The 68,944-nt window shown below is 48.0% G+C and overlaps 1 protein-coding gene and 1 pseudogene across 2 annotated transcripts; both read right to left on the bottom strand.

The window, feature by feature from the left end:
- Positions 1 to 8,242: 8,242 nt before the first annotated feature.
- On the bottom strand, positions 8,243 to 41,505 carry JAG1 (jagged canonical Notch ligand 1; the record flags this gene model as incomplete). Its single annotated transcript, XM_081097951.1, has 26 exons — positions 8,243 to 8,700; positions 9,489 to 9,639; positions 9,923 to 10,054; positions 10,264 to 10,497; positions 10,586 to 10,695; positions 11,304 to 11,417; positions 12,520 to 12,605; positions 13,029 to 13,056; positions 13,545 to 13,661; positions 13,769 to 13,882; positions 13,967 to 14,080; positions 14,601 to 14,714; positions 15,158 to 15,322; positions 16,348 to 16,498; positions 16,938 to 17,111; positions 17,415 to 17,461; positions 17,863 to 17,976; positions 18,577 to 18,690; positions 19,842 to 19,955; positions 20,365 to 20,484; positions 20,928 to 21,058; positions 24,898 to 24,958; positions 26,778 to 27,032; positions 32,051 to 32,102; positions 40,676 to 40,981; positions 41,425 to 41,505. 26 exons carry the CDS (start codon positions 41,503 to 41,505, stop codon positions 8,243 to 8,245), a joined length of 3,657 nt encoding a protein of 1,218 aa, XP_080954077.1.
- A 9,601-nt stretch (positions 41,506 to 51,106) lies between these two features.
- Positions 51,107 to 51,557, bottom strand: LOC308523690 (large ribosomal subunit protein uL15-like; annotated as a pseudogene). The gene has a single exon. The product of its transcript is annotated as a large ribosomal subunit protein uL15-like (transcript).
- Between the last annotated feature and the right edge of the window lie 17,387 nt (positions 51,558 to 68,944).

Below are 68,944 nucleotides of genomic sequence, written 5' to 3'. Positions count from 1 at the left end.
CTCAGTGCGGTGACCAGCCAGAGCAGAGCGGGGACTGCCTGGGCAGCACCTGGGGGTCTGGGAAAGCACCCTCGGTGGCTCTCCAGGAAAGAGTGCCCAGAGGGTATGATGGCACCTCTGGGAGGAGGAGCTCTCTGGGTCAGACATTCAGGGGGTCTGCTGCTGGGGCTCTTATTTTGATGCTAATAAGAATATCCAGCTGGAAGAACCTTCTGGATCTCAGTTAAAATTTCTATGACAAACTACACATCCATCTGAGAACTCTCTGTATCAGACTGGCCTTGCTTTCTCTTGAAGATAGAATTTCTCAGTGCCGCTTTATCAAAACGCATGTTCTGGGTCCTGGTGGTGGAAATGATTTTGGCTATTGTTCCACATTCCCAAGGTCTAACTCCAGCTCACTGACCTTGAGAGAAGCCTTCTGTTTTGACACTGGCTATGCATGTCCATCAAGGCCAGCTGCCCATCGTACGAGGGCAAGCTTAGGAGAGAGGAGATGATGGAGGAGAGTGGGTTTGGCATTTAGCTCCTTCGTGGCCCCGAGGAAGCAGCCACTGTGCAGAGGGGACCACCAAGGAGGGAACTTCAATGTAGGAAAGGCTGCTGGGGGTGGGGAGGGGAGATTACAAAGTCTCCAATCCACTGAAAACCTCATTAAAAAATCAGGAGTCCTCAGTATGTTTCTTAAGGAGGAAAACCTGGCCCGAGACTGTGTCCTGGAGGCCTTCAAGGCCAGTCACCAGAACTTTCCTTGTTTTGCCTAATTTTATAAAGCTATTGGGGGGCATGGCTATAGAAGAAAGGACTATGTTCTATGATCATTTAGAGAGCCAGCTACACTCACAGAGCCATCTGCACTGTGGCAGAATTTAATTGGGCACCAGGCCTCCTTGCAGTCCTGTTGTTCAGGGTTGTCTTGAATGAGCTCCTGCTGGCTGGGAGGAGGCACTGAATTGATCTGGGAAAAAGCCAACCATCTGTAGAGTCAAAACCAAATGTAGCACCTACGGTACACATAGGTGACATAGCCTGGTACGCCTCTCTTTGGAAGAGGCCTGTGCTTGTCTGCGGTTACTGTTACCGTCAATACAAGTTGATTATCAAACAGTTTCTGACGCCCTTTAGCTGGGTCCTCTGCCTGGGTCTCACAAGGCTGGAACCGAGGTATCAGCCACCTGTGTCCTCATCTGGAGGTTTAACAGCTGAATATCCAGGCTCCCACAGGTTGTTGGCGGAATTCAGTTCCTTGCGGGGCCCCATTGCCTGCTGGCTGGTGACGGGGAGTTCGCTCAGCCCCCAGAGGCTGTTCTCAGGCCGCCACTGGCTCCTGCATCTCCATAATGGAGGAACTCAGCCTCCCCCCCTCCCCCGTGCCCCCCCCGCCCCCCCCCCACCACCACCATTCTGAATTTCTCTGACTTCTGTGACCAGCCAGAGAAATAGCTCTGCTTTTTTGTAGTTAATCCTCACCCGAGGATATTTTTCCATTGATTTTTAGAGAGAGTGAAAGGGAGGGGGAGAGACAGAGGGAGAAACATCAATGTGAGAGAGACACATGGGTTGGTTGCCTCCCCAGCTCACTCTGACCCAGCAGATGGAGCCTGCGGCGGCGGTCCAGAAATGGAACCTGGACCCCTCAGTCCACGGACTGACACTCTATCCACTGAGCCAAACCCGCCAAGGCTAAAATGCTCTGCTTTTAAAGTGCTCCTGTGATTAGGTCCACTCCACTTGGATACTCCCCATGTTTTAAGACCACCTGGATTCACACTTGGTCAAAGAGCCGGAGGCCAGGCAGGAATCCAGGTGGCTTTAAAATATGGGGAGTGGCCTTAAAATATCCAACGGCCCTTAGCCCTTTTCTGACGGGGCCCCGCGCTTGGGATCTAGCTGGGTTCGGTCATCCTTCAGTGGCCTCTGTGTCCTATCACAGGCTGCTTGGAGAAATGCTGAGGGCGGGCGGCCCTGTCTTCCTCCTCCAGGCCTTTTCACGGTCACTAACGGGGGCACACTCACCATCGCGATTTCACGGATGAGCAAACTGAGACGCGAAGAATTTGGGAAACCTTCCCAAGTGAGTAAGTGGCAGAACCTAGAATCCAGGTCTGTCCGACTCCGAGGCCCAGAAACTCCTGCCGGGCCACGCGTGGGTGAGCCCAGCGCAGCGCAGGCAGAAACTGCCAACAGCGGGAACCGGGAAGGAAGAGCTGCGAGTGGACTCCAGGAAGTCTGGCTCCAGGGTGCGTGCCCTTGGCCGCTGGGCACACGCTGGCCGGGCCCACGTGGAGGCGGGCGCCCTGAGGAAACGCGCGGGGCCGCTTCTGAAGAGTGCTGGACGGAGGGCTCACAGGAAACGCAGAAATAACAGGATTCTGGCGGAGGGGAAACCCGGAGGTTGTGGTGAGGCCTGGCCCCCGCTCCCGCCCCATCACTCCCTTCCTTTACTTCGTAGGCACGTTTGCTTTAGTTTTGTGCAGACCTGTAGCTGTTTCCATTGCTGCTCTTCCTTTCTGTGCGGAGCTGTGGATTCTTTCAAAAGCACTTCCAAAACCAGCCCTGCAAAGCCAGAGAGGGCCCCCTGAGAGTATCTGATTGTTAATGTCCTGAACTTGCAGGGTTTGTTTCTGTTTCCAGGATGGTTTTTTTTCTTCTTCTTTTTTCTTTTTTCCAAGCTGTGCAGCGTGGGTGCCTCAGCGCATTGGAAACTTTTGCATAACATGTAACTCAGGCCCACCCTGACGTGACAACAGGTTAAAGATGACTCGTGGGACACGCTCCCTATCCTTGCGCGGGAGAGCTGGCTTTGGGGGTGTTGGGTGGAGGAAGCAGAGCTGCCCACAAGCAGTTTCCGGAACTCCCAGATCTGTCTGGCCCCCCTGCACAAGGGACCTGATGTGCTTCACATTCAAGCCGCTTGGATTCTAGTATTTGGAATGGTTGGGCGATTTTTCTGTGATAACCTGGAGTAGCCTGCCAGGGGAAGCAGGAGTGGGCGGGGGTGTGGGAATGAGGCCTGACTGTAATTGCGATCCCCAGGAGCCAGTGTGCTGTCCTGAAAACTCCTGTAGAGCATGCCCGGGTGGTGTGTGCATGCACCTGCGCAGGGCGGTGCAGGACGTAGTTGGGGCTGTCGAGTTCCTCTCTGAACCCCTTTTCCTGCGCTTCGTTTTTTATCATTCTGTGAAGCAGAAACTAAAAAAGAAAATGTGAAGCTGACCAAGAACAAAGGAACCACCTACAAAGGAACAGGCTTAATCTGCCTCTGGTTCAGAAAACACCTATTGCTTTCCGATTTGTAAAGATGTCACTTTCTACTCAGAACCTGGAGGAGGCAGGGCTTGGATCAAGGACACTTTGTGGCAGCCTGCGCACTCATTAGGAAGCCAGCTGCAAACCCGAGCGCCCCTCGATCGGAGGAGCCCCCGCCGCCCTGCCCCCCAGCCTGCCAGGCTGCTCTGTACAACAAAGCTGTTGCTTTCATGCTGCTGGCATCTGCTTTTGCGCTCTGGATGCTTCAAACCTTGGGTGCCCTGGTGTGGACATTTGCAGGGGGAGGGGCTGGGTTGGGGTGGGGATGGCCGTGGGCAGGCCTCAATTCGAGGTTCTTATTGGATTTAAGAGCCTTTACTCCCCAAATTAATTTTCCTGACTTGCATATCACAGGTTAATACCGGACCAGTGATAATGACACATAATTTAAGGCTTGTAAAAGCTGCCTGGGACTTGAAAGAAACATTCCAAGCCAGGACGTGGTGCCAGGCATGCAAGAGCAAGTCATTCAGGTAGAAGCTGTCCCAAGGGCGGCACCGCGCCTCTCCACAGGATCTCAGAGGGTGCACGCAGGTCAGCGGGCCCTCCGCTGCCGGCCGCCCCAGGAGCATCACCCCGCTCACTGCTACTTTTAACAACCACGGGAGGCAGTTGTTCACAAAGGTACATTCGTTATTCCTAACGAATATCTCCCAGAAATACCTCGCAGTTTTGAAGTGACGCAACAAGATTGCCCTAATGGTTTCTAAACTTTGAAGACTTGTAGAGCCAGAACCCCACAGAACTGCCTCGGGGCACCCTTCTGCCTCCTCAAATACCAGGCTGTCCGTTGGCATTGTTGGAGACTGACATAGCCTGCGCTGGGATGTTTAGCTGCTTGTGGGGTGGAAAAAAAATGTTAAGAAAAATAATTGTTGTTTTTGCAAACTATCTATTTAAAAACAGAACCTCAGGAAGCAGATTCTGTTCCAGTGCTCGGATGAATCAGAGCTCACAAAGTATAAATACACATTAGCAGGAGGAGGCTTCCCATAACCCATGGGCTGTGTCTTCCCAGCCCAGGAACCTCTGAACTCCTTTCTCATTCCCAGTAGAGGCAAGTGAGAGACCCGCAGTCCAAACGGAAATGCTGGAACACTGCTCAGCCCAAGTTGCAAACCTTTTTTCTTTAAAGGCAACCAGTCTTTAGCTGCACGCTGGCGCATTTTTGGATAGACAGGTGTCCACCATTTAGAAAAGGGGGAGCCCACATTCTGGTTCCTTCGGCTCTTTGCTGCCTAAGAAATATTCCCAAATAAGTTAACTCTGACTCTCTGACCCCTCAGATCAGTCAATAAACACGAAGCACTTAGAGCACAGCTTGCTCAGGGGGCGGTGTAATTATTTTACTTAAAAATGATGTCAGGTGGCAATTTAGCAACAAACTGGCTTCCAGGCTACTTAATTCAGTTTAACAAGGAGGAAAAACATTATAATTAATGAAGAGCTTGTACTTTAGTACTTTAGTAGAGTTGTACTCAAATTTTACTGTACCTCATGCGGGAGGACAGACGAGGGGGAGCTCTTCAAAGTGGATTGCCTGGCCCCACTCCTGGTGCATCACGGGCCAGGTCTGGGAATCTGCATTCTAGGAGAAATGCATTGCTGCTTTCACGTTATGCTGGTGATCATCACCCCGTCTCACTGGGCTTTGTCAATTAAGATATGCCCCCCTTTTCTATTCTGATTCTACATGTGGGAGTCTAGACCCTCAGGACAGTTTCCTATCTAAAAACCGTTGTCTTCCAGGTCTTTCTTTCCTGGAGTTTCGTGTTGTATCATTCTCATGTGGAGTTCTAGTGAGCTGTTTTCCTGCAGGGCCTGCTCAGAGGGCCCAGAACATCCGTGGGGAATAGGAAAGGTGTTGAGTCCTGTCCTTTCCCTTCCCTGTATCCAGGATAACCAAGGCCCCCTTGCCCGATTCCTTCTACCTGGAGAAAGGGGAGAAACATCCTCACCATTAAGACCCTGGATTTGAGGAGCCTGATCTCTGCCTTCCCACATAGAGTGTCCTGGACAGAAGGCTCCTAAAGGCACATGTGCAGCTCAAGATCACCTCCCTCCTGGGATAAAGAATTGCAGAGGCTCATTAAATGGTTTTCTTTCTTTTTTTTTTTTTTTCTTGGCACAAAAGCATTTGGTAACTATCCAAGGAATGCTGGGGTCCTGCATACTCCAAGTTTACAAACCACCAGAGCACGGTATTGCTTCAGGATGGTTTGAGTTCAGCGCAGCGAGGCCAGACTCGGTCCCTACCAAGTGAGCACGTCCCTCCTTGCCCCCACCTCGCAGAAACCGGCTGTTCACCAGCAGAGATTAGTGGCAGCAGTATTGCTATACTGGGTCAGGGAGATGTCACAGGAATCCACACTCCTTCGGGGCTGCCTCCCCAACAGGCCAAAATGCACTGCCACAGATGGACTCTGACCTTGAGGGCTCTGCTCAGGCACCAGGAGTGCGGGGTATGTAAAGCCCAGCACCCGTTCCTAATGCCCATCAGAGAAGACAATTCCTGGCCTCAAGGAAACAACAGCTCCCCAAGAATGAAAGAAGACATGCCCGTCAGCTTCTCCATTCAAAGTGGGTTGCTCCCGTCGGAACTATGCTATGGAACCTGGAGGAAGGGTGGCCTGAACCAGGCAGCACTGGGGACAGCTCCCCCCAGGAGGGAAGCTGTGGCTTATTCGCCGGAAGCAGGGAACTCCTGGCAACTCCGAGCACCTGCTGGAAGTTGTCCATGTACATCACCTCAGCTCATCCCTTCCCTTGCTGCAAGTGCCAGAGGCAAAGCTTCCCCACCCCACCCATGAGGTGGGGGCAGGGCCATGGTGTCCTCTGGCCCAGTAGCCACGAGCGAACCACAGCTCTCCTGTCCTCACCAGTTTGGGAACAGCCCACCTTTGGAAGGCCCAGCACCTGGCACCCAAAGCAGTGTGGCGAGGCCAACTTCCTGGGTTCAGTGATGAGTGAATAGATGGGCCATGACTCCAGGAGCAAACTATCCTGGAGGCATACGTGTGCACAAAACCCACAAGGTCTACCATGATGGAAGGATGTTACTATATTAGCCCAAGGAGCCCAAACACCCAGAGGAAGAGCATTAAATCTCCCTCTTCAGCCCCCACACCAATTCCAAGTTTTTTAAAACCCTTTCAGTGCACGGGAGCGCTCACACTTCCCTCCACGCTGCAGGCCACGGACCCAGTGGCTTATTCAGAAAGTATTCACTCTTGTTGAACGACAAGGCCCCCAGGTGGGGCTCCCTGCAGGGGAATCTGGAGGCTGAAAAGGCTTGGAGTGCCTGGTCTGAGCCCCTAGTTATCACCACCACAGGCACAGCAGAGCCAAACCACGTAAGCTCAGAAGAGGCCACACTTTCCATGTTTTTATACAAAAAATTTAATAAATATTACTTTTCAAAATTTATTGCCAGGAACAACACATCGAAGATGCATTTTTATGTTCATAACACTAATAGGACAATACAAAGTATCTTCACGGTCTCCATGGTGAACCAACAAAATGACTGTTTTATAAGCCTTCTGGATCTTAAACTTCGGAAGAGCGCTTTGATTTCCTCGCGTAAGGCAGGCAGTGTACTCTACGGCAACCTAAACAGTGATCTTACTGGGCATCTGACGGTTCAAGTATTCAACTAGCTTATTAGAATACTCCCTAAATGCAGTAGATAACAAAAATCAAACCTACGGTGGTTCAGTATTACATACGAATGGTGAAAAGAAATCAGAATTTACAAAATAAGATTGGTGTGCTTCCAACTTCACACAATTAATTTGATCATTTTAATGATATTCAACCACTCACATTTTGGCTACGTTTACATCATAACTCAACTTGTTCCCTTAAACGGCTGTGCAGCAGATCACCTGCCTGTCTCTTTTCAAGTCTAAAGCAGAAAAAAAAAAATATCAAAACAAAAAAAACTGTTCTAGACTAATTCTGGAACTGCCTCGGTCAGTCCTGAAAACGTGTTTTAAAGTGATGCTCTAGATTCTCTAGAGGAAGGTGTTTTAAACATCTTGACGTCCAAAAAAATAATAAAAAAATTCCACCAGTATTCCAGGCACAGAAGCCCATCTACTGTCTTAAAAATAAACCATTTTCAAACACCTTACTTTTGGCTTATAGGCAACACGTAGTAAGAAAATAAGTTCAAAAAAAATAAAGCCATACACTTACAATGCTATCAAAAACCTTCAGTTCTAAACACATACATATAAATAAAAAGGAATGATGTTTTAAGGCTCTTGATTATTAAGTTAATAAATCAAATATACACAGTGATTAATAAAAAAAGAATTATTTACATAACTATACAAAAAAAATTCTACTTTTGACACATTTTTCCTCTTTAAATTCTTCATTTTACCCAGCAACTGCTGACATCAAAGTCCCTCCCCCCCGCCCCCAACAACAACAAAATACAATAAAAAAAATAAATAATAAACTCATTTGTGATAGTTGCTGTGGTTCTGAGCTGCAAAGGCACTTTTCAAATACAGAACTACTTGTACGTCATAATAAAACCAATATACAAAAACAACTCAAGAGTCAATAAATATAAATAAAACTATGCTCCTAAGACTGCATCACCATCGGGACATCTGGCAGAAGTGGCAGCTCGAGGCCTAGGGGCCAGGCCTTCTCCTGGGCGCTGGTCCCAGACCTGTCGGCTGCAGGGACCATGCCCCAGGGCACTTGGGCCTGGATTTTGCATAGCTGTGAGAAGCAGCCCTCGATCTCCCAGGCAACCACAGAAACTACCATTGCCAGTGTAAGCCAGCTTGTCAAAACTTAAATTAACACAGGGATTCTAAGTCATCAACAGCCTCAGCCTGGCTAGACAGTTAAAGAACTACAGCCCCGCGTGCCCTCGGACTCTACCTAGCGGTGGAGTGGCGCCCGCCGTCTGCTATACGATGTACTCCATGCGGTTTAGGCTCTGGGCGCTCTCCAGGTCTCTGTTGTCCTGTTTGTTTGTCCAGTTCGGGTGTTTGGCGGGCGTGCCGTTGGGGGGCTTCTCCTCTCTGTCTACCAGCGTGTACGCCGGCTGCTTGGCAAACCGGGCCTTCTGCTGGTGCTTGTCCATGTCGTCCTCCTCCACCTCCGAGTTGTGTGTCCTTATTTTGGACATTTTGGAGTTCTTGTTCTCGTAGTCCTTGATGGGGACCGTGTTGGCCCCGAGCTTCTCGATGGGGTTTTTGATCTGGTTCAGCTGCTCCCGGACATTGTTGGTGGTGTTGTCCTCGGAGGCCGAGCGGGCGTGACTGCTGGGCTTCCGCCGCTTCCGCACACACCAGTAGAAGGCCGTCACCAGGCAACAGATCCAAGCCACAGTCAGGACTGAGCTCAGCAGAGGGACCAGGAAATCTGCAAGGCAGGCCCCCAGCCAGTTACCTCTCGGAACAAAAGAACACTAGCCCTGGTTCCCCTGACCTTAGTCCCTACAAGGGGCACCGTGGGGTCAGGTCCCTTTTCCCAACTGCATACTGTCAACGCACAGCTTGAGCAGCAGTGCTGGGCCCTGGAGGCCCTGACACTTGTCTCCAGCAGGACTAAGCTAAGTAGCACCCCCCACAGATTCCCCAACTTTGTGTGGGGAGAGCAGCGCAGGGTTCAGGCAAGGGGACTCTGGCTACGTAGGTAGCTCATTTTCAGAATTATCAGAAACCCATCTGAGCGCAGACAGCTCCAATGCCCCAAGTGGTCATGAGCCCGGTTCCTCGCCTTGCTAGAACAATGATGCTCAGGATCGGGGGAAGGGGCGTCTGGACGCACTGCAGGCCATCGAGCTGTCGATCAAGCCAGTATCTCAGGGGCTTAGGATGGGCTGCCCCATGACACCAGGACGCCAAGAGCCCGAGGCACAGCGATGCTCTGTGCACAGGGCTCTGCGGGATCTGGGAACAGTGCATGTGCGACGGGGGTGCCCGCCTGTGAGAGCACAGCCTGTTGGCACAGGGAAAAGTGAGGTTGGCCTCTGCCCATCGCCCTGTGACTTCAGTCATGTCCCGGGGTCTGTTTCCTCACCAGTTAAGTGGGGTGGAGGGAGCTTCTCGGGGAGGTCAGGTAACTGCGCGCCTGGTGGTTTTATTGGACAGCACGCTAGATCCATTTGGCACCCATCCCAGAAAGGGACTGTTCCCACCGGCACTCACCCGTTCTGTTCTTCAGGGGCCGCCTCTGAACTCGCACTTCCGCAACAGCCGCAATGAGGGAGCTGTTCCCGTCACGTTTACTAACGAGGTCTATAATCTTGTCAGTGATTTCCTTGATAGGGTTCCCATCATCCCGTATGTCTTCAGCAGACTGGAAAAAAAACAAAAAAAGGTCAGTCTGCAGGGCTAGGGAACACTCCAACCGTAGCTTTTCTTTCCATTTGATGTAACTATTTTATTTTTAAAAAATTAAAAACCTTTTTTTTTCCCAATTACAGCTTCCATTCAATATGATTTTGTACTTTTATTCAAAATTACTTGAAAACACACGTATGCCAAGCTCTCTTCCAAAGTATTTATTTGCTCCTGGCTAAATGAAGTTTGCTAACTACCTTGCAATCAAAGCATGAAGTGTGAATGGATCTTATACTTACAATGGCCACATGTATTTCATTATTTGCCGAAGGGGAAGGCTCACAAGCTATGTAGATTGAATATTCAGCGGACACATTCTTCAAAATATTCAAATTCCTCAACGCACTGCAAATGTGCTCCGTGGTAAGACCCTAGAACAATATTGAAAAGTCCACACGAGTAAGATACTGGGAGGAGAAAGGCTGACGTTTGCTTGGAAGGTAGGTGATAGGTAAGCCACACGTTGCTGTAAGGTGCGTAAGACAGGACCCGAGGCTAGAGAACTAAACCCCAGCATGTGACCATCCCGCCTCAGGACAAGCAGCCACACACCACCCCAACGTGAAAAGAAGCTCCGTACCGGGGACATCATCTCTTTGTTGAAGGTGAAGGTGATGTTTGCGCAGTTCTCCTGGTAATAGGGGTCAGACGCACATTTGGTCTTCACAGGCTGGAGGCTGGAGGAGTGACACTCGCCCACGCCCGTGCAGGGGCGGACGAAACACTGGTCTTCCAGGATGGGGAGGCAGCTCTGCCCGCTGGGACACTCGCTGTGCCCTTTGTGGAGCAGGCAAGGTCGAGGGCCACACCAGACCTGGGGAGAGATGGGAGTGGGCAGCTCAGGAGAAATGCCCACCCGCTGATCCAGGACTCAGGTGACCTGGGCAGCCCCCGTGCCCTACCTTAGAGCAGGCGATCCTTCCATTCAGGCACTGGCAGGTATTGCAGTCATCATCCCACTTGGCCCCATCGGGTATCACGCCCCCCATGGTGATGCAAGGTCTCCCTGAAACTGAGAGGTGGAGACGCTTGAGTGAAAGGACTTTCCTTACCTGTGGATGGATCTCTCGTTTCTCTACTCCCTCAGTGAGGAAGTGATTACACCCCTGCCCTCTGTCACGTGACAATAGTTCCTTCCAGGAGAGCAAGTATACTTCCCTCCCCTACTGGCTTTTTGCATGGCCACGTGGCCACGGCAGCACCAGGGGTGTGGTCAGCAGAGTCTCCCAGGTGGCTGGAAGAGCACACTGCCTCTTGCAAGCCTGCCATTCGCCAGGAAAAGAACGTGTCCCAGACACAGCTGATGGTGCTGGGAGGGTGAGGAGGGACAAAGGATAGACCTGAGCCCAGTCTACAGCACCTATCACTCTGCCCGCTCTACAGACCCATGAACACAAATAAACGCTTGTCGTAGCCACAGAGTTCTGAGATGGCTTATTACACAGCATAATCACAGCTCCGGGGACCTCTCAAAGTATCCCCTTCCCTCTGGTCCCCACATGTCCCTCCGTGCTCGCCCCCTGAGCATAGTGCCTACTCATGGCCAAAAATGGTGACTGTAGTGTCTGGAGCACCCACATACCCCAGGACACATGGGCAGCCGGGGTCCGGCCCACATACCTTCCTGGCACTTGGTGCCGCTGTGCCCTGGAGGACAGACACACCGGTAGCCGTTGATTTCATCCACACAGGTTGCCCCGAAGGCACAGGGTGAAGACTGACATTCATTAATGTCTAGGAGAAATGGAGTTAAAGTTTAGGCTCCAAGGGGAGGCAGCACTGTTTGACTATGTTTTCACTGGCATAATAAGCAAATAGAAAGGCATAGGATATGTAAATATGAGGTGGATGGATTCTCATCATGTAATCAGCACCTAAACAGGCCATCAGTGCTCTGAAGGTGCCAGTCCCAGCTCCCCCAACCACCACCGGCTTGACTTTTAACACCTGAGAATCATTTAATTTAAATTTGCTGCCTCCCCAAATGAGTTCCTTCTGCTGAGTACAATTTCCAGGAAGGGCTGGCAATGTTCATTAAAAGGGTCAGACAGCAAATATTTTAGGCTTTGTAGGCCATGTGGTTCCTGTCACAACTACCCAACTCTTATCACAGCTGAAAGCAGCTAGACAGTGTTAATGAATGAGCATGGCTGTATGCCAATAAAACTTTATTTACAAAAACAGGCAGCGGGCCAGATTTGACTCCCAGGCCGTATGTCAACCCGATTTAGAGACATGAGATAGAAACAATGCACCCTCAGTCAGTCCCAGACCAGGGGATCCCAAACACCAGCAATGCTTTAAATAACTTGGGGACTAGAACACACACACAACTATTCTGTCACTTTTGTAAAAGAAAAGGCATATAAAAAGGTAGGGGAAAGGCTCAAAATAAAAAATGAACTCTAAGGTTCCTGAAAAACGGCACTGCCTGCCCCCACGGTTTTAATCCTTCCACCAAGTCTTGGGAAAACCATTGGTGTTAGCTCTGTGCTCCACCAGCGTAGCTGTGGTTAATGTCCACTTGCCCATAATTGCATGTTAGTCACGGGGAAAAGCACACCCTTTCCTTAGGGCCTCAGAGTAGCTTAATCGTCAAGTTCTGTGGCTGGTGCCCTCGCCCCTAAAACAAGGAGGGCTGTGCCATCCATGGGAGGGCCAACGGGTACCTAAGGGTCTATTCTAGCCAGTGGGAGGTGGGCGATTAGAGAGCCCTGTCAGGCAATAAAGGGAATCCCAAATCACAGCCTAATTGCTTTAAAGATGAACAGTCTCAGGCTGAGGGGTGGCGAGGGGGAATAAAGCCACTGGAAACCCGGCTGAGGGCAGTCCTTACTTATTCTGCAGTCAGGCCCGGCAAAACCAGGGGCACACTCGCACCGGTACCAGTTGTCTCCGTCCACGCACGTGCCACTGTTGTAACTAAGAAGAGAGCAAAGACCAACTAAGTTACCAACCTCCCGATCCACGGCTCCGGCTGCCAGTCAACAGGAAGCCATGCCTGTTGCCATCAGCAGCTCTCACCTTGGCCACACTCACTGCTGCCCGGGGGGCTTTAAAAACGCTGATGGTCCCACCCACCCCCAGAGAGTCTCAGACAAGTGTCAGTTGCATCCCGGGCACTGGGGCTTATAAAAAGCTCCCAGGTGATTCTCATGGGCAGTCAAGGCTGAGAATCAAGACAACCTGGCGAATTACAGTGTGGTCCACAGCCCAGCAGGGCATTTGTGAGAAAGGCAGGGTCTGCAGCCCATCTGATCTCCCGAATCAGAACCTTTATTTTAGACAAATGCCCATGGACATTACAGCCAATGTACATATGGCTTAAAAGGTGGTCACACTCACCAGGGATGAGGGCTGCAGTCATTGGTATCTGCAAAATAAAAAGACAACTTAACAGGGAAGCAGTCTTAGCCCTCAGCAGAAACCCCGAGTTCCCGAATGCCCAAATGATAACGTCGCCGGTCACACCAGCAGCATGCACTTAAGACCCTGCTCAATTGGAACCAGGCCTGCGCCACACTGTTCCCTTCACCGTGGGACCCATGTCCACAGGAAGAGGCCCTGGCAGGGCTGGGAAGGCGTGTGAGAATGGAAAGAGACAGGCGCTTCTCAGACGGAGCTGAGGACGAGACACCATCTGTCTCCACTTATCTCCTCCCGACTTTCTCATGCCCAGGTCAGGGCTGCATCCCATCAAGTCATTAGGACAGAGCCAGGTGATGCAGAGGCCAACACCACACAGCTCTGCTGCCTCTGGTTCTCACCCCCCCCCTTTCCCCGAGTCCCCGGGGGTGTTAGGCTGAGCTCCTTCAGCCTTGGGGGAAGGGGGTGCATGGGGAAAGGGGGGCGGACACTCACTCTGAGTGCAGATGGGTCCCTCCCAGCCTTCTTTGCAGACACACGTGAAGGACTCGCCGTTGACCACACAGGTGCCCCCGTTGTGGCAGGGGCTCGGCAGGCAGCTACTATTTCGGGCTGTAAAACAAAAAACAGACAAGACCTAAGGATCCAAAGAGTCTGAGGGGGCAAGAGCCAGACCCCAGGAAACCACTCGCAGGGGCTCACGTGGGGCAGGAAGTTACCTATGTTACAGGTCGTTCCTTCCCAGCCTCCGGGACACATGCACTTGAAAGCATCCCCTTCATCATAGCAGGTGCCACCATTGTTGCACGTGGCCTCGTCACACTGGCTGTCGCCTGGAGGAGGAAGATGTCAGTGTGAGCCCCTGACTGGCCCCCTCCCCGAAGAGGGAGACAGCATCCCAGCCGGCGACCACTTACGGGAGTGGCAGGTCTTTCCTTTCCACCCGTTTTTACAGTCACAGTAGAAGTCGTTGACCAGGTCGCGACAGGAGCCCCCGTTGTGGCAGGGGTTCTGGCTGCAGTCGTTAATGTCTAGAACCAAAGAGGAGACACCCAGCTGAAAGCACGTCCATCCGGGACTTCACAACCCATGAGGGCCACCTCCACCCCTGCTTTCTGCTCCGAGTCCCAAGACCAGCTGAGCAAGCCCAGGACCTGAAAGCCATCACTCTCTTCCCAGGAGTAAAGAAGCCCCCGACTAGCTCACTTCTAACGCCCCAAGTTAGGCAAGTCAGGGGCAGGCCTGACCCTCCCACAAAATTAAAATCAAAAGACGGGCAGAAATTATAATCCAAACAGAAGGGGGCTCCTTAATTGCAAGCAGGGACATTAATCATCCCAATTACACAGTCTGACTTGAGAGCGTCTCGGCAGAAGTGCCTTCCCACTGGCCGTCCCCCACATTAACAAACGCGAGCGGGACCGGGGCGACGCTGTCCCACTGCAGGGGCAGCTGGGGTCTCCCACACAGAGATTTCATTAAAAGAAAGGCTTCCTCTATCGACCCCCGCCCTCCACGACCCAGCGCTGTCTGTCCCAAGGGCAGACTCACTGGCTTCACAGTAGGCCCCCTCCCAGCCGTCACTGCAGATGCACTTGTAGGAGTTGACACCGTCGATGCAGGTGCCTCCGTTTTTGCAGGGGTTGCTCTCACAGTCGTTAATATCTGAAAAAGAAAAGAAAAGAAAGAAAAAAAGCAGGTCAATAAAGGACCAGGAAAGCCAGGCACTGTGCTATAGGCCGCCACCTGAGGAGACAGATGCACTTGGCGGCTCAAAAATCCTCAATTCCATCAGGACTGCTTCTCAAATGCACCAGGCAGGACTCTCCTGAGCACTGTCCCTGTTATCTAATGCCCTCACAGGCTAAGCTGCTCTGTGGGTGTGGGGAAGAAATTCCCGCAGAAAGCGAGACCACCCGAATTACAAGAATTCCAGAACATTCTAAGATGAATGTGCTGAAGGCGAGGAGGCATCCATGATCAAAAGTTAAACACACTCAGTCTGTAGATCCTGGATAGAACTGCAAACCTTCACTCGTCTCCATGGAAACAACGTAGACACAAATGGCACCCCCCCAAGCTGGGCAGAGGCAGGGAGAGGGTCTTACTTTCATGGCAGTACGTCCCGGTGAAACCTTTGTTACAGTCACACGTGAATTTTCCTCCCGACTGACTCTTGCACTTCCCATGGGGACCACAGACGTTGGAGGAAATATACCGCACCCCTTCAGGCGTGTCGTTGGAGGCCATGGCCACCGTGCAGCTGTCAATCACTAGAAGACACACTCGGGATCAGACTATGGCCGCTGACCCACAGGACACGGCGTTCTCATGCCAAGGACATACGCCAAGCCTGCGCTCCTAGTGACAGGCACCTTTGGTAACGAGGGTAAGGAATCAAGAGGCACCTGGGGGCCAAGCCTCTGGCAGCATGCCAGGTCACACTGTGACAGCATCAGATGCCAGGCCGACGGGAACGTTTAAATTTGAGTTTGTAAAGGGCACGTTTCCCCGATGTGGCTAGCAAAGCCTATATGCCTGAGGGCCCCTCTCCTCCCACCCGGGACGTCTCTTGCAGTGGTTCTCAACCTGTGGGTCGCAAACAATGAAAATACATCCTGCATATCAGATATTTACATGACGATTCATAACAGTAGCAAAATTACAGTTATGAAGTAGCAACAAAAATAATTTTATGGTTGGGGGTCACCACAACATGAGGAACTGTATTAAAGCGTGGCGGCATTAGGAAGGTTGAGAACCACTGCCAGCTTCGCTCCCCACTGCACCGTGCTCAAAGTGGGCTCTGAAGGACACACTTCCAGAACCTGCAAGGCTATGCCCCATTCAGCAGCCACGAGCCACACGTGGCTACTTAAATTTAAACCATGTGAAACTAAATAAAATGAAAGTTTCTAGCTGCACGAGTTACACTCTAAATGCTCCACCGGCCACACACCCCGTGGCCTATGGCTACTGTCTGACAGCACAGACACGGGACACTCCACTGCCACAGGAGTCTTCCTGAGAGTGCTGCTCTGAGGAATTCGTCTCAGCGTGCAGATCAGCCACCCCAGACGAGGAATGCTAAGTGAGCTTCATTCTCTCCCCTGGGCTACTTGCAGGCATGGTTCTCCCACAGGCAGGCCCGACTCGATTGCTTCCATGTGTTCTGACTTCCCCGAGCAGTCAGATTAGGGGTTTGATCGCCTCACTTACACCAGTTCCCAGAGAATGAAGGGGCAGTGACAGAGGAGCGAGCCTCGGACACAGGCCAGGAGCCGGGGGAGGGAGGTACCTTCACAGGGGGTCGTGCGGCAGTGGTCTTTCAGGTGGGAGCAGTTCTTGCCTTCGTAGTCCTCGGTACACTTGCAGAAATAGTCGCTGGCACGGTTGTAGCACTGGGCACCGTTCTGGCAGGGGTTGGGCTCGCAATAATCTATGTCCAGCTGCAAGGAGCAGGAGCAGGGCAGCGGGAGAGGAAACAGGAAGACAAAGGTGTGATTATACCGTCTCGGGGGCAGCGGACACTGGAATCTGACCCCTTCATCTGCTTCTGTCAGAACAGCCTGCATAACACACAGCTAGGTCCTAGAGACTGTCCAGGTGGACACTGGAAAGAGCAGAGCAGAATCAGAGAGGGCTGAGTGGCAGGGATGAAATGGACAGGCTACTGACACTACCAAGAAAACCACTCTGTCTCTTCACCAGCGTTTGTCTAGCGGAGATCCCTAGCCAATGGGAGGTTAACAGATTTCACAGAGTCAAGAGTGGAGTGAGGGGAGGGGGGAGAAAGTGAAGGGAAGGGAAGGAGAGGGGGAAGCAGGGAGGGGGGAGCGGGAGGAGACTCCCTGTAAAAACTCTGCCAGAGGCTCCAGGACGGCTCACCTGACAGAGGTTTCCAGAGAAACCAGTGGGACACAGACACTGGAATCTGTTGATTTCATTCTGACAGTGACCCCCATTCAAACAGGGGTTGCTGGCACATTCATCGATGTCTCTCTCACAGTGGTCGCCTGCATAGCCAGGTGGACAGATACAGCGATAACCATTAACCAAATCCTGGAAGAGGAGAAGGAGGGGGAGAAACACAGGCTTTCTTTCTATGTATCCACAACACAGGGCTGTTGCGGTTTAGCACAACTATTGAGGCTCAGCTGATTCACTAGACTAGCCAAGGGCCGAGCCTCCCAAAACATGCCTTGGAGATGACTCCCGAAGGCTGGGGTAACTCGGGCCCAGGGGAAACTTCCAGAGACTCACTTTCACCTGCATTTTTAAACCTCCCGAGCTCTCCCAGGGTCACATCAATCTTAAGTTGGCTTTTGATCATTAAGGTTTCAATTTAAGTGAAGATTTACATACCCGACAGGTGGCGTCATTCTGACACTGGCCAAGGCAGTCATTAATATCTAAAAAACAACAACAAGCCATCATATTAAAGAGGCAATTTACATTGAAATTGGGCTTAATTGAAAAGCCTTCTCTGTCCAAACAGATAAACCCTTCAAATCAGATTTCCTGTGAGCTTCCAACGAGATAAGGTTACTGCCCTGGGTGGGAACCCTCCCTCATTCTCCCAAGACTGAGCTGGTGAAACTTCACCTTGTTTTAGCCATCTTATCAGCATGGAGCCCTTCCCCCGCTAATGGCCCTGATAAACGCCATGTTTCCATTTCTGCACTGATCACTCCCTCTTCTAAAACATTTCCTCCACCACGTGTTCCTTTTACCACTCTAGTCTTCCATGGACTGGCAAACGCCTTCAACACCCATGTTTCATGAAAGTCACAATCAAAACAAAGTCACTCACTGATCTCACAGTTCTGGCCCATCCATCCTGGGAGGCAGTCACAGTAGTAGCTGGCAATCAGATTCTTACAGGATTTGGCATTGACACAGGGTTTGGCCTCACACTCATTTGCATCTGAAAGAAAATGAGGATGAGCAGCGAGGAAAGGAGTTTTACTCCCCCAGGTCCCTTCCCTCCCCCAAACACTGCCCCAATCATTTGTCTAAAATAGGAGACAGTTTAATAAGCTAAGTAACAGATCCTAGGTGCCCTCTCTTTTGAGCCTCAGATCCCTCTCCCTAGTCATTATCCAATAAGGAATGCTAATGGGTAACTCTGGCTGCCGGTGAACAAGGGGCCCCAGCAGAACAGCAGAAAGCCACCAGGCATTTCTGTGCAAAACCTGGCACCGCCTAGTTGCTGGGATTTAAATGTGGCAAAAAGAATGCAGACAGCTCATTCCTCATGAGATCATCCCCGTTTGGAGCCCAGCTGAACACTCCTCGGACAGACGATTGACATGGTTCAAGGAGTCCCACCACTTTCCCACAGGGCCTGAAAGAGCTCGGCCATTTGCATTCGAACGCCTTCTCCCAGGCCGGCCGGCCGGCTGGACTCTTGATAATAAATTACTTTTCAAGTATGATGTGTGCAGACCCACACTGTGGGCCACATGCTCATCTGCCTCAACGGCTCTGATGATCAAAGCCAACCTTGGGGCAGGCACTTGCTTACCTAACTGGCACGTTTTGCCAGTCCACTGGGGTGGGCACACACACTTAAATCCATTGACCAAGTCCAGGCAGGTGCCCCCATGGGAACAGTTATTTGGAGAACAGTCATCAATGTCTGAGAAAAATGGAAGAGGGTTGGCAATTTAATCTCAATCCGTTTGACAATTAAGACAATTTAATACCACACGAGGGGCCTTCACTGAACAGCCAGACACCTGCTGTAAGGGACTGATTTTAGCTTTAAATCCCTCACTGCCCCAGATCATTTAATCTCCAACCTAAGCAGGCAGGGATCCCCAGAGCATCAACCCCTGGGCTATTTTTAAAGAAAAGTTTCATCATGGCTCAGAGGAAGCTAAGAACAACTAAGGAAAAAGAACTCTTCTTTCATGGTGGAAAAGCTTAGTCTTCGTATTTGCTCAGTGTTGTCCCAAAACAACATGCCTGGGGCCCCACGCCCCACTTCTGCACTGCACTGTGGAGGCCTCTTAACCACTAATCCACTGCCCACTTACGAGGCTCTCTCCGTGAGTTCGCTCACCGAGTCTTCACAGCCCCAGGAGATGGGCACTGCCGCTAGCCCGTTTAAACAGGGCACGGGGAAGTTCTGTGGTCAGAGTCCCACAAGTGATGGGTGGAGGCCACGGTGTCAGCCAGGCCATCCGACCCCAGAACCCACATCCTCAACCGTGCTGCCTGCTGCCCTGGGGTGCTGATGACAGTGGTTTTCTCTGGCCTGGCTGCACCTCAGAAATCCGTGGCTTGTTAAAGGATATGACTCCCTAATTCCGAAGGGAAACTGGGGGACACGGAGCACTGTACCGTCAAGCACCCAGTGGCTCTGATGGGCAGCCCAATATGGCAGCCATGCTGGCTCGATAGCCTGAGTCCCTCTTTCAGGGCCACCTGCTCTCATGACAAAATTCAGGGGTGATGACCTCCCCTGCAGAGAGATGCTCCCTGATTCTATCTGGAGGAGCAGAGCTTCAGGGAGCACATGCAAAGTTAGGAGCTATGCCGGGAGCCCATTTCTTTCAGTAGCAGACATGTGTGCTCACTTATCAGGGAGGATGGGGGGACTTCCAAGGACAAAGGCCAGGAGCTCAAGACATACTCCCCACCAGACTGCAGGCTGCATGCATCCCCTCCCACCAGGACACCCCCTCACTAAGACCTCACACTGGACCACGAGCCCAGGTATCTGCCCGATCCCGAACCTCCACACAATGACCCTCCAGAAAGGACACAGGCCGAAACTCGACTTACTTGTGGAGCATGTGGGACCGGTCCAGCCCGGAGAACACTCACACTCAAACCCCAGGGAGGTCTCCTTGCAGCTGCCCCTGTTGTGGCAGGGATCAGAGAGGCAGGCGTGCTCCGCTGCAAAGACCAGGATGGCAATCAGCAAGGGACGTTACCTACACCCTCTCCCCACACCTGGGCCACCAGCTCAAGGTCGTTTCAAAAACTAAAAGCAAGTGTGTGATATAAGCCTGCTGTGTCTGGGGAAGAAAGGAAGTCATCTCTCTCGCTATTTCCAGCCACATCCCTAGGCATCTTAGAGTTGGGGTCGTGGCATCACAAACAAACTGCCTCCCACGGCCCATGTGCATCACCCAAAACACGAGTGCGACCTGAAGGAAGTTTCAAAGACCCACAGGACTGCTGAGATGGCAAGTCTTCACTTTGGAGGATATGCTCATCTTTTTATGAGTCCTTAAGTGTATTTCTTAAAGCCGAGTTACAAAATCATTAAGCAAAGGGATCTCATTCTGCCTGGACCACTTACCAATCTCACAGTTGGGTCCTGAATAGCCCTCAGGGCAGGAACACTGGTACTTGTCAGGACCCGTGTTGCTACACGTTCCCCGATTGAGACATGGCTGGTGAGTCCCGCAGTAATTGAGATCTGCCAAGAAGATCCCAAAGAAGTCAGTGGCTCAGCGATGTAAAGACTGCCAACCTGCTGCGCTTCTCATCCCCTTCTTTTAAATGCCGGAAGTCATGAATAAGTCACGGGCATGTAGCGCCGAAGAGTCGATAACATTGTATTAACGTTGTAAGGGGGCAGATGGTCACCAGACTTATTGTGGGGACCATTTCACAATGGCTGCAAATCACTGTGCTGTACCCCTACTATTGCATGTCAATTATCCCTTAATAAAAAAGGGAAAAAAACCCCAAAACTGGAGCCTAAAGGCAAATTTAAGCAGATTCCTGATTCATAATTTAAAAGACACCCTACAAATAAACATAAGGAAATAATAAAGCCAAATGACCGCCATCCCACCCCCAAGACCTCATGCTCCTTCCCCAACATCCCATCCTCAGAGGCCCCTCCCCAAGGCGTACCTTTGTCGCAGAGCTGTCCGCCCCAGTTGGTCTCACAGAGGCACTGCCAGGGCTCGTTGCAGGTGCCGTGGACGCACCCCGGGTGCGGGATGCATTTGTCACAGTACAGGCCCTGCCAGCCATACTGGCACCTGGGGACAGACAGCACACCCTCCTTTAGCCTCTACAACATTCAGGGAGGTCGGTGCCATTACCAGACCAGGCTGCAGAGCGCAGGGTTTTTTCTGTTTTGTTTTTGGGGACAGGATTTTAGACTCTCAAGGTTTGTCTGGGGCTCCCTCTAAACAAACATTTTCATAGTTGGGCCAAGGTCCCCTCCCAGGCGACGCATGACAAAGGGAGGGCTGTTCGGGGAGAGAGGCCAGTGTGGGGCTGCCCTGCATGCACAAAGCCACTCTTCTCAGGCTCCCAGGAATGAGCCGAGGGTGGAATAAATCAAGCCCAGGGCTGACTATAGAGGGAAAGGAAGGACTCTCTGGTGACAACAATAGCCATGTGAAAGTCTCCGCAAACACAGCACTTTGGGCAATTTTACACAGCAGCTTGGCTCAGCCCTTTGTCTAAACAGTGAGTCACGACCCCAGCACACAAAAATGCAACAGGACACCAAGTGCGGCAGGAAACAGCCTCACGATGAGGCTTTATGGAATCAAACAAGGAGGGAAAGGGGCGCCTCTTTTGGCAAAGAGGAGGGTAGGATCCCCAAACCCGCTCCTGCAGGGAGGATGAGGGAAGCAACAGCTCTCCGAACCAATTCCATAGATAATTTATGACCCACGACTATGGCTGCTTATGCTAATTTATGTTATAGTTATTTCTCACTTTGCCAAAAAAAAAAAAAAAAAAAAAGAAAAAAAAAAGGTCAATTCAGTTTATCTACTATTGGGGAAGGGAGTTGAGTTACCTTTCTAAGCGCCTCATTAATCGGACTCTTTCGAGGCCAAATGGTGCCTTTGATCCCCAAACAAAAACACAAACATAAACCTTCACCTGGGATGGGAGAGAGGGCAGGGTCTCAACCACTCCCCCCTCAAGTTTCAAGCCTTCTGAAACTTTAACTGCCTTCTCAAAAATCAAGCTTTCAAGCAGGAGGGGGGCTGGGCAGGCCTGAGGGTGGAAGGAAGGTAGGGTGGTGAGGCAAGTGTTTCCATACCAGGACCTGGGAAACGGCATGGTTGGAACCACCACCCGTGCTGAGCTGCTCAGCTGTAACTGTGGAGAACAGGCACCCCCAGAGGAAAGGCTTTGGTTTCCAGAAAGCGGGAGGCAGGCTAGCAAATGCTTGTCATGGGAAAATTCTAGGGACCCGGCTAACAGCTAATCAACACGGCCGAGAAGACTGCCTGCTTCCCAACTTCCACCAACAAGTGGGCCACACCCCATCCAGAGAGCCACTGGAATTCGTGGTTCAATATTAATCTGACACAGGATTCTGGTTTATGTAACATTAAACATCAGTCTAGGTAACAAGTGACCATTAAAGAAGCGAGATAAATCATCCGATAGACATTTTTAAAAACTGAACATCCAAGTCAGTGGGAGGTGGAGGGGACCCATTTGATTAAAAAGTGATATTCTTAGCTTGAAAGATATTAAGAGGAAACTGACATGAAAGTAGCAATATTCTAATCACCTTCTCGTCTTCCCTTTCAAATTAAGGTTATACCTCTTCAGTTTGTCTAATAAAAGCAAGAAGAGGCAGCTGAGGACCCAACCTCACCTCCTAATTAATGAGAGCTGGATCCCCAAGCATAAAAAAAAAAAAAAAAAAAAAAAGAGAGAGAGACCACAAGAGGCCACGGATGACTTCAAAAGAAAACAAATAAAAATACTGACCCTAAAAGAGGCATCACAAAGTTATCCCAGTTTAATAGTATATGATTAAGGTTCTCATGAGAAATTGAAGTGACTTCCCTCACATGATGATTCATAATTAAGTTTGATATTATTGGCAGGCTTGCAATAAAGCACGCATATGCGCCCAGGAAAAGGACTCTAAGTCGACCTGGGAACTACAGGACCCATCAAGTTTTCTCATGTGGAAGAGAAAAAAAAAACACACACAACCACCTCTGTAATACATAATCCAAAAGACAACTTACAGGTAACTTGCCATTCCACTATTTCTGGTGCAGGGCACAACCTGAACTTCCTCAGCTAGAAGGTTCTGTTTTGATTTTCCTTCAAGGCAGGGAGAAGGAGATGGGTTGAGGGACTATGCAAATGACGTGTGGGAAAGTCGCACCTTAAGTAAATAAGGGCACTGGTGCGTGTCTGGGCAGGGAGTGGGAGGTGAGACTCCGAAAGAGAAAGGGCTAAATTCTGGAGACAAAGCCTGTTGTTCTGGCTGGGAGGGCCCTCCCCTGCGCCGCGCGTTCATTCTGATGACAGTAGCAGAAATCGCGGCTGGCCTCCCTGATACCCATCTGAGTGCAGAGCAAGCCCAGAGTGGCTAATGGCACTGCTGAGCTGACTTTCTCCAGAACACACTTAATTAGAGAGCTGAAGGAGGTGGACGCCAGCTCAACATTTGACAGCAATGCTGTCAGACCTACAGTCAGCCGCCACCTCTGGGGGTTAGTCTGCAAACCCCTCAGCTTTCCAGAAAATAATCGTATCCTTCTGAAGTGCAGGGAGAGACACTGTTCAGGTTTGTTTTTCTTTTACTTCCAGCTGCCTTCATTCCCACCTCAGCTGCCAACCTCAGAGCCCAGTGCTCCCTGCTGCCTGGATGGGGAACAGATGCAGGGGTGGGGTTCCTAAAGGCCACAGATAACTATCAAGCAGCAGTTCTCAAAATCTGAGCAGCAAAATCATGGGGCTGGCTTCTCAAAATGCAGATTCCTGGGCCAAACTCAGAGGCTGAGATTCGTGTCTGTGGGGTGGTGCCCAGGAATCTGCGTTTTGACAGTTCCCTGATTAATCTGGGGGATTCCACTCAGGAGTCCTGGAGTTTGGGGACAGTGATTCCCAAAGTAGGGTCCCACCAGCCACAGCAGCGTGCAGGAGCTTGTCAAACATGCAGAGAAGAGACTTGGGCCCACCCCCAACCTATGGACTCAGGGTCTGCCTTGGGACAGGGCCCCATGTAACATTGGCTTACACATGTTGTAAGCTTCCCTTGGCTCAAACCAGGGTAGCTCTGGGGGCAAAAGTGACAGGCCCAAAGGACCCAGGTAGTGTCACATTAAATCTGCTAATCCTTGGGAAGAGGCAGAGTAAATTGTGAGATTGTGTCAAAATGCCACAGCAGCAACAATACTTCCTGAAGGAAGCCTTTCCCAAATTGGCATAATGTGCATTTCAAAAAGTCCCCAAAACTGTAATCACGAAGCAGTGAGGCAGTCGGGGTAGGTCTCGCTTTGGCTTCTGCATTGTCTGGGACCATAAAAGAACAGACTTCAAAGGCCAGCAGCAAAGTCTACATTCATCAGGCTCAACTGACAAGATTCCAGCACAGCCATTAACCTCTCAGCACCGGCCTGTCTCCCGCCTGCAGAGGGGCCAGGAGATTGTACTAATCCCATTCTAAAGAATGCTCCATGTTCCCTATTGATGGGAAAAGTGGGGGAGGGTTGGGAGATGGAAAACCGGGCGGGGGGGTGCGGGGGGGGGGGGGACGGATACACAGGCAAAGGAACGTACCCACATCCCTCCATCTAGTCCATTAGCACGTTGAGGGAAGATTACAAAAAACATGTTATCAATTTACAGAAGAATTAGTCCATGAAGTCACTGAGTATGCTCCTAAGTGTTTCCTTTTTTTTTTTTTTTTCTATGAGGAGTGTGCGCATTCCACCGGACAGCTGGTATAATTTAATAAGCTTCGGATGTGCCTATTTGAATTGTAAGCTTTCCTGTTCTCCAAAGAAACATATTCACAGTCAAGTCAGTCCCCCTGCTTGCATCACAAAAATAATTATTAGAGTAACAAAAAAATCAACAACAGAAAAACAGTGTAGTTGTTTACCTGCAGTCACCTGGGAGTTTGCAAGACCCGTGCTTGGGACTACAGCCCTGTCGGCAAATCGCTGTAAGAAACACAGAAGGCTGCATCAGTACCCTGCCCGCTTCTGGACCGCCACAGCCATGAGAATGGCCTAGTTAAGCCTACAAAATCCATGACTTTAAGAGAACGCATATCAAGTCCATTGTAAAGAGAGGAAGATGGGAGGTGCCCAAATAACAAATCCAGCTTTAAACTTCAAGGCCACGCTAGCAGATCCTCAAAACATGATACTGTTTGGGGACAAAAATGCAGGCAAGCTGATGGGGGAAGGGGACCTTTATCCAGTCTCTCTGAACAATAGTTATCCTGCTCCCTTGTCAATTCCCACCCTTGACAAAAGAAAAAAGGGAGGTGTAATCCTTCCTCGTCTCACCCACTCTGTCCCATCAGGGCAGAGTTCAGATGAGACCCAGCTTCCTTAATGCTCCCCGAAAATGCCCGGTGTCTCAAAAATCCTGTGGGATTAACAAAGCGAACCAGGCTGCCTTCATTTGGCCCATTCAGCACCAGATCAGTTGATACTTTTGTAAAGTATCCTCACAAAGCAATTCTGCTGCCTTTATTTAAAAAAAAAAAAAATTGACATAAAAAATACCAAACAGATAAACCTGCTATTGGTTTTTTAGAACACCAACTACTTAAAACATATTTATCAATTCTCTCTTTCATTTGAGTCCCAGAAATGCCATCCTTTTAAAACTCTTGTCCTGTTATTGAAGAAAACAAAACGGCCACAGAGACCTGCAAATGCCTCTCTCTGCCCTGCCCCTCAACCACAGCTCAAATATTTGTTTTTAATTTGAGTATATCTTAAAAAGATTTATCAAATTTATGCGGAATGAGCGAGCACATTAATGTCCGTGAGGGCCTATTGTGGTTAACTGGAATTACCCACCAGTTTGCTATGCCTTAGGATTTTTAATGGTATAAGGACCACAGAGAATTCTGTGGATGTCTGTGCATGTGATAACTCACTGGTTCTAGGAGGGGCTGGGACAGTAGGTAGCACAGCTGCAAAGCTTATGCAGGCAGACCTCGTTTTATGTGCTTCCCTTTACTGTGCTTCACAGATGTGGGGTTTCTTTTTTATTTTATTTTTTTACAAATTGAAGGCAAGATCCTCCACCAGCAAAAAGATTAAGACCGGGATTATTGCAACACTCATTTTATTGTGGTGGTCCAGGACCGAACCGTGGTATCTCCGAGATGTGCCTGTGCTATCGAGGATGGCTTCAGTTATACCCAAGTATGAAAACTCCGGCTCACCACTCGCTCCTCTCTCAATGCCACAGCCCTAAGAGATGCCCAGTGAAAGTTTGCTATAAGGCCACCCCGAGCTCAGGGGCTGTCATTTCCTACAGGATCATCTGCTCAGACATTGACTGGGTTAACCCAGTCCCACCTTGGTATCTGTTTCGGGTCAGGTTCCTTGAAAGCAGAGCCTGAGGAGGGGTCTCGGGTACAGGGGAGAGCGGGGAGGGCAACAGATGGGGTGGTGGTAGGAGCTGAGCAAGGACATGGTCTCAGCTGGAGTCTGGCTTCAGCCTGATCCCAGGAGAATTGTAGCAGATTTAGGCAGAGGGGACATGTCACTGATTTAGACGGAGCTGCAGGGATGGGACATGGAGTGGCCCCTGCTTGGCCACGACAATGCTCAGAGGAGGAAAAGCTGTGAGCTGTGAGCAGCCAATCCTAAAAGCAGCTGGTGGGTAGGGCACAGAAAAAAAACCAAAATCTCACCCCACCTAAGATAGCCACCTGACCACAGGTGGGGTGAGAACTTGCCACCAAAAGCGACAGCCACCCAGAGCTGGTTAACCCAGCCGGCATACCCCACATACCTCTGTTACATTCGGGGCCCATCCAGCCTTCCATGCAAGTTTTGTTGCCATTCTGGTCACAAGCATAATGCCCAAAGAAGTCATCTCGGGGTCGGCAGAACTTATTGCAGCCGAAGCCATAGTAATAGTCATCGCAGGTGACGCGGATCTGATACTCAAAGTGGGCCACCCCCGTGTTCTGCTTTAGGGTCTGCCACTGCCGGCTGGGGTTGATCATGCCCGAGTGAGAAGCCTTTTCAATGATGCTGTCCGGTTCTACAGGCAAAGGGAAAAGGTCAATTGCGTTAACGTTCACATCAGAGCCTTCTTCCCTGACCATTTTGGCTATTTGTAACAATAAGTGCACAGGGTACAAAATCCAAGCAGTACAAAGAGGGCAGAAAATGAAAACCCCCATCCCCAGTGGCAACTGCTGATGCCATTTATTGACCTTTTTAATGAGTGTGTAGTATTTCACTGTCTGGAAATACAAATAAATTATTTAGTTCTGACATATGTGCAATAAGGTTGTTTTGGCCTTTGGCTATTAATCAAAGCCACATTGAACACTCGAACATATCTGCCACGTGTGTGGTTCGATCAGTAAGAAAAGAACCTAGAAACGGAAGTGCTGACTCAGAGGATGTGCACAATCCCAGACAACCACAAACTACCGCCAATGAAGTCCTGTCAGTCTGTCCTCCCACCCGCACAGGAAACTGTTTCCCAACATTATTATCAAACTTTCTGATCACTGCCTGATAGGTAAAGAAGCATCTCATTGTAATTAGCATTTAATTAAGTGAAGGTGAGCGCCCTTTCACGGGTTTACAAAATCATTTGCATCTCTTCCTGTGAGCTGTCACCTGTTTCTCTTCTTTACCAAGTCTTCTAGGGCATGGCTGGTCACGCTGATTTGCACAAGCTCTTTACACATTATAGGAAGTAGCCCACTATGGAATGCTGCTCTTAAAGAAATTTCATTATTCCAGGTCAAGGTTAGCGATCTCTCTTCTGGTTTTAGAGGTTTGTGTCTTGCTTTAGAGAGAATCTACTTCCAAACTCTTCATTGGAAGCCAACGAGTAGAGTTATGTTTTTTAAAAATGATGACCATTACCACCTTTTCAGCTGGCATTTAAACAGCAAGACTACGAACCTGATGTACTGCACCTTGCACCGTTGCCCAGAGGACAGATGAAAAAGGAATTCACCCCGGTTAAGAGGCACATTGACAGGGTTTTGGAGCCAAGTCATGCTCGCTGAAGAGTGCCCATTGAGGAAAAATGCTGTGCCCATTGAGGAAAAACACTGGAGCTGAAGCAGCTCGCAGGAGGAACAGAAGTGGCTCTTGCCTCAAGGCCACTGATAATCTAGTTTGAGAGAGACAGGTACTGAAGCAGCTCCGTATGCACCAGGTGCCAGGAGTTCAGGGGAGGGATGTGAGGAGGAAGCAAGGCGCTAAGTCAGCACCGCAGCCTGGTCTTGTGTTTGTTTTCTTAAACCTGCCAGCACCAACCCTTCACCACCTTGTCAAATTCAAGGCCACCTTGGAGAGACTGTGTTAGGACCTACTTGCAATGTCTTTGTGATTCTTACCCACCCACACCCGTTTTCCTAGGCCCAGGGCCTGTGCGCACTGAGGAGGCTATGCAAGCCCTGCAGGTGACCAGGAGTGAAGGAACGCCTGAGTGGCTCCATCCACACTCCACTTCCAACATCGCCCTATGCACCCTCTGGGTTTCTTTACCTGTCGTGTGGGCAAGACAAGCCTTGAACAAGCCCACATACCTGCAGACTTCCACCTCAGCGTGCACAGAACCACTTGCAGAAAACACTTTACTAACTTCAGTTTTGCAAATAAACACAGGCCGAAGAATGACAAAAATGTCCTCCATTAACTGTGTGTTTGTTCTGCTGGTTCAATTAAAAAGTGTAGTGAGCTATTACCATGTGATTATGAGCTCTTACTAAATGAATTATTTAAACACGCTCGCCATGGCTCAGAGGCCTCCAGGTTCTCTCAGGCAGGTATCAACAACAAACAGTCCCGACAAGAGTCCAAGCCAATCCTAAAGGCACAGGCTGACATGTCATTCTCAACAGCTTAGCGTGCTTTCCACAGATTTCCAGGAAGAAATACGGTGAAGGTGTTATTTCCGAATCCTTAGTGGGTCTACCAGATCTGCATAACTACACACCTGTGTGACACATTTTTCCTAACAGCGAAGAGGCAGAGAGTGTGTGACATGCTTTCTGGTATCTGGGTTACAGAGAGCAAGTTTGCTGCTGGCTTCTTCTAAGCTGCCTGAATCACACTTCCTATCAGCTTGGCACATTAAACATGTATCTGGGGTAGATCACGGGGTAGTCCAGCTTCGTGACTGTAAAGGGTATTAACAAGCCTTCCTGCAATCTTCAACTGCGTGGAGGGGGAGCGCGAAGCGCCCACAACAGCCTTGCAGGCCAAGGAGGAGGTAATGGGAGGCGAGTCTGAGCATAACCCTAAGACCTTGCCAACCTACCAACCCAGACGGGGCAGCAAGCCCTGGTCTTGAGTATGCCTGCTTGTAGTTACATATCTAGTGAACAGCGCAATAAACTGAAGCCATTTGCTCTGGGACAGAAAGGTAAATGTTACCCCTTGTACATTGCAGTCCCGAAAGGCAACAGAAATGACCCTGGAGGACTGGTGGCAGGAGAGCCAGCCTTAGACAACACGTTCCAACACATGACACACCTGGGCTTCGTTTGGACCATGCCCTGCTCGTGAGGGCTCATCGCAGAGCTGCTGTGCGAAGGGATTTTGTTCCCCCACTCAGGGTTGTGTCTCTAATCTGTAGCCTGGAGGTCTGCATCTTGATTGGGCCCCCCCCCCCACCACCCCCAAAGGAGCCACCTCTGTTTAGGTTGCTACACACGCTCAGCATCTTCCCTCACGGAGGACAGTCCCTTGGGAGGGACAGAGGATGAAGAGAATGAAAAGCAAAACATTCCAGGCAGAGCAACAAGCATATGCAAAGGCACCGGGCACGAGAATGTGAAGACAAAGGTGACTGGTGGGGTATGACTGGAATAAGAACGCAATGGATGACCACGTGGCAGGGAGACAAGGCTGGGCTATAAGGCCTGTGGGCCCACAGAGACCTGTCTTAAGAACAGTAAGAAGCTCTCAGTAAAGGTGACAAAGCTCTGGAAATACCAAGATAGCAGGAGAACGGAAAAAGCATGGGAGGCCGACCAGAGCAGATGTGGGTGGACTGATTCAGCCGCTCCCGTTAAGAGTTCAGGTGTGAGCAGATGGCGACTTGGACCAGGGCAGTAGCAGGGGAGATGGTGGGAGGCGGCAGGATTCTGGGGAGGCTTTGGACACAAGATTTCCAGAACGTGGAGGTGGATTAGATATAGATGCTGAGAGAGGGATATATACAGTTCGCCCCTCCAGACTTCTGGCTCACAGTACTGGGTGTTCAAATGCTGACCAGTCAGCCATAAAGGGCTCGAGGCAGGATCTGCTTTTGGAGAGGGAAGATATCAAATTTGGCTCTGAATGTGAATTCAATTAACTTGAAAACATCAAGAGGGCTGAAGAAGCAAGCAGACAACGCACTCCCAGCAAACCCCACCTTCCTCATCGGGGTTCACAAAGTGAGCCTCAATGACCTGCAGTCAGGGGGGCTTTGTGGCTCCCCCTCTTCAAGGGTACAGGTCACAAGCCCTCGATCCCTACCCCAGGTCCTCCTGGTGCCCTTCCAGTGATCTGGCTCTACCCCCAGCAACAGATGAAACATGCCATGCCCCCGAGCTCCAAAATGGGGCGACCCCAAAATGCACATAACCATGGACAGCTCTGTATGCGCACCAGCTTCCCAGGAAACAGCTACCTGACCTGTGGGGCCAGGGAAGGCCCAGGAAGTCCCTAGCTGGCCCACCAGTTTCTGAAGAAGCCATTTCTCCCTTCCCCACCCTCTTCTCCCCAATGCTTAGTTACCAGTGTAAGCAGGTCACAGTGACATAACGTTCACACAATCCCAACGTCTGTGGCAAGGGAGGGAGGAGAGAACAAACAGGTGTCCAGCATCCTGACTGGCATCAGCCACAACCAAGGCTGGTCACACACCCAGACCCCGCAGTGGGCCAGGGGTGTCCCTCAGGGAGGAAGTCCACAGGGCCAAGGCAAGGAGTGAGCCAAACAGCCTGAAGCCTCTGGCACTCTTAGGCTCGGCGAGGACTGGGTGGCCTCGGGCGAACCAAAGAGCCAGACAGCCCAGAAGCAGCCCATCTGACCTATACCAAGCCCTCACCAGGCCCTCTCTGGGCATCCACCATTCTCAGAATCAGTTTGTTTTTTTTTAAAAAAAAGGCCAGGTGAGAAAAGGGGGGTGGGGGAAATGTCATTAGAAGCAACAACACAAAGAAAGGGTCAGTGAGGCAGAGCAACAAAAGGGATGAGGCATTCAGAGAACCGACGGCAAAGACAAATGTTGGCTCAACCTCTCCTCCTGCGCAGACTGAGATTTCTGCGTGAATCAGGTTTTCCGATGACGGCCACCCTGATCCTGCTGACAAAAAGGGAACTCGAAGTTTCGGCGAGGGAGGGAAACCATTTTTAAGTTCCCCTAAAGAGCAAAGACTACGTTATAAGCCAGGCTGCTGTGATTTCCATAGGTGCCCTTCACAGCTTCCCCACCGAAACCCACCCCTCGCTCCTCTGAAATGCAGCCTGCACTCAAGAGTCATCTTTCTCAAGGGGACAAGGCAAGTGCAATGGCTGGGAGGCTCTGGAATTCCGCTTCAATGAAAGGTTTGTGGTGCGCAGTGTGGGAAACCCGGACCGGCTGGAAGCTCACCTGCCCACCGAGTGAAATTCAAGGTCGGTCTTTAGAGACCAGCGCCACCTTTGCCGGCTTTATCTTTCCGATGAGAGATTAGACGCTCACTTAAAGTTTAAATGGACTTTTAAAAAGTCACTACTTTGATCCTTTAGCCGTCTACAAGGTTTTAAAGTTGTAAAACCATTAAGATCTCTATCCCAAAGATAATCTAGGTCCCATATTCAGGGACCGAGTTAACTGGGAATCAGGCCTGGCCACTTAATAGTCTAAGCAAGACGCCCAGGGGAAGTCATGGAAAAGACGCCACTGTGAGGCTCGACCTAGGGGGTGGGGGCAAATGTGGGGGGTGGTTGAAGTTCCCTGACACCCAGGAGACAGGTCCAGCTCAGACAGGGACTGCATGGCAAGCACCGCTCTTCCAGAAACGTGCACTTGGACAAGTTCTCCGCTGTGATACTTACGGAGAGTGTCGTTACTGGAATCCCACGCCTCCACGAGTAAAGTGTAGGACCTCTGCAAAGAGATAAATGACACTTAGTATTCAGAAAGAGGGGTCAGCTCTCAGTGACCTACTTTCCTGGCCTCCCCACATACCCCACCAAACAAAACCATAAAGCTGAAATGAAAATTCTTTTGCTATTGAACTGAGGTTACCCAACTCCCCTCCCGACTCCAGCACCCACCCCAGCCTGACTCCTTTCATCTGGCGGGGGATGGGGGGGGTCGGAGGGGGGACCCACAGTGGTCATCCTGCAGGCAGCTCCAAGCCTTCATCAGAAGATGCCACCTACCTATTGGTGAGCACTTAGCATACAGTTTTCCATAACTTTCCAGACCCTAATTCTAGTGCATGAGAAACACACACAAAGAATTTATTCTCAGCAAACCTAACCGGGTCTTTGTGCTGGGGGAGGGGGCCCATCCAGGAGGGCCGGGTATTGCTAAGGTTACACTTTGGGCCCTGGTGGGGCAGTCCCCAGGGAGGCCCCCTTTTCCTTTTCAGAACCCCTTTGAAAGCCCTGTCTGTGTGAGACCATCTCGGCTCCCACAAGTATCAGGTGACTCTAGGAAGCAGGAGGGGGTAGGTGCAGAGCCTCCCAAGACAAAGGCGGCAACCTAACTTGGGGTGCCTGGTGGGGGCAGGGGGGTGGGGCAGGCCCTGGGGAAGAAAGTACAAAAGGGAGAAATAAGCACTCATTTGAGGGTTATATTTATTGATAAACTTATCTGTCAATAAGATCTAACATTCCAGGAATAATCCGAGTTCGCTAGCGAAACGAGTTCCCTGGCCCCTGGCGTGGTGCCAGCTATTATATCGCAGGCACCTTTTCTCTTCCAGGCTTATCTCAGAATCCCACCTGCCCCCAAATCCAAGCCATCAGTAAATTCTGCCCCGTTTATTCCAATCTTCACTTTTATTCCAATCTTCGTTTGTAATTTTGGATGAGGTCAGTCTCACGAAACACCAGGGTTTAAACAAACTTTCAGCTATCTTGGCGCTGGAGAAATATAGCCACAGGGGGTAGGGACAAAAGGCGCAGGAACCCTTTTATGTGCCCCCTGCACCGTCACTGGTGGTCGTGTACCCCTACATCAGGAACAGTAGAGCATATTAATCAAACAATGCCATGTCGCCAGAAACACACGCACCAAGAAATGACACCTACGAGGTGAAGGCAAACACGGTGTGGAAAAGGGAGCTTCATTCATAACTCAAGCAAAGCTTCCTGCTCACATGGCAACCCAGCAGGCCGCCTCCGAGAATAAAAACATCTTGTGATAGATCCTGCCTTGGAATTCAGCCGAAATATGTTTCATACTCAAAGCAGAGTAGGATTCCATTTCGTTCACTGATAACTGTGGGAAAATGCTCAGAAGAGCAAGCAAAACTGGGCAAGCCAGGGCACATGCCCAGCCCTCTCCTGTGAGTGGCCATAGGTCCAAACTCATTGTCCTTGTTAATATTTTATTAGTGAAAGTTACACCTTATCTACAGCCTCTCAGTTCCCTAGCACTTCCTACAAATTACAGGACTCTCCCCTGAGCACAGCAAGAAATTTTATTTCTCTACTGATTCGAGGCGAGCCAAGTCAGAAGGAGGCCAGACGTGGGCCCGATTCCATATAATTAAGCCCTTCATTTGCTGGTCACGTTGAGACCCACGTTCTTCGCTTCCACATATTGTTGTAATTAATCCCCTGATTAGATGCATCGATACCCAGAGTTCTGACAGACTTGCCGAGCACTAAACACATAATACCCGCAAACCCCGTGGAAAGGGAGGGCGTCCCGGGACTGAGCTGGTGTGACTGCATTAACTCGGCTTCATGCTCAAGGGAGAAGGCATCCTTTGGTCTTGCACAAGAACTTGGAAAACCAAGCTGTCTACCCGGCTCATCCCTGCCAGAACTGGAAAGACTTCAGAAGCTGCTGACCAGCACTGTCCCACCGGGAGGGAAGAGCGTGGCAGAGTTCTAGACGCTGCGTGTCATGATTTCCCATCACGGCCTCTGGCTCGGAGGTGGATATGGGGCGAGGGCTGGAGACTGTGGTGCTGGCCACAAAGCCTTGCCAGAAAAACAAACTAAAAAGCCTTGGACCTTCTCTTCCCTTGTTTCAGAGAAGGGATTGTGGTTCTAGAATTCACCTCCTGAGCCAGGAGGATTCCTCCTGCCCAGCCTTCAGAGAAAAGGGCTCCCTTTCCAGGCCCCTATTAGGAGGCACTTTTACCACCCACTCCATCCCCACACTGTAGATCGACAATCAAGATAATTTGACAATGATTATTAGTTGCGAGGGAACTTTAATTTTTCCCAGGCCCACGCCTGACCTCTGTCTATCCCAGAATATACGTGGACTCCGAGGTCCAGACCACACGCACCTCATGCCATCAAGGTAGGGTACCAGGCTGAAATCAACAATCCATTGGGATCGCGTCACACCCAATTAGCCACTGCGAATCTGACCCCAAGCAGAGGCACCAGGCCTTCCCAAGGGCTTGCAAGGGAGTCCCAAGCAAGATAACCAAGTTCATACCACAAAACCCACACAAGAAAAAAGAAACAGCAAATACCTGAATTTTAGTTGGTTTCATGCTATAAAACTAAGACTCTTATTATGGAGAGTCACCTGGCTTTCATCTCCCCAGTCTCCCCACCCATTAAGTTTGACCAGAAAAAAATGGCCTGAGGGCAAAGCCTCAGGAAGGATGGGCTGCTAACAGACCTTCAGTCTGGGTTGGCAGAGTGAATCACTTCCGCCCCTTCCCAACTCCAGGCCCATGGAAACTGGCAACACAGCAGCTGGTTCTCAGGTTCTCATTCTCAGGCAGCAGGAAGGAGGAATGGTCGGCTTTCAGAGTGACCTCTGGGGAGGACTTCTATGGAATTTTACCTAGGAGATTCCTGACAGCCAAGCTCCAAGGCAATCCAGGGCCACCCGGTGCCCTCCAAGCACCTCCCTGCCCTCGGCACTGAGGCTGTGGGAGGGCTGTGTGCTGTGCCCATCACACTCCTCGGTGGTTACCTTGGCACCAGGCAGAGTGGTAAGCACTTAATTGCCACATTAAGAAGGGGGATGTAAGAAACAAAGGTAATTGTGTTGGCAGCTGGGAGCTTCCTTTTCCTGGCAACAGTGGCAGCCAAACCAAGCCCTGAGAAGCGGCTGCCTCCACTCCTGCCAAGCTGACGGACACAAACAAACCGCCATCCAAACGGCACGCGTGCAGCGTCCAAAACCCCAGGCCACCGCGACAGGCGGCCCGAGGAACTCACACCCTGGGAATGCCCCAAGTGCTCACGGGCCATTGTACAGAGGTACTCGCCCTGGGATTGTCTGGGGCCGTGTACTCTCTGCTGACTCAACTGTCGCTTCCTGTTGCCGGCCCTGTATTAGCATTATTTTTGGAGACGCCACATTATTCTCTATAATCCTCATTTCAGTCCCTTTGGCCACACTATTATCCTGCCTGTGTCTGGGTGGCCAGAGTATAAAATATTCCAGTCACACACATCAAGTAAAGGTGCCAGAGATTCCATGTGTGGGCACACACACTCACACAAACAATTCACGTATCGCAGGGTTTGGGCCAGGTGAGGCATGGAGAAAGGACAACTACCCCAGAGCATCCAATCTAAGAAGACTGTAGTCATAGAGAGCCATTCAGCCTGCAGGGCTTGACATTTCAATAGAGTCCGATCTGGTTACAAAGGGTGATTTTCTCATGAAAGCCCACCTCAAAGACCCACCAAGCGGCCCCAGAGCTCAATCCAGATTTGAGACTCAATGAGATGCCCCCACCCCTTTCCCATCATTACCCTTACCTGTTTGAAAAGCATCCCACTGATAATTAAATGCACCAGTTACAAAAGGGTGGCGAGGTTAATAGATAGAATGCCGAGAAGCCAGCCAAGCACAACCGCTGGTTCACACCGAGCAAGCCTGAACAAGAAGCCTTTCTACTTATTTACCAAAAGTGCATAAAAACTGGGCTGAGCTGGTAGAGGGCTCTGAATGTTTGACTATTTACATATCACTTTTAACCACTGGGAACCATGTTGCAGAATTTCTTCCCGGCACATGCACTGCACTGGTGACTGACACCATAAAAACAAGGGCCTCAGGGCAGTCCACGCAGTGATCAGAAACCAGCAAGGAAGTCACAACAGGGCCACTTGGCCCCAAAAGCCAAGGTAAACGCGGTACATTCCCGAACCCAGAACCCTACCCCACCTCCACTACCATTCTAGGAAACACAAGAATCATCACTTCCCATGCATCCTAATACATCTCCCTAAAGTTGAAAAAAGCTTAACTTTAAAATGTAGTTAAAAGCTGTCACTTTTCTCAGCAGCTTAGAACCTAACCTAGGGGTTGGGGGTGGAGGGGAGCAGGGGTAGGAACATGCCTCTGAAATTCACCAAGGGGGAATTCTCAGAAATATTTGCCGTTGTGGATTACCATGCTAATTGTAGGCACATCCAAAGAGCATGCATTCTTACTCTGCAGCCAATCTGGAAAGCCTGACATTGGAACCAAGTTCCGCTCTTCTACAATGGGCCTGTGGCTGCTGTGAATCCAATCAACGCCTCTGTTTGCATTCCCCTTCCCAGATCAGGGCTCTGAAGACTCTTTGTTGCCTTGGCTTCATTTTCTGTGTGCATAACACCTTTCCTCCACGTTACACCTTCCACTTGCCTTCTAGCCAAAGGGTCTCCTTTACCACTCTTAGCTGCAAAGATTCTAGGCAGCATTCAGTTCGCTGGTTTTCTAGGAGGCCACACACCACCTCTTAAGTAGTTGCTGCTTCTCCTCCTTACCCATACTACTCCCCCAAAGTCCTTTTGCCAAAAGCTTCACCGATCTCTAAAAATGTCTGAAGTCCCTGTAGAATTATGGGTGGGGAGTTGGTGGGTTGTAAACTCATGTAAGTACTGGAGGTTTGAATAAGTTGCTAAGAAACAAGACAACAAGGAGGAAGAAAACACAGAGAAGGTTACACCTGGAAGAGAAGGGATGTTAGAGGCCAAGTGCCTTGAATATAAGGATTCCTTCCATTTGGGAGCAGCCATGCTGCAGACACTTGGTACAAAGTGAGCACAACCCTACTACATTCCTAAGCCCAGTTTTGCAATGCAGTCATTTCATCACTTTCCTCAGGTAAGTGTCTTAGGGCAAAGGGTGTTTCTCCAAGTGCACAAAGTCCCTTGCTCTGAGCATGTACACACATGTGCACTGTTTGTATGCATGCGGACCCCATGGGTTGCACATACTGGCTGCAGAAATGAGCTGGCTCAAATGAAGACCCCTTCCCGCTGCCCTCCACATGTCCACACCACATCTGTGAAGGCTTAGGGACTAGAAACACAGAAGGCATAAAACCAAGGACTGCGAATCATATTCTGATTAACCTGTGGCATCCAATTTACCCAAACCCCTAGCAGTTGCTCATTCAGGCCTTTAAGAGTGAAAGGTGCCAACGCTGGCACCCTCTGGTACACAAGAATCATATTTCATTGTATTTTCTTTAAAAATTAAGCTGATCTCAGCAAGCCTGTTGTCAGTGCCAATGGCATTTAAATATGAGGCTGAGAGACCATATACTATATCTCAGTTGCTTCCCCCAAAGTATCTCTAGATTCATTTCACCCTAGGGCCAGTGGGACATCATAAAACTAACGGGGGTTTTGAGTTCCTGAAAAGCTTTAGGGGCTGAGTAGTGGTAATTACACTGGTAATGTATTTTTAATAAACAGGCACTACTGAGATTTAGTGGGAGGAGCAACTTACCCATTTCAGTGATTTATAAATGGTTACTCCCAAATTATTTCTCATTAAGCCCAATTACCTCTCACTATGTATGTTATCACCAAGACCCCGATTGGAGGATCATAAATCAGGCTGGTTGCTTCAAGACAAGCCCCTAGGAGCAGCATCAGTATTGCTATTATAAACCATCAATGAAAACTACCACAAAGCTGGGGCGGGGGCAGCAGATCCAAGTGGGACATAATTTGATACCATCTGGCAGACAGTCCCACCTCTACAGAGCTTCCACGTGGACACTGGGATGTGGATTATATTCCGTATCTGACCAAATCACTTCCTCCTCTTCCTCCCCAGAACACGAACAGTTGTTTGATAGGGGTCACAATTCTCGACAAAAGATGTGAATCACACGATCTTCTAAAATGACCTTTGACCGTGCCCCTGAACCACAGCTCTTCCATTGTCAGCAAATTTGGGAGGACCCACGGTAACAGAAATTGAGGCTGCCTGGGGGGCTGGGAAATCAGGTGGCAAGCAGTTCAAGGTTTGATTTGTTTTTAAGCCATATATGCTGTAAAGTTTGAATTCTGTACCAAATTCAGTCACTCCCTATTCAAGAAAATCTGTTTTAAATAGACAGGCTTATTAATATTTAATTGCCAAAGTAAATGAAGCTGTGCTTATTTATTTCCATGTTTACTCGGCTACCTGAGTGCTTTCATTTCAGTTAACACTCACCCTGGAATCATTCTTGAAAGTTACAGGCTGTGGTTGTTTCTCCAACCGCACTCAGAAAAATAAACTACAACAATACACCTGAACTCTGGTTTCTCTTGGGAAGTAAAGCTTATATTTCACAGCAGGCCTTTTTGGGGCAGTAGGGTGGAGACTTGTTTATGAGTGATACATGCATTTGGCCTAACTTCAAAGGAACCACACACTCAGTAGACCAAGCGGTCCCCCCATTCTAGAAAGTCTATTTCATGGTTGGTGACCCGTGGGCCTGAAACCACAGAAGAGCACCAGCAAATCAATCATCTCTCTGCCCTCACATGCCACTTCCGCTCCTTCCCCATCCAGGACTCTCTGCCAAGTGTCAAAAGGGGACAGACACACCTTCTAGGTCACTTTCCGCAGCCAGCCTGGGGAGCAAGGCTCCCTCCCTGTTTCCACCCATCCTCTGACCCTACTCTCCAAAATGAACCTCAGCCAGGCTGGCAGCTTTTCCACATCACTAATAAGATTCCTTTTATGGTCTTGTGAAAAGCGAGGGGCTCGGGACTGAGCCTGGGAGGGTGGAACCACCTGCAGGCCCCTTCCTGAAACTCCAAACACACGTTGAAGGGCAGTCAGTATTCACAGTCAACGTGGGCCCAGCCGGATTTAAAATGTGGCTAACCTCTTTAGCTTAAAGTTCTCCCTAATAGGGGATTAACAAGATAAACGTGCTTTACAAAAATGAAATCCCGTAACAGAAGCAGCCCTTCTTTCTGAGAGCGCCACATAGCACAGGTTTTTCTAAACCCCTCTTAATGACATGTTTTTGATAACTGTCTTATCTCCTCCGAGGCAGAGAGGGCACTTTAAAAAGCCAGGTCCTGCAAACGTGAGAGCCACCCCCAGCTTCACATATACCAAAGCAGACATTCTAATTCTGCCCTGTCCTCCCCACCCCCAGCTGGGAATCACAGCCCCAGCCCACGGATAGGAGGCAGCAGAGTGCACCCCATCAGAGCACGTGGTGGAGAGTATTCCCCTGGGCACAGAGCTCCCCCTCTCACCACCCACCCTCCCAGGACAGGCTGGGCCAAGCCACAGTCCTGGCAATGAGTCACGCCTCCTGGACAGCAGGAAAGGGGCAGAGGGCACCAACATTTTCCCCTTTCCTCCTCTTCTGCAATCGCATTCATCTTCCTTCCACCCATTTCGGGATGTTGCAAGGGCCTCGCTGTGGGGGTCTGCCAGCGGCGCCCGGAGCCTCCAAAGGCTCTCAGACGGGGGTCCATGGGCTTGCACCCGCGGTAACTGCCTCTAGTGCCCCGCCACTTCCAGGCTCTGGCACGCCCCTGAAGACTTGCGGGGACCCTGCGCTCTCTGGACAAGGGCATTCCCCCGCCCTTCCCGGGGAAGTTTGCAAACACAGCTGTTCCAGGGCCCGGGAACCACTGGAAGCGAGGCCACAAGGCTACAACGCACGGGGGCGAGGGCAGGAAGGGACCGGCAGGGGGCGGAGGCAGCTCGGGCGAAGGCCCGGAGACCCTTCCCCCTCCGGCGGCCGCCCCCGAGCCCTTGCACCCAGCCCGGAGAGCGCCCCCGCACGCACCAAAATCTCCTGGGGAGCAGCGGGAAACGGGTTCCCTCCACACCCTCCAGGAAGGACACACCCGCCCTCCCGGCCGTCCACGGGAAAGGGGAGGGTGCCAATTTGGACGTCGTTCGAAGGCCAAAACGGAGCCGAGTCGCCTTCCACCGCGTTTAATTGGTTAAGCAAGGATCATCGATAATGACCTCCTGGTTTGGGAGGGGGGCGGGGGGGGGGGTTTACTCTGGGGCCTTCAAGTTGCAAGTTAAACCCGCTTTCCTGGGAGCTTTGCTCCCAAATCTCTGGGGTACCCATTTTCCTGTGCTCTTAGCAAAAAGCAGCGGGGATGGGCCTGCCGAGTCTTGCTCCCTAACCCCCCAACCCCCAAAAATCTTCCCCTATGAGCGAGCGCCGCGTGAAGCCGAGACTCTCATATCCCTCTCGCAGGAGAAAGCGGGGCTCGGCAGACGCGGGTGCGAAGCTCGGCGCGGCCTCCCAGCCCGCGCCCGTCACTCACCGGCCAGGCGAAACTGAAAGGCAGAACGATACGGTTACGTTCATTGCCGCGGCTGTTCTTGAGGTTGAAGGTGTTGCCCCCGATGACAGGAGTGGACCCCGAGCCGAAGCTGCAGGGCCCCTCGGCCGTGACGCGGGACTGGTACTCCTTGAGGCACACTTTGAAGTACGTGTCACACTCGTCGCGGGCGCACTTGCGGTCCCCCGGGCTCCGGGCACCGCCACAGCAGTTCCCGTTCTGCAGCTCCCCGTTCACGTTCTGCATGGACAGGATCTCCAACTCGAACTGGCCGGAGGCCCCGCACACCTGCCGGCGAGGAAGGGAGGTCAGCACGGGGAAAAGTTGTTTTCTTCGAGGGTGGAAGTGGCGGCTCCCTCCCTCCCGCCCCGATGAGCCCTCAGCGCCAAGTGAAAATAATTTTGCAAAACTGAGCGCCAAGACTCAACGTGATTCCCGGGCAAAAAATAAAAAAAAATAAAAAAATGCACGAGTGCGGGAGAAATCCGACGACTGCCCTGGAGAAGCAAGGGAGGAGCGAACATGCCCCCCTGCCCAGCCTGGAGGATACACTTAGAAGGACGGGGGGCTCCCCCAGCCCAGGTGCAGCCTCTCGGGCGCAGGGGCCCGGCTGGGGAGCTGGGTGACCGAGGACTCCTGGTCCCGCTCGCGGCGCTCAACCGCAGGCATCCTGGGCGTCGCGAGGGAAAGGAGAGGGCGGCCTGTACGAGTGAGGCCCCGCGGGCTCCTACCTTGGCTCGCAGGGCGCAGAGCAGGGCGAGCAGGAGGCTCAGGGGGCGCCCGGGCCGGCCGCGAGTCCGTGGGGACCGCATCGCTGCGCCGCGCGCCGCGGGCACTCGGGACGCCGCCGCCGCCGCCGCCGCTGTTCGCGCTGGTGCTCCTGCCGGTGCTGCCGCCGGTGCTGCCGTCGCCGCTGCCCCTGCGGCCGCCGCGCCCCGGCTCTAATATACTCCGCCGATTGGAGCATGCACGACTGGAAAACAACACCACTTTTCAAAAGCCCTTTCAAGAGCGGCCGGTTCCAGAAGGCAAAGAGCCCGGCCTCCTTTTATTATTCTGATCGCTTCTTTGAGGCGCTCCCCCTCCTCTTCCACCTCCCGGCTTTCTTTCCTTCTCTCGCGCTCCCCTCTTTTATTATTATGATTATGTGCAGCCTTTTATTCCCTTTCAGATCAGCTGCACAGAAAGAGGGAGGGAGGGGAGGAAAAAAAAAACAACCCAAGCCCAGCTCGCGGGCCGGCCGCAGGTAACACAATGACGCGTGCCCTCTCGGCTCTCGGAGAGGGACTCGGAGAGCCCGTCTGGGAGCCGCAGCCCTGGCTGGCCACCTTTACCCAGCGCGCCCGGCAGGCGCATGCGCCCTATTAATATTCATGAGGGGCGTGCCCGTCGGAGTCACGCCCCTTCCCCTTCGGGTTGCTGGGTAGGGGGAGTACGGGGAGGAACTTGCCAGGGGGATGGGGGTCCAGGGATACGCTGGACGGCGTGGACGTTGGGGAACCCAGCACAGACGCCCCCGTCCCCGGGGAGCCCTGGGTCTGGCGAGGATGGGGGGAGGGCGCAGGAAAGAACTTGGAAGTGCCAGTTGCTCGGGGACGCCCGGGGCCCTTGGCGCGGACCGCCCCCTCGGGCGCCTTGGGCCGGGCGCCTCGGCCCGCTCGCCGGGACCCCAGGTGTAGGCGCCGCGGCGCTGCCCGAGCGGTCGGAGCGGGGCGGCTTCCGCCTTCCAAGCCGCCTGCGTCAGCTGCGGCTTTCGCCCCCGGAGGAGGGCCTGCCCGCCGGGAGCCGGCCCGCTTCCCGCGAGGGAGCGAGCCGTCCAGAGCGCGCTGCTGGCGGCGGTAGCGGCAGAGGCGGCGGCGGGGCTGGCGCGCTGGCCGCCGTCTGCTCGCCCAGCGGAGGCGACCGGGGCAGGCGCTGCTGGGAACTTTGAAAAACTTTCCCGGAGCCAGGCTCGCCGCAGTTTCGAGGGAAAGCCTCGGCCGCGCCCCACCCCCTCCCAAATCCGAGTCTGCGGAGCCTCGGAGGGCTCTCAGTTTCCTTCCCAAACCGCGCCTGGGCTGCGGCGAGGGGAAACTGGAGGGAGAGGGCCGCGGGCGCGCTGGGGCCCTGCTCGGGCTTTGCAGAGGTGGGCAGGCAGAGGTGCTGGTGGGCTCGGGCTCACCCTTTCCCCAGCCCCGCTGCCCTGGCCGCAGTGCCGGGACTGCACCTGTAGGCGGCCTCCGAGCTGCTTTCTGGGTGGCAAGAGATGAGCCTGGAAAGGACCATCTATGTTTCACCGCCGTCGCCTGGCAGCACCACTTGGCTTTTCTGGGGTGGCAGTGGACACTCAGGCTATTTTCCACCCCGAGGCGAGCCTCCGGTCATTGTCAAGGTCAAAGGAAACCTGCGGGCTGGCGGAAGCCTCTCTCACCCCTCTTCCAGAGGACCCGCTGCTGTGTTTGAGGGGACCTCTTTAAGGAAGAGAATGGTTTCCACTGAAGGATGGACAAAGTTTTGGCCCTTGTATTACAGAAAAGGCGTGACTATTTGGGGACCGGATCCTGGCTCCAGCCCTCCGGAGCTCTGTGGCGTAATGGGCTGCAGTGGGTCAAGGGAAAATAGTTTCCAGTATGCTGAGTTATGAGAGTATAAAAGGGTGGGTAATTTGTGGTTATTATTTAATGGGTGTCTCAATATGGACAGTAATATTCACACAGGGGAATAAAATATGGTAACTGACCTTTTTACACTGATTCAAAGCCAGCAAGGATGGTTTAGAATATTAGCATTTCAGCAGCTCAAGAACACCGAAGAAAGGCACCGTCTTAATGGTAATGTATCCCATCTAATGCTCATTGGTGAGAGAATTAATCCATACTTTCAAAGAGGTATCTGTGAGAGCAGAACAAGCTTGTCGTTGGCATAGGCAGTGGCAAACTGGGCATTTTGTCTTCATGTTCCCCAGGCCTCATTTTCCCCATTTATCCTAAATGCAAGGCCTCCAGTTGCCAACTGTGTTCCTATATAGACTTTTATTTTTTTTTTTAATATTTTTATTGATTTCAGAGAGGAAGGGAGAGGAAGAGAGAGAAGCATCAATGATGACAGGGAATCATTGATTGGCTGCCTCCTGCACGCCCCCTACTGGGGATCCAGCCCACAACCCGGGCATGTGACCTTGACTGGAATCGAACCTGGGACCCTTCAGTCTGCAGGCCAGCGCTCTGCGCACTGAGCCAAACTGGCTAGGGCTATACAGACTTTTCTTACCAGTTTCCATAAACTAATCTCCCCCACCTCCTATCTGCCCCCTCCTCACCTCTACTCCCCAAAAGCAAAATGCTGGTGCTGGAAAAAGCACAATTTATGAAGGCTGATGAGGTACAAAAATACACATCTCTTATAGTTCCCATTACCCAAACCCGTTCAAATTCTATACCCTGTACCCCTGTCCTCCCCCCCCCCCCCCACACACACACAGGTCTCAAAAAGAAGTTATGGAGCGAGGCCTTTCCTTGAGCAGTTTAGATCCAGCCACCTGGCTTAACCCAAGAAGGCTACCTGAGAGCAGGTGCCTCCTGTTAGTAATCTGGGCTGCATGTAAACGGGGGTCGGGGTGGGGGTCGGCTCCAAGCCACAGGTGAGGTTAGCCCCCTTGACTAACAGGAGAGAGAACATTGATTTTCCTGGGGTTGAAACTACCCGATCCACCCTAATAGAAATATCAAATCACACCAATAAAATTATCCTGCTAAATAGTACATTGTCCCTCACCCTCTCTGAGCTTGGGAACCCACTTGTAGAGAAGACAGTTGTGGGTTTGAGGGGATTCTTTTGAAAATTTTCAGTTGGGACTCTTCCAACTCATTGGTACTCCCCCAAAAAGCCAGTCACGTGTACTGCAACAAGTGGAAGCTCATCCTATACTTCCCCACAGCAGTTCTCAGCCCCTCCCTGCTGAGTGGGGAACCACTGTGGAAAGAACTCAAACATGCAGATTTGGCCAGGTCACCTACATCCTACCTTTGGCTGTAGCCTATCGTAAGTGAAGACTCCAGAAAACTGTTCCTGTGAAAAATGCCGCATTTAACCATCACACCTGTACCTGTGCGAAGAGGAGAGGCTATAGTCTCTTACTATCTGCTCTGTCTCAGGTGCTCCAACCACCATCCATGGGCAATTTAATTTTAAAAAGATGATGCCTTGTTTTTCTTTTTCCACAAAACTTACCCTTCCTTTATTGAATCACCAACAAACCGCAGTGCTAAACCAACTAACATAGCTTGAGAGACGTTCAAGCTGTTATAATTGTATTTAGATTATACAATTAAAAAGGATGCTGATACTTTTAGTCAACTTAAAGCTCGGGTTAACACTGATAAAAGTAAGCAAATCATTATTTATTGAGAACTACGTTATATTAAGCAACACGAATGATCTCAAAAATATGTGAGTGACAGAAGCTAAACGCAAAGGACTGCATACTACATAAATCCATTTGTTTTGAGTTCTAGAACAGGCAAAACTAATCTAGGTAATTAAAAATTGAAGCAGTGATTGCTTGCGGAGATAGGAGGGTGGAGACAGCTGGGATGGGCTTGAGGCCTCTTGGGGAGGGGTAATCTGTATCTTGATAAGGGTTTGGGTTACACAGGTGTATGCATGCAAAATTCATTAAAAAGTAGGCTTACGATTGGAGTATTTAATTTTATGTTCAAAAGAAAAACAATTGTACTATTTGAGTTAATTATATAAGTGCCGAAGTATTTAGAGGGAAGTGAAAAGATATTTGCAACTTGGAAATGCACAAGAATTAGAGGGATCGATGGATGGATGGGTAGATAAATGCTAAAGCAAAATAAGTGCTAATGATTGGCTCTAGGTCAGTGGTTCTCAACCTTGGCTGCACATTAGAATCACCTGGGAATCTTTTTAAAATTCTGATTTCTGGGCCTCATCCTCCGGAAATTCTGTTTCTTTGTTATGGGGTGAGGCCACAACATTAGTAACAAAGAAACAGAATTTCTGGAGGATGAGGCCCAGAAGTCAGGATTTTAAAAAGATTCCCAGGTGATTCTAATGTGCAGCCAAGGTTGAGAACCACTGCTCTAGGTGGTGGGCATGCTGGTGTTCACATAAAAGTCTTTTAATTTTTTCTATGTTTGAAATTTTTCACTGTAAAATGCTGAGGAAAATAGTTATTGATGTACCAGGTACTGTGTAGGATGCAAGGAACATGGTGGACGACAACACAACATATTGGACTTAAGCCAGCCGTGGGCAAACTACGGCCCGCGGGCTGGATCCGGCCCGTTTGAAATGAATAAAACTAAAAAAAAAAAAAAAAAGACCGTACCCTTTTATGTAATGATGTTTACTTTGAATTTATATTAGTTCACACAAACACTCCATCCATGCTTTTGTTCCGGCCTTCCGGTCCAGTTTAAGAACCCATTGTGGCCGAAACCGGTTTGGCTCAGTGGATAGAGCATCGGCCTGCGGACTGAAGAGTCCCAGGTTCGATACCGGTAAAGGGCATGTACCTGGGTTGCGGGCACATCCCCAGTGGGAGATGTGCAGGAGGCAGCTGATCGATGTTTCTCTCTCATTGATGTTTCTAGCTCTCTATCTCTCTCCCTTCCTCTCTGTAAAAAATCAATAAAATATATTAAAAAAAAAAAAGAACCCATTGTGGCCCTCGAGTCAAAAAGTTTGCCCACCCCTGACTTAAGCCATGGCCGGTGTGGCTCAGTTGGTTGGGCATCGTCTTACGCACTGAAAGTTTGCCTGTTCGATTCCTGTCAGGGCACATGCCCGAGTTTCGGGCTCAATCCCAGATAGGGGGTGTACAGGAGGCAACCGATCAATGTTTCACTCTCATATCAATGTTTATCTCTCCATCTCTCTCTAAAAATCAATAAAACTATTTTAAAAATAGTGGACTTAAGCATTACAGAGTGGAGGGCATGCTTGTCTCAGATGAAGACAGTGCAATTATAGTAATGAACAAGCGGAACATGGTTCCTTTCCCTTATTCCTTTATTCCCAATTCCTTTCTTCTTTCCATTAAATAAGAGAGGAAGGCCCAAAGGGACACTTAAAATGTCCTTTAGTATCTTCCTTTTCCTTTGTTTGAATATTACAGAGAAGTTAAGGAAGCTCATGAGCCTTATTCCACAGAAAAACAGATGTGATATATTTCTGCTCCTTTCCAGTAGAAGCAAAGGATGCTGATAGGTCCTACGAGCTCTGCTCTGTTCCACCAGGTTAGCATGGCAGAAAACGCCAGCCCCAGGAACTCTGTCCAGCCAGCTCCCCATCCAAGCATACCCACCTCTGTGGATTATTCTCCTCCTTCTACATGGTAAGTTCGCAGGAAGAAGAAAAAAAAAGAAAACACCAACCTATGGGCAACAAATTAGACATGAAAAAGAATCAGGATTAAGTTATAGTTCCCACAGCAACCATAACCAGGCCACAAGTTTATACACTCAAGCATAAATTGAATAGATCCAACCATTTTCACCCCCACCCCCGCCCCCAAAGCTTCATTTTACATACGCAAGAGATTTGAATTAACTTTCTTTGGAAACCAGAACTATGACTTTCTTGCATTATCAACAATAATTTTGTACAAGCTTCGTTTTAAACATTGTTTTGGTTTTGCTTTGAGCTCAGGCATTTATCATTTTGCCTGTCCTGCCCCAACCCTGTCTCACAGTGATTACATGGAAACCTATCAGGACCAGGAGAGTTATGTGCCCACGTTGCCTTTAGCCAGCCAATCACAGAAAGTTACAAAAACAAAAAACACAACAACAAAAAAACACAACAAAAAAGATGCATCATCCAGGAACTGTGGGATTTATTTCCTCATTTCACTCTTTGAACTAAAATCTAAGATTCTTTTATAGTTTCATTGGAGCTGGGAAGAAAAAGTTTCACTTATAAAATATATTCTTTCCTTATAGTTAAGCGTCAACTTTGAAATTCAAAAACCCTGGGTGTAAATAGCTGTTAATTAGGATTCTCAACACAACTGTAAATCATTCACTCACCCCCCCTCTTGGCAATAACATAGAGAGTTGTCTGTTCTGTGAATGACACCTAAATGACTCGACTCCAGATATTCCAGGATAGCATTTTTTTTAAAGCCAATCCATCCGTTTGTATAGTTGTTTGATCTAAATACAACTAACAATTTTCTATAAGTGTGAAGTGTGACTGAGCTCTCCCAAATCTTTCCGTCCCCTAAACGGCTCTGGAAATGACCCTTCCAGAAGCAGGTAGCATTGGGAGCCAGTGGCCCTGTCGTGCAGGTGATTTCAAACAGAAATCAACTAAAGCCCAACAAACTCAGGAAGAGATTTTTGTGTCCCTTTTCTTAAAGAGATTCAGAATTTTAAAAACCTGCTTCAGGAAGGGAAGCTTGGCATAATCACCTTAAGCATTTTCACCCTAGAATTAGTCAGGAGGAATCCAAGCATGTTTACTGGATTACCCACTGTGTTTCATTGTTTCTGAGTCGCCTAGCAAAAATTTACCTGCCGTGGAGTTCTGCTCTTCCTCAACTACCTGTAAATTGGTTATTTTCACTTCTGAAATCTAAGACCCTGTTCCCCCCTCACCACCTTTTTCTCTTTGTCCAAAATGTCATATAGTCCCAATGTGGGCTCATTGTCTTTGGAATGTTCATGTTATGTAAATTTCCCAAGCGCATGTATTAATGTTTTTATTTTCTCCTGTTATCTGTCTCTGTTATCTGTCTCAGAAGAACTTAGAAAGTGGAAGAAACAGTATTACTTTGTTATCCCCCCACCAAAACTATCACAATGCTATTTATTCCATGAACACCTTTTCACCTCATTTGCACTCAGCTTCCCAAACATGCGCAAACCAAAATCTGCCTCCAGATCTAAAAAAAAAATTAAAAATACATCAAAGTAGTTGTTGGAGCACGTGGAAAGGAGACCTAAATATATTCAGTTATCTGAGAAAGTTTCAAAATAAACATAAATGTGAGAGTCAAAGGAAGGTGATTACACCTGCCAATGGCACAAAAGCCACAGGGCTTCAGATCCCAGGATTTCATGTCTGGGTTAATGGTTCTCAATAAATTAGAAGACTGTGTCTGTGTTTGACACTTTTGTTCTCAAGCCAATGGTTTCCTTACAGATGGCTTGCTCTAAATTAGAAGTTATTAAGAACATAAAAAGTAGATGATTGCAGTGCTTAACTTTTCATTTGGGAGGTAAATAGTTGTTTTTATTATTGTTTTTATGCCAAGAGCACTCAAGGATGGCTAAAGAAACATTAGCTTGAGCACAGAAATACTGGTACAAGTGCTACCTATAAATTTCTAGATCCTTAAAGATTAGTCATAACTTAGGTTTTCTGATATGCAGATTTTCATTAATATTATTCAGATACGATTTCCAAAAGAGAAAAGGTTCAGATATGATATCCAAAAGAGAAAAGTTTATTTCCAAAAGAGAAAAGTTTCTTTTCTCTTTTGGAAATAAAACTAATGCATAGAAAACATAAGATGACTATTAAGGAGAAAGTTTAATTTCTAAAAGTTAGCTATTGCATCCATGGAAGTTAACATTTTTTTCAAAGGCAGGTAAAAACGACAGAAGTAAATTACACTATTTTAGAATAGTTTGTTAGTAATTTATGCGAAGAGGAGGTGGGTTTTTTAATATAACACACGTGTAATATGCCTTGAAAGTGCAATGCAGCTACTAAGAAGAGTAGTGCCACAGTCTGACGCTGCAGGGTCAGGGTCTGAGGCTGCATTACTGGAAATGTAGGGGGTGAGCAATTAAGGAAAAATATAGCCCAGCACATTCTGCACTAGCCTTCACATAACTGAAGGATTTGATCAGCTCTGGGCATGATATTTTTTAAATTGTGGTAAAATACATATAACATAAAATTTGCCACCGATCATTTTAAAGTGTACAATTCAAAGTGTACAGCCCAGCCGGCGTGGCTCAGTAGTTGATCATTGATCTATGAACTGGGAGGTCACAGTTTGATTCCCCATTTCAGCATATGCCTGGGTTATGGGCTCAACTCCCCGTAGGGGCATGCAGGAGGCAGCCCATCAGTGATTCTCATCATTGCTGTTTCTCTCTCTTTTCCTCTCCATTCCTTTCTAAAATCAATAAAAATATACATATATTTTAAAATGCACATTCATGTTGTTATGAAACCACTCTCCAGAACTTTTCCACTTTCTAAACAGAAACTCTGTACCCATTAACTCCCTGTTCCTCCTCTCCCCCAGTTTTAGACAAACGTGATGTTGATGCCACTGACTGAGGATTAGCAGAGCCTGGGGTGCAGAGCTGAGAACGGCATCTGCTTTCTGAACTGATTTTTCAAGGATCAATTCCTCACATATTTACCAAATGGCTACAGCAAACAAGTCAATTCTAAACGCTACAGAGTTGGTCCTTGGAGCTTGGCTACTTGTTATGTTCTCTCTCCCCTGCTATTCTGAATGCAATTTGATGACCAGTAGCATTGGCATCACCTGGGAGCTTGAGAGAACGCTCATTTCCCCCCCTCCCCCCTTTTAAATCAGAGTCTGCAATTTCACAAGATGCCCAAGTGATTTGTCTGTACGCTAAGGTCTAACCCACGGTGAATACACAAAATCTACAGCTAGGCAGTTGTTCTTAAATGTGCTTTCCACTGATTGGCGCCATGCCGTATCGTTGGGCGTAAGTACCGGTTAGTCAAAGTTACGTTTTGATCATCCCATCACGAGCTCAGTGTCATAACTGGAATGTCTCACAGTTATTTACCCAAGTATATATTTATATACCAGCATATTCTAAAAAAAAAAAAAAATTCAGGCAACTTTCAGGTGAAATTTATAAGTAAATAAATATCAAGACCAAGGAAAATAGAGGTAAAGGTAAAGACCAAGGTCAAGAGGAACAACAATACATGGAGACAGGCAGGTCAAGCATAATGACATGGATGGAAAATTGAATGCTAAGCTCAAAGACAGCCAGGGTGACCAAAACAACACAGCCTCAAGCTGAACTTAACCCATGCAGGGCCAGCAAGCTCGTCTCTCAGATGAAGCAAGGCTTTCCTGGCACTTTGTTGTGAAAGATATCCACATATGTGTGGGTATATAATTATAAGCATTGGGGGAGGGGCATGGGTCTCACATTATGGAATGCTGAGAAATGCAACTCTTTCTTAGAATGACACACTTAAAATTGAGGGCCCCTCAAAGACAGCTGGGGTGGTTTTGGGGACAAAATGATGAAAGAGGTAAGGAAGGAAAGATAATATTGTCCCAACTATACATCTTTCTGATCATTTTGCTTAGTCCAAAGATGATCCCCAAATACCTAGCGCAGTGACTTTTTGTTTGTTTTTGAATAGTTGCTCATCAACTTTTTTTTTTTTTTAATTTGTGGACATTTTAATGACACAGGCCCCACCAACACCCTTAATCTTTTTGGCTCTTCTGCTGAAGAATCTGGCCTTCACATGAGAGGCTGCTTTGGGAGCTTGCCCTTCCCCAGAACTTTGTAGTAGCCGATCACACCACATCAATGATAGGAGCAGCTCCAGTCTTGCTTTTGGCAGCATTTACCCGTGTCTGCTCCCTGATCAGGGTCCATAGTTTATCAAGGTTGACCATTGAGCAGAAGCTCTGATTCCTCTTTAAGTGGTGATGCCTCATACCAACTTTCCCAAAGTCACCTGGGTGATATTTGTCGAAGTTGATCCTGTGATGATGCAAGCCACCAGCATTACCTCGGCCCCCGGGGTGCTTCCTGAGCTTGCCCATGCGGCTGTGGCCATGGCTCATGGGGCCCTGAAGTTTTTTGGTCTTCCTCAGTCTGGATGGCATGTCGGTGGCTGAGATACAAGAGCTCAGCAACCATTTATTAAGTCACTGAATAAATTCGCGTGCAGGAAATGATTGTAGATTAAATTCTTAACAGTCTAATTGCTCTTGTTCAAAACACATTCACAAATTGGCCTGTCCAAAGATGGGTACAGCTTTTCTGGGTTCACTGTCTTCCAGTTTACAGGTTGTGAGTTCCCAAGTCATTGACACAGGGGATTTCTCCTTCCTCCCTCCTTCCCTTCCTACCTGCTTTTCTGCCTTCCTTCCTTTCTTTTTTAATTGAGATCTCTTCTCAAATACCGTAAATGTGTAGATTTTGATGAAATTCAATAAATTTTTCCTGGGAAGTAAAACTAATAACCCTTCTTTTTGTGAGGTAGGGTACTTATTAAAAAAGCCTTGTATAAGCACATAATAAGTGAAATAAGTCATTTAACTTTCTAAAAAATGTAAATTTTATAAAATAAATGATAATATGGATATCTTATATCAAATCATACTAAACTTCATATTTTTAAAAATATATTTTATTAATTTTTTACAGAGAGAAAGGGAGAGGGATACAGAGTTAGAAACATTGATGAGAGAGAAACATCAATTCAGCTGCCTCCTGCATGCCCCTCACTGGGGATGTGCCCGCAACCCAGGTACATGCCCTTGACCGGAATCGAACTTGGGACCCTTCAGTTCGCAGGCTGACATTCTATCTGCTAAGCCAAACCAGCTAGGGCTAAACTTCATATTTTTTAAAAATGCCCTTATATCTTCCAGACCTCCACTCCACAGATAATAGTAATAAGGTTATAAACTTAGATTCAGAGAATTTAAATGTACTTTGTAAACCTCCTTCATCTGTCCTTTCCCCACTGTCATATTACAAATGCATCTGTGATTGATTAATTGCCAAAAAACACCCCACCTCTTTACTTCTAGCTCCATACCCACACCCCCTTGGGATGTAATTTTACAATTCCTCCCACTAAGCTAGTGGTTCTCAACCTTCTGGCCCTTTAAATACAGTTCCTCATGTTGTGACCTCAACCATAAAATTATTTTCATTGCTACTTCATAACTGTATTTCGCTACTGTTATGAATCGTAATGTAAATATCTGATATGCAGGATGGTCTTAGGCGACCCCTGTGAAAGGGTCGTTCGACCGCCAAAGGGGTCGCGACCCACAGGTTGAGAACCGCTGCACTAAGCGGTGCGGCCTACTTCCCCACCCCTTGAATCTGTGCTGGCCCCATCACTTGCTCTGGCCAATGAAGCCGAAGAGATAGTGCCAACTCTAAGCCTGGGTCTCCAGTTATTGCACACTTCTCTCCCTCTTGCTTCAAGGCTCTGCCAGTGCCATGGGACAAGCTGGGCCAACCTCCTGGAGGATAAGAGATTATGTGGAGAACTGAGTGGCCACAGCTCAGGTCCTCCCTAATCAGTCAGTCTCTAGCTGACCCATGGGTTGAGTGGACACAGCTGAAGCCTGATTGGCCCAGCCAACACATAGACTTGTGGGAAATAACAACTGGATCTTTTAAGTCAATAAGTTTGGATCTGCTTTGTTATGCAGCACTGTTGTGATAATAGATAGCTAATAAAGCCTCCTTGGGTGAAATTTTAAAGAAAACAGAACCACAAAAATTGCTTGCAAGCATGCAATGAGTAATGATTGCCATTAGTCAACTTCTGTGAGCTGAGCATAGCCTAAGGCAGTGGTTCTCAACCGTGGCTGCACATGAGAATCACCTGGGAATTTTTTTTTAAAATCCTGATTTCTGGGCCTCATCCTCCGGAAATTCTGTTTCTTTGTTACTAATGTTGTGGTCCCACCCCATAACAAAGAAACAGAATTTCCGGAGGATGAGGCCCAGAAATCAGGATTTTAAAAAGATTCCCAGGCGATTCTCATGTGCAGCCAAGGTTGAGAACCACTGGCCTAAGGTGACCATCCTTAATAGCCTCCACTTGAGAAAGCAAGCTGAAATGTGGGGTAAGGAGGCATAATTATAGAAATAATCCTGAGTCTACTCAAATTATCTTAAAAAATAAGTGATTTGCAGGCTCCCTGAAAACAATCATGATAGATTATTGTAACCATTTTCCCCTTTACCTAATTATTGGATTGACCTATGTCCTCCATCCCTTCTTTAATAAATACTGGCTGCTGCTACCCATTTTATGGAGCGCTGTTGTAGCTACCAAGTAGAGTGAAACGTTATATTTTTCAATAGTCAGTTTGGGTGCATTTACAAACCTGGCATGCCAGTTATACTTGTTATCGTAATTATATCATTTAAGTCATGATTATATAAACTGATAAAATGAGTGCTAAAAGAAAGATGTTGCTTTTATGCAAGCTATTTTGAATATGACTTGATGAAAATAAATGTGAGTTAAACAAATTTCTTATTAAATTGAATGTGAGCAAGACAGCTTTAAAAGAATGGGGGAAAAATCTGAAAAATCTAGAAGGATTCTTCATTCAGATGGCTTTCCAAGTGTCTTAACTTTCATTCCAATTTAGGGAGATCAAAATTGGAAATTATAAAGGATGTGCTATGAATGAGATAGGATGCAACATTGGTAGCTGAGAAAGCTTTTTTCTTAGAACAAAAGAGGGACAAGTAAATATCCATTTGTATGTTTTATGTTAAAGCAAAAGGTTTGCATATGCCACGTTTTACGATTCCATCTTTAACTAATATGTTGGTTAACCAACCAAGTACTGGTCCTGATAGTGAAGCCTGGAGCAGTGTCTGACATGGAACAGGAGCACTATATGTAGCTGCTGAATGAATTTGTTGAACAAATCAGTTGCAAATTGCTGGCAATATACATCACAACAGAACCAGGCATGTCTTCACATACCCTTGTGTTTTAGTACTGAGTTTGAAAACCAGTAATCTCCAAGCTAAAGGAATAGATTGGCTTTCCAGCAACCCTCTTTAAATATCTCTTCTTTATGCGAGGCCTTTGACAAAGACCAAGATTGTAGGTTTTTGGTCTTGAGACTGTCCCACTAGGATGTGTCAAAATCACCTGGAATACTCAATAAACAACAGGTGACAAGGGTCCAACACAGAGTTTCCATTTAGTAAGTCTGGGGTAGGTCCCTAGAAGGTGTGTTCCTGAAAAGTCCCCAGGTGGTGCTATTCCAGGGACCAAGCTTTGATTACCACTGATCTAGCCTACCCTGAAAAGGGGCAATTGCCAAAGTCACTGGCCTCTCCCCCCTGCCCACAGCCCATTTAAGTCCTTCAAATGTCTCATTGAGATTTGACTTCAGCGTTCTGGCAAAAAATATCAAATTGGTTGTGTAGGTTAAAGGGTGGGGTGGGGCAACTGAGGTATATAAACCTATGCTCTGTGCCAGGCACAGTAGCCTTGCCTTCCTGCATTACATCATCTAACAACCACAGCAATGCTATGAAATTGGCATTAATATTTTACAGATAAGAAACCGAGGTTCAAAAGGTTACACACTTTTATAACCACACACCTTGATGGAGGGCACGCCGCGAGTGAGCAGTGGAACTAAGAATCAGCTTTGGCTGAGACCCCAGGGCCTCTCGTTCCCACACAGCTAGTGGGGATCTAAGTCCTCCTGTCATTAGGATGGACGCTTGTATCGGACACAGGGCTTCTTGGTTTTTAATGTGCCTGTGAGTCCCTGAGCGTCTTGTTAAAAGATAGATCCTTACTCCATAGGGCTAGGGCAGGCCTGAGAGTGCATTTCTCAGGAGCTCCCAGGTAGTGCTGCTGTTGCTGGTCCTGGAACACACTTGGAGGAGCCAGGCACTCAGCCCCGTTGGCACTGGGGCACAGACTGGGATGTCCCTTGGCAGGAAGTGGGGGTTCTGAATGGTCCTTTGATCATGGCGCACACACAGCACAATTTGCCTTTCAATTTGTTGATGAAGAACTTGAAGAGGAAACAAAAGGGGAATTTGTATTAGAAGAAGGAATCCAGGAAGGAATGCCAAGGCCATACATTCTTCTTGGAAGAAAGGAGAAAGAGCCGAGGGGAGGAATTGGGACTGTCAGTAAGAAAATCCACTGTTTGTGCCTCTCACGGTCTCTAGGAAGCAGCCAGGGGTACAATCACCTGTTCACCAACTGCAGGAAAATGTGATAGGACCCTAGAACAATCCACTCTGCTTTCCTGGTTACCACTGGCAGGAAGAGGGACTGTGGAAATACAGTATACACAAAGCCACTATCAGGGCTGGGAAGTTTTTTAAAAAAACATATTTTTATTTTTTCAATATATTTTTAAAATATATGTTTAAAATATATTTTTACTTATTTCAGAGAGGAAGGGATGAGAGAGAATCATTGATGGGCTGCCTCCTGCATGCCCCACACTGGGGATCGAGCCGACAACCCAGCTATGGGCTCTGATGCAACCCAGGCTATATGGCCTGACTGGCAATCTAACCATGACTTCCTGGTTCATAGGTTAATGCTCAACCACTGAGCCATGCCGGCCAGACAAGGATTGGGGGTTTTAAAACTTCTCCACACCTTTCATGACATAGCTGTTACTAATTTATTTTATTTACATATAGTAATATTTACTCTCCTTACTGCCCAGTTCTATGAGTTTTGATGAATGCACACAGTCATGTAGTCACCTCTGAAATGTAGATACAAATATTCCATCCCCCATCCCCTCCCATCCCTTCTTGCTGCCCCTTTGTAGACAACCCCTCCCCTATGCTCCATAGCTTTGCCATGTCTGGAACGTTACATACTAGGGGGAGCCATCCAGTATGCAACCTGTGAGTCTGGCCTCTTTCACTGAACACAAGGCATCGGGGCTTCATCTGTGGGGCCCAGTGAACCAACAGGTTGGCCCTTCTTATTGCTGCGTGATATGCCACGGGAGGGATGTACCACAGGTGTTCATCCCTCCCCAGCTGAGAGAACTTGGCGATTATGAAGAGATCTGCCATACACATTTGTGTACAAGTTTTCGTGCGAACCCAGTTTTTATTTCTCTCAGGTAATTACCTAGGAGTGGGATTTGGGGGTCAGGTAGTAAGTGTATATAAGAAACTGCTTTGAGGAGTGACTGCACCATTTTGCACTGTCCCCAGCAGTAGCTGGGTGATCTTCCTGAACTTCATGCCATGCACCACGCCGCCCCCCCACCCCCCACCCCCCACCCCCAGCCTCCCAGGCAGACAGCACAGACAGCCTCACTTCAGGAATACAGGGAGGTAGCTGCCAGAGCAGGAGCCACCTGGGAGAAGGCTGAGGTTAGAGGTTTTGGGAAAGTCAGGGAGGCTGGGCTGCCCAGCCCCAGCCCCAGCCCCTCCCAGCTTCTGGACCCATCTGTTGAGGCCTGCATGCCTTCTTCTTGAGGGAGCCTTTGAGGCCACCTCTCTCCTCAGCAAGTGTGCAATCCCCCAAACACCACCCTCTTGGGTCAGGCTTTGTTGCCAGATAATGTGACTTTGAAAAGAAGCCCTTCTCCTTCCCCGAAAAGGAGGCTCAGAAAGGCTCTCAGATCAATCCTCAGCAGATACACCGAGTCACAAAGCTCCAGCAAATCCTTTATTCTCTCCTCTGAGCAGCTGCCGCAGCGCCCCGCCCCCCAGCTCTGCCCCCAGTGGAACCCTGAAAGCTATTCATATCATTTAATCCTGTTGAAAATCCTCTTTCGCTGTCTTTCATGGAGGTGCGGTCGCCGAGGTAAACCTGGGCTTAATTCCTATGTTGGAAAGGAGATGAAAGGTGTCACATGATTTGACACCCTAGACAGGAAGCCCACTCTTCTCTCATCTAGAAGCTTTGACTCCTGACTCCCCGAGTAAGAGTGTTGAAAATGAGGTCTTCAAGGGAAAGTAACATTTGGATTTTCTTTTACTGTGCATTCACTTCAGAAAAAGATAGCAAAATTGATCAGGTGAAGTAGAGATGGTTTGGGGGGGCGGGGTTAAGTAACCTTTCACCTGTGGCTCATTTAGTTTAAGGATCTACCTTGATTTTGAGAGAGAGAGAGAGAGAGAGAGAGAGAGAGAGAGAGAGAGAGAGATATCAGTCACTGCCTTCATCCCTAACAGGGATCAAGCCCACAACCCAGGCATGTGTCCTGACCAAGAATCGAACCGGCAACCTTTTGGTGCATGGGATGATACCCAAACAACTTAGCCACACCAGCCAGGTAAGGATCTACCAAATTTTTTACACTTTATCTTAGACGTGGTAAAAAAAACAACTCTGCGAACATTTACTCCATTGCCAATCACGGCCACCTATGTTGGGTCTCTCCCCTGCCACCAAGAGGAGTGATTGTACAGCCAACTTCTTTAATTTTAAGAAATTTGGTCATAAGATACTGATATATCCAAAATGAACATCAAACCTGCTCTTTTTATTCCAGAACTCACGCTCCCAGACCTTTTAAGGTCTTTTCAGGCTGGGAAAAGACTCTTCATAAGCGTTCCATAGTGCATACGGTTACAGAGAAAGCAAAAAAACATAGCCAATTTGATTCACATGTCAAAGAATAAATTCCTTCTGGCTTGGTTTGGGACCCAAGCAGGATTTGGAGATGAATTATCCCTGGTGGCTAATTTAGGATGACTTCCCTATGAGGAAAATCATTATAAGACCCCTATGAAATCTCAATCCCCTGGTAGGCAACATTTAATAAGCTTCTACTGTATGTGGATGGTCCAGGAAGCATACTGGAGAAACACAGATGTCAGGGTCATTCTGGAGGGATTTGTAATATTAGAACAGTAGCAGGGAGATTAAACCTGGAGTCAGTGTTCACGATCTTTACTGCACATTAGAATCTCCCGTGGAACTTTAAAAAGTATTGATGACTGGGCCCCACCCCCAGAGACCTCAGTTTAATTGGTTTAGGTTGGAGTCCAGGCACTGAGACTGTTTAAATCTTCCAATGAGTAGGCAAGGTTGAAATATGGCTCTGGATAAACCTTGTACTAAGCAGGTGAATGAATTAATGACATTACCAGAGCCTTCTCTTCCACAGAGGGCTCATCAGATGTGTGTCTCGTGGTGCAATGGGCCAGCAAATGAGGTGCAAGGAAGCTTTAGGACACATAACAAGACTGGGATCTGCAGTTGTGGTGAAAGAGAAACTGAGAAAATGCTATGTTGACACTTGTCAAATGGAGAGTGGGAGTGAATAATGGAGAAATCAGAAAGAGTGGAATAGTCCTTAGAAGAATGGGTTTCTTGTGGGTAGTGTTTCATAGGTTAAAATTACTTTTACATGTATTTTCTCCTATGACTATAGAGGCAATAAAGCATTAAGAATAAAACGTAGAATTGGGTCAGAATCCCAATTGATTAGCTCTGTAATCTTGGGTAAGTGGCTTAACCTTTCTAAGCCTGTCTTCCCATCTCTAGAATAGAAATTATAATAGTACCTTCCTCATAGAGTGGTTGGGAAAATTAAAGAATGGCTGTAAAATGCTTAGCTCCATACCTGGAACATAGTAAGATCGCCACATGTTTTAGCTACAATTACCATTATCTTTACCAGGGTCATCATTGCATGGAGTGTGGGGTGGTCATCCTTAATGAAGAAATAGAGGGGAATGAGAAATGAATGAGTGCAGTGTTTTTTTTTTTTTGTGTGTTTTTTTTCTGGATGAATGGAATAGAAACCAAAACATCCTAGAAACTAAAGCTAAAGGATTTCTTTCTTTCTTTCTCTTTCTTTCTTTCTTTCTTTCTTTCTTTCTTTCTTTCTTTCTTTCTTTCTTTCTTCTCTCTCTCTCTCTCTCTCTCTCTCTCTCTCTCTCTCTTTCTTCTTTTTTTTTTAAAAAAGACATCATGATTGGTGAATTTGAGCTCTGAGATGCTCCCTGTCTTTGAAGAAGTGTGTGTTTATATGGCACTTCCAGGAGAAAAGAGGTTGACTGTAACCTGGGAGTGAGGCAATAGGTTATATAATTGCTCAACTAAGATGTTGTTGGGTTGATTTGAGTTGCAACTGAAGCATCTAGGATAGCAGTGACACTGACTTTTGGATGGAGTTTGACTCTATGGTGAGAACAGCAGCATGGGTGGGGGCCAGGCCATGATCCATGACAGAGGGTAAGCCCTGGGCTTGAGTGAATGTCCCTGGGAAAGAGGAGCCAGTGAGTGAGGAGGAAAAGTGTCTGAGAAACTGTTGGTAGGTCACAGCAATAGAATTGAGTGGGCAGCTGCGGGGTGAAGTCAAGAGGGAACCAAACTGAGGCACTGGCACAGGAAAAATGAGAAGGGTGGCAGGAGGGGTGCAGTGCTCAACTAAAGGTCAAAGTTAATGCACCTCTCTTGGTTTTGGGCCCTCAGACTAAGGGAGAAGTGAGTGGCAATTACCGAACTCTTTTCACACGGGAGTTCTGGGCACCCACTCTCTTCTTTGCATTGTCCTTCCTGCATTTACAAAGTCATTCAGAGGCTGACCCCTCAGAAAGTTACTAGATAGTTCCCTAAGATCTCCCCAGCCTAGTGCTTCTAGAAATTAGGTATACATAAGCATCACTTTGAACAATGGTTAAACAGATTTGTTTCTTTCTTCCACCACAATTCTGATTCAGCAAGTCTGGGATGGGGGATGGGGATAGAATTTGCTTTCTGATGCTTTCAGCAGCTTCCAGATGCTGCTGCTGGTCCAGAGGGCCACACTTGGAATAGTCCACTCCAGACCTTCTCAGATGGGGCTTCTCAGTAGAAGTTTATTGGTAGGACTCAAATCCTTTTGGAGGAGATTTTGTGGAAGTCAGTGTGTGATGTCAATGTTCTTCCAAGGAAAGCCACCATTTCTCACTATGTCCCATCTAAGCACGTGAGATATCAAGGTATAAGGTGAGATGTGTTATTAAATATCATATATTTAGAGTCTGTGTGCCAAAACCCCTCATATTTTTGTGTGTCTCCGATGAGTGTTGAGAATGAAGATTTCCTCCTCCTCTTAATGGTCTCTTTGACAATCTTGTCCACTCTGCTGAGCTTATTTTATAGTTTGAGTCTCAAACCCAAAACTTTCCACAAAGGATCCTTTAGCCTCTCCTTCATCTGCCAGAATGAAATCCTCAGTTCGGTCTGACCCCACCTCACTCTCTTTCTGGACCTCATAAATAACATAATTTGAAGAGATGGCTTTTTAGGAGCCAAGTCTAATCTAGATGTTCTGCCCAAACAAAGCCCTGCTTTAACCAATACTCCTGGTTTCTTCAAACATGTGGACTTCTGAGGTTCGGTTACCAAGGGGGTGTATGATGATGCTGGTTCTGGAAAAATCAAAGGTCTTCCTATGGACAGCCAAGTCAAGAGATCAGAACAGCACAGAGTTTGGTGTAAACAAATCCATCTCAATTGCTACTTGGGGTTTGTAACTGCTTGAATAGCTGAGAAATCTCAGTGTGGAGTCATTTTACCCAATCAGTCTTACTTTGTAGACTGGCCACCTGTCCCAAGGTAGCCTAAGTTGAGTGAGGCCCAGTGTCCCTGCAAAAAGGGGTGGCTCTTAGGCAACAACTGGAGTTTATTTTGATCTCTGTGGTTTGAAGCCAGAAATTGTTCATGTGTAACATTAAAGAAAACTGTGATTTTTTTTTTTTTTCTAGAGCAAAGCTGCAATTTGAAGGCAGGATTCTATTAAAAACAGACAAATAATTCCCATTCCTTCCTGGTCCTGCCTATTGTTTTCCTAAGTTTGTTTGGATTCCCAGATTGAATCCTGCTGGCTAAGCCTCAAAAAAGGGTCCTGGCCACTGCCATCCCATGAGGTGACTGTCTCATAAGCTCTTTGGGGAACACATCCTGTTTCTCTGTCAAAGAGGCATTTGGAGGATGTGGGAGAGTGTCCGCTGTCTTCCCCATTCAGAGAGCCTTTATTTCCTCCCTATGTTTTGTCTATAGACTGCTCCAGTCTTCCTAAGAACTGTTCCTAGGAAGAAATGTTGGTAGAGAGCCAATATCACGTATAGGTAATAAGCAGCAAGCTATCGGATTGATTTAAGGAGCCCGTGACCCAGCCCCAGCCCCAGCAAGTAATCCCACCCCCATCCACCAGGTATACACATCAAAGACAATTATGTGATACTCACACTGTGCCTTTAGTTGCATTTAGTCAACGATGCCCTGTGTGTGTTACATCCTCCATGCCATGGCCAGCATCCCTAATCACGTGACCGAGTGACATAGTGATATTGTCACCTTCGTATGATTTTTTTTGACTTTCTCTTTTCCTAGCTCCACATGATTGTGCTGGCTTAGACAGGAAGAGAGGTGCCACACTGCCATAGATTTCCTCGCTCTGTGGAGGGTGCAGGTTTGTACCAGTAAATGTAGACACAGTTGGTTATGTATATGAGTGCTCCTGCTTGCTGAGAAAATTGAGAACTAATGAGAGAGGAAACTCTTTTTTTTTTCAGTCTGAGCATGAAAGATCCATTGCCGATTAAATATATCTGGTAAAGAATCACTTCTCTTAAGCTTTTAAACTGAAACCTCTAAAGCCTCTTTTCCAGAATATTCCAAATACAAACGGCATGTTGTATTATTTTCAAGTTGCCTTTTCCTTAGGGAAAATGAGTGATGTCTGAGACTGGCAGACACGGAGCTCTGCGCATCCTGATAAAGACACGGACTTGAGGCTAGCGAAATATCCAAATAAACAGATTTTCAAACAAACCAGCTTTCCTTTTGGTAGCTGAAAAGGAAACCCCACATCCAGAAGGAATGCAGATCAAAGCGGAGTCTACAAATGATGCAGAAATACATAAAATAACAAACAAGCCTGGTGGGAAGAGGGAACTTTTTGTAAAAGAATAGGCCTCTTCATATTACACTGAAATTGAATGCAAGATTGCAAGCAAAGATACATGCGTTGGGAATACAAAGCTATAGTTTCTTTTTCCTTTTTGGGGCTGAGGGTATACCTTTAGTAGGTCACATTGGAGGCCACTAAAAGCAAAGGACAAAAGATAGGCTCCTTGTTGGAAATCTTGCTTTACCTTTTGCGGTCGCCTTTGCCTCTCTTTCTTGGGATAAAGTGGATAGAATAATTAATTCGTTCTGGTTGGAAAGGTGGGACCTGAATTACTGTGGGCTCCAAGCATTCCATGTCAATCACTAAGCCTGCTTTACTTTTGCAAACCTGGTTCTATTTGAAGGTGTTCTCAGGTGAGATGCAGATTTAAAATTGTGGACATGATGACATTTTCATTCCCCGGCTGTCCTTTTCCCTGGTGTTAAAGTTTATTTTTTTCCTTGAATGTTAAGCTCATTTAAATCATATCTGTGTCCTGATAGGGAGGTGCTAAGTGGCCACTGAAGACATGGAATACTATTGAATGTTATTACTCACTAGTTAAAAATCAAGATTGCTATAAGTGCTAAGTGTCTTAGGACTTTCTGAGAACCATTGGAATGAATACTGGTGGTGTTAGAGTCCTCTTGAAAGACCTTGAGGCGTGAAGGGCACATTTGGTTGAGCTTCTAGCTCATATGCCACCTCTGCTGGAAAGGGAAGGTGACTGTCACTTTTAGGTAATTTTTAGTAACTTGACCTTCAAAGCATCACCCAGGAGCATTACCTGGCGATTTACATTAAACTGTGGAATTACATTAAAGTGATATTTTAATTTACAGATTCACATTTTTTACTGTTTTGTCTTCCCACCGGTGAACATGATGCATTGCTTTGGTCAGAGTAGAATTTCGGGTCACTGCATATGTGTATTTTTACCCTCCTCAGTGGTTGCCTCAATTTGCATTCCTGCCACTGTGTAATAATTCTGTGTTCTATTGTTCTCTTAATACAGTTATCATACTTAGCAACATTTTAAAAACAATTCTTGACAGATGGGAAATGGTATTTTGTTTTGATTGCATATCCCTGATTACTTGAGAAATAGATTATATAAATGATTATTGGGTGTTTGGATTTCCTCTTCAGTAAATCACATCCTTTGCCCAGTTTTTTTCCCTGGTGAGTTGTTTGTCATTTTCCTACAGATTTGTAGGAGTGAGTTATAAATTCTGGGTATTCATTCTTTGAACATTGACCATACCCTCAGCCTGTGGCTTGACTTTATATTTTGTAATGGTGTCTTTTGATATACAGAAGTGTTAACTTTTAATGTAGTTGAATTTATTAATCTCTATTTTTGTGATTTGTATGTTGGGTGAAAAATCTTCATTAGCCTCAAATCATAAGCAGATTCTCCTATATTGTCACTGTTAGGCCTTGAGACCACCTCAAATAGTTTTTTGTATAGTTATAAAGTAGGGTTTAAATTTCATGTGTAATGAGCTGTTCCATTAACACCATTAATAAATACATAGACCATTGTTTCCTCAGTAATTTGTAGTGCTTCTTCTGTTACATGTCATATTTTCAGGTATGAATGGGACTGTGGCAAGGGCCTCTATTATGTTCTATTGACCTTTGTGTATTCTTGTGTCAATACCACACTGCATTCATCATTATCACCAAACATAAAAATATTAAATATTTGGTAAATGAGTTTCTTTATTTATCCTCATTCTTCTTTTTCAAAATTGACTTGGCTATTCTTCAGCTTTTGTTCTTTCATATAGATTTTATAGTTTGATTGTGAAGGTCCATGAAAAACTGTGGAATTATGTTAAAATGACATTTTAATTTGCAGATTCACATTTTTTACTATTTTATCTTCCCACCCATGAACATGATGCATTGCTTTGTTTATTAAAGTTATTTATTGATGCCCTTAAAATAAAGAATTTGCATATCTCTTGTGAGATTCTTAGGAACCTTATTATTATTATTATTTTTTTGCTGTCAGTTTCTGATGTTTGCAGCCAAGAACACTGACACATACATTTATATTTATGCTCCAAATTTAAGATGTATTAGGAGCTCAGGGGCTGTATAAAACATAGTTCTTGTCTTGGTATCTCACATTCTCACTGAGGAGCAAAGACATGATGAATTGCCAATCATCTTCAGAGTTAGTTGATGCTACGTAGTACAGGAGAGGAAAGAGGCCATAGGTGGGCTGGTGTAGTTGGAGAAGGCCTCATAGAAGAGGTGGGCTGGGAGGTTGGGTATCATTTTTTAAAAAATATGTTTTTATTGTTTTTTTTAGAGAGAGGAAGGGAGAGGGAGGAATAGAACAGGCAACCTCTTGGTGCACGGGATGATGCTCAACCAACTAAGCCACACTGGCCAGGGCTGGGTAATATTTTGATAAAAGTTAAAATATATAAGTTGGAAGAAAGTTGATGAACATAAATTTGCACATGTTTAAGTGACAGATGGTTGGAGACAGTAAGAAAGAAGGTTGTGGTGCGACTGGCATGGCTCAGTGGTTGAGCATCAACCTATGAACCAGGAGCTATGAACCTATGAACCATGAACCATGGTTCGATTCCCAGTCAGGGCACATACCTGGGTTGTGGGCTTGATCCCCAGTTGGGGGCATGCAGGAGGCAGCTGATCAATGATTCTCTCAGATTATTGATGTTTCTATCGTTCTTTCCCTGATCTTCTTTCTGAAGTCAATAAAAAAATTTTATAAAAGAAAGGTTGAGAAGGCCTGACTCTGGATGACTTTGAATACCAGGATAAAGAGTTTAGAGTTTATCTTCCACTCCATAGGGATCCTTCCAAAGTTGGATGATATGTTGAACTAGTCTGACTATTCCTTCTGTACAAAGAAGCAAGTTGAACAGAAGTAGGCTTACCTTGGAATAATTATTTTAAGTTGATTTGGATTCAGAGCTGAGTGTGAACTGAGAAAAAACAGTCATTCTACGGGAATGCAAATGCATTAAAGACAAGTTTAGAGTTGGCATCAATCTCAAACCCTGAAAAATTACCAAGGAAGAGTGATCTAAGATCCAGCACACAATGAATCCTCTTTTTACCTTTATTTTCTTTGTGTAAAAAGTGTTTTATTATCAGAACTTTCCAACAAATTCTTCTTGGGATTTCCTGAGACATGATAGAGGTGTGGGCTACAGCTGACTGAAAAGCAAGAAGCATCCATGTCCCTTATGAAAACATCCTCATTATTCCCCACTCCTTGGAAAGTGATTTATTTTATTCCCCCTCAAAATTTATTTTCAATTTCATTTAAAGTTATGGGTGTTCATTTCTCCTGCATTCCATTTCCTGGAAGAGCCAGACTGTGGTAGAAAGAGAGACATATCTCAGTTTTGTGCTGCTTTGAAAGTGATAGGATGGGGGAGGGGGTGCGGGAAGAGGGTTGATAGAGCCTGAAGCAGAGATGAACAACATGAACTGGAGGCAATGCTGCCAGCTGTCAAAGGAGGCTTCAAGTATAATATGCTTTTCTCTTTTTAAAGTTTAGGAGCCAGCTCTCTGAAATAGCCATGGAGCATGCTTGTCAGACTCATCCCAACTCTGTGGAAATCCAAGGAGTTATCACTTCTTGGGAATAATGATGTCCAGGAAGATAGAAGCAGACCACTCTGCTGCATATTTCATTCTCGAAAGCAGCAAAAGAACCTGAGCCCCCGGAACTTTCAATTCCTTCCCCTCACCAAGAATCCCTGCTCATTCAGCTGTTCCCTTTCACTCTTTTATCCTCTGCAGTGGGGAAAAGAATCTCTGGCCATTTCACCAGGAGAAGAGGCCAAGGAAAGAGCATCCTGTTGTCTGAAGGACACTCCCCCACCCCCTACACACACACACACACACACACACACACACACACACACACACACGAGGGAGCCACTGTAAACCGCTCAATGTACTGTGGGTGTCAGATTTCTAGGCATAGGGCAGCCTGCCCCCAAAGGGATATTTGTTCTGAGAACACATAAGACTCCTTGGAAATAATAGCTCCAAATAACCTTGCCACTTATTAAGGTATTGTCTCTGAACTCTAAACCCTGCTCTGGGGTGGGGCCTGGGACTCAGACCCTGTTAATCCTGGTTCAGCTTTGCCAGCTGCTGCTGATAGGGGGTGCTAGACTGAGCACCATGGATTCTCTGTGGCAGCAGCAGATAGCAGGCGTTTGCAGTTTATTCAACACTCACAGAACCAGCTTCTTTACACTCCCTCAGACAGGCCCCATCAGGGTCCCTTCCTCAGAAGCCTGGATCTAGTCCACTGAGTGACTGAGTCCTGAGAACAGCACCAACTGAACCATGGACCCTTCCCAGTGGCCCTTCCTATCAGCATCTAGTTTTAATAATTCCAATCTTTTGCCTTTGTTCCCTTAGCCCTAGGAGTGCCGCTGCTTTCTCCAGTTGTCTCCTGGAGACCTTGGGGGTCCCTATTTGCCTTTTTGGTTACCTAGTTAGGTCTTTATACCTAGTTAACAGTTCTTTCTATTATATTTTCTCTTTTTAATCATGGGTGTGATTTCTGATGCCTGACTGGACCTGACTAGACTTGTAGTTCTCAAACTCTAATATGCATCAGCATCACTCAAAGGCTTGTTAAAACACAGACCTATCCCAGAATTTCTGTTGCAGTATATCTGGATGGGCCCCCAAATTTACATTACCAGCAAGTTCTCCTGTGAGGCTGATGCTGCTGGTCCAGGGGTCACACTTTGAGAACCATTGCATTAGAGAATGCAGCCTGTCCCCCCCAAAATATTTGTACTAAGACCACCATGAGACTGACGGAGCATGAGGCTTCATTCCAGAATGGTGTCCTAGAGGTGCTCCTGGCATTCTAAGAACCCACGGGTCTTAGATAGGGAGTCATTCAAGGAGGAACTGTGTCTAAGTCGTTCCAGACAATAGTGTATTTGAACCAATCTTTACATTTAAGAGATAGTTTTGGCGGGAAGTTTTCAGATTTGCCCTCGATATTTTGTCATGCCAACAAATGAATATAGAAACTCAGAAGCCTCCAGCCAGCCAAGGTCAGTAGCTTCATCTTTGGTTGCTCCTCATACTTTTCACTTAAAGTGTACTTGGTGACCTTTTATCCCCCCATCACCCTGTATGTTCTGAGAAAAAAGTATATATCCCAAATCATTCTTAATGGAATAGAAGCCATGTAATAAATGAGAAACTGCATCCCACATGTCCTCAGTATCATGCTTGGCTTGGTGAGGTGGGGAGATCAGACAAGGAAAGCAGAACATCAGAAATCAGGAGGTCACACATTCAATGAGGGATAAGAAAATGGGTGTACCAAAGCTTATTGAAACTAGTTACTATGGCAGCACAACCGATCACCTACAACCAAAGAGCTAAAATTAGCAATAGCAATAATATTCATTCATTCATTCACGCCAATATATTTTAATTATGAATTTATAAAATTTGTGCAGGTTTGGTGGGTACAGCTTACCTCTGTAGCTTAGAGGCTGGGGACAGAAACCCTCTGAAGGTTCCTCACCCATGTCTAGTGGTTGATGCTGGCCATCAGCTGAGACCTTAGGTGGGACTGTCAGAGGGAACACAGAACTCGGACTCCTCACTCTCCCATGTGTTCCCTCTTAGCCTGGTGGCTATGTTCACAAAGGGTGAGAAGAGAGAGAGAGAGAGAGAGAGAGAGAGAGAGAGAGAGAGAGAGAGACTATCTTTTAAATATGTTTTTATTGATTTTAGAGATATAGGAAGTGAGAGAGAAAAACATTAATAAGTTAATAAGTTGCCCCTTATACACACCTGGCCAGGGATTGAACTCCCATCCTGGGTATATGCCCTGACTGGGAATCAAACCCGTGACCTTTTGGTGCATGGGATGACTCTCAACCAACTGAACCACACCGGCCAGGGTGAAACGGTATCTTTTTAATGCCTATCAGCCTTGGAAGTCTCATGTCACCACTTCTGCTATATTCTATTGGCTAGTCAAAGCAGTCAAAAGTGCCAGCCCGGAGGGGACCCAGACCCCGCTTCTCAGAGTGAGAAGTAGTGACAAAGTTCTGAAGAGCATACAAGACCAGAAATATTGCTGTGGACATTTTTGGAAAAATTAGTCTGCCATATCATTTAACTTAATCTGCACTCAAGCCCCTGATACCATCTTTATACAAGACAGTCCTATTCTCCTTGGTCTTTGATAATTGGATCACAGGAAGACACCTGACATGGGCATTGAGCTAATAGGATTTTGTCCTGAATAACAGGTTAAGTAACCCAGAGAATGAGACATCTGTTCTTCTGATCTACTTCTGGAGCCAGTTCATGGACTTGGGGGCTGGAGCAGGTGCTCTTGGTCCACGTACATAGAGGAAGAGAAAGGGAAAGAGGAGATTGGGTTTATTCCTGATGGTTCTCCAGCTTCCGCATGATGCCACTCTAAAGTTTGTAATCTTGAGTTATATGAGACATGCTTGTAACATAAAAATATTCCCCTGCGCCCCTCCCCGCCCCCCAAGGTAGTTTGTGTGGATTTCTATTTCTGGGTGGATTGTTGGGCAGGGAAGACAGTT

Source organism: Myotis nattereri (assembly GCF_964212035.1).
Source record: "Myotis nattereri genome assembly, chromosome: 8".
NCBI classification, from domain to species: domain Eukaryota; kingdom Metazoa; phylum Chordata; class Mammalia; order Chiroptera; family Vespertilionidae; genus Myotis; species Myotis nattereri.
This window is presented reverse-complemented; position numbering and strand designations above follow the sequence as displayed.